This window comes from Xenopus tropicalis, chromosome 1 (genome assembly GCF_000004195.4).
Source record: "Xenopus tropicalis strain Nigerian chromosome 1, UCB_Xtro_10.0, whole genome shotgun sequence".
Lineage (NCBI taxonomy): Eukaryota > Metazoa > Chordata > Amphibia > Anura > Pipidae > Xenopus > Xenopus tropicalis.
Window position 1 is genome coordinate 100,595,175 of NC_030677.2, and position 72,089 is coordinate 100,667,263.

Consider the following 72,089-nt stretch of genomic DNA (forward strand, 5'->3'; position numbering starts at 1 on the left):
GATATTACATGGGTGCCAGCATAATTCTCTGAATGTATAAATCACTGCCTGACCAACATTTTAAACATGTTACAGCTTTCAGCATCTATAATAAAGGCATGGAGGAAGCTAAAAAAGTTCAGAGATGGAAACCTAAGTTAACATGGAGAATTAATATTTTATGCTATAAAATGGCTTCACAGAATGTCAGAATAAAAGTGTGCATAACATTTCACACCACTGTTTGTATGTAAGACTAGAGGATTTCCATCCACAACAGCTATAAATTAAGTTATTAATTTACAGCATTTCATTTAATGAAGAAACCGCAAGCGTTGCAGTTGCTGGTCAGTTGAAAACACGTAGGTTTTGACTTTTCCTAAGAAATGCAACTGTGCTGGGAGGTTCCATCCGTGAGAAGTATGACCGGCGGGTAAATAGTTCAGATTACCGTGTGGGGTTTACCATAATGTGGTATGGTGGCTTGTCAATTTTATGATCATACTTTTGTAACTAAAAACCCCTGTTTTTGAAAATATATACGCTTGCACACATACTGGATTACTAATGAAACAAGGGACCAGGGAATGTGCATTGATCAGTCCCCTCTCTTTTGTAGTTTAAAGAGTTGTTGGAAATCATCCTCCCTTTCAATACATTTAAAACTCTATAATGAATGGAATTAACACAAAACAGGGCAGTCACAAATGTTCATACAGATATAACTTTTGTTCACAAAAGACTATGATCCAGGTAAACTTGCCCAAGACTCTAATCATGGATCTGCAAATATCACTAAAAGCCATAGGACTCAGCAACAAGGATGTTTCCTTGGTTCAAGGAAGCACCCCCTAAAATGTGACATTAGTTAGGCAAAATCCAAAAACACAGCTAGGGACTGGCTCCATCCCACTAGCATGTCTGTTGGGCATCAGCAGTTTAGTTTTATAAGCTTGCCTTCATCTCAACAGAAGCTGTCAATCAAACAGACATGGAACCAGCAATCATGAAACCACAAAAGTTTTATTTATCAGTCCTTAAGTTAAAATCAGTGTACGCCTGTTGATTTTTAAACCTCAGCAGTATTTCATCATAGGTCTATGATAAAGCACTACCTATGTATTTAACACTTTGGACATGCATTGTTAGAAAATGATGAACTAGATAAAGCTTTTAAATGTCTTATGATTCCTGGTTCCATCTATATTTCTTAGGGTGGAGAGATGGTGATAGTCCCTTGTGTTTACTGTTGAGGAAAGCAAGAATATTAAACAAAAGGGCAAGGGCATGCATAGTGGATTGTCTGTTTTCCTCCACCTACATTTTGTTCACATGCACAGGAAAGATGTAGCTTCATTAACAGGCCTGGCATTGGCCTGTGTGGAACTACATGAAGTGGAGAAAAAACATGGATTTTCTCTTGCTTGTGTACAAAACTCAGGCAGAGGAAAGCAAATAATCCACTATATGTACCCTTGCCCTAATAGCCCTTTTGATAAGGGCTAGATCTGGGCTGCTTCTTACTGTCATGTCTCCCTACAGCTATATTTTTTCATCCACAGGTAATTCAAGTCCCTTTCTTCTTAAGGATTATCAAACCAATAAGGTAGTAAGTGTCCTGTGTATTTTTAAATCCCAACTGCTTAAGCTCACATTTATTAAAGTAAAACTCTTAACCATCCAGGTCACCAACTGGCTTGGATATAAAGTCAAAAAGTGTTTTTAAAAGAATTTGACGCCTTATTTAGTATTTGTCCAAACCTGCTGCAGAGCACACAAGTTACAAGCTGTTTTTAAAAATTGCACAATAAGTACTTTTTATGATAAATGAACGTTGGGAGGCATGCTTTTTAATATAGATTATTTAATATAGATTCCTGTGGAAGGGTACCCTTTTTGTATCAGCAATTTAAAATATAATTTTTGGCTGTTTATAAACAATCAGGTACCATGTGTGAGAAACCAGTTATCTTGCATATTGGTCTGTAAATTATGGACCAAATTTTCATGCTAAATCCGCAGTCTGTCTAAGATAAGTGACTGGGCTCAACGGAGGAGAAACATATTTACAAATTTACATTAGGCATAGAAGTCTGTTAAGAAGTTGATAATCAGTATTTTTAGTCAGTTGTAGTGATGAGCTAATTTTTTCAGCAGGCATGGATTCGCAGCGAATTTCCACATTTTGCCATTGGCGAATTGTTTCGCTAAAGTTTAGTGAAAATTCGGCACAGAAAAATTTGTTGCTCATCAAAAAATTTTGGCACACGCAAAAAAATTCTGGCGCTTGTCAAATTGGACGTGGTTGCGTAAAAAAATGGGGAAGGTAGCGTCAGAAAAGGGTGCGGTCCGGCAAAAAAAACGTGGGCGACAAAAAAAAGTGTGCAACAAATGCGTTTTGCAAATTTTTCACCATCCAGGTAAATTTTCTAGTCGTTTTGTGAATTTTATGGCGAAGCGAAACAGGAAAGATTCACTCACCACTAGTCAGTTGTCAAATGCCCTATTCATCATTTGGTAATTTAATAATTGATTATGACAATTCATTCCAGTGCAGCAAAGTAATACCACTGTCTATCTTCTAGGAATGAATTATTGGTTGTCAAGGTAGTCCACAAAATAAACCTTTAAGAACGGTTTGAAAGTTAGGAAAATGAAATCACAAGTCTTAGGTATGTGTTGAAAATGTATGTAGTAAAATAATGAGGCAGATTTGTAGACCTGATTTCATGGTTGCATGGCTAGTCTCTTCATTACGTAAACAATGGCTTGTATAACAACATGATAGTTAATGTCCTAAACGTCCAAATGAATCCTGACTTTGACATTTTAAGTGCCTGAGGACACAAAATGCATTTCTGTATTTGCGTTGGCATTAGCCACCCCAGTACTTCCCACTCGTTGCTTGAAAAGGAAGGGGAAGACCTTATTGAAGGCCTTGCGGAAGTTGGCTCCCATAAAAGCATATACAATAGGGTTGATTGATGAGTTGGTGTAAGACATGCAGTTGGCCCAAATCTTCACTTTGTAGGTGTAGTAATCCCGTTTAAAGCTGGGACTAAAGGCTTGAAACAGGATGTAGAGCTGGATGGGTCCCCAACAGATTGTGAACAGCAGGACAATTACAGCCACCATACGAGATATCTTTGTACGCATCAGTTCAGATCTCTCTGCTAGTAGCTGTACCTGTGAAAACATTTTAGCTTACATTAATTGAATGATTATGGTAGCTTTCTGTATCTATGGTACAAATCCCTACTTTAAACAAGGCATACATATTAAGGCATCCTTTTTCATTCCAAATATTTGATCCTGCAATACATTTACACTTGCTATTCTATAATCTTGTTCTGTGTCAAAGAAACAAAAAATATAAAAGACTAAATATGTATAAAGTATGCCCAACATACTTTCATATTATCTTTTGAGTTTAGTAATGACAACACTTAAAAAAGGGTTTTGTGGTTAGCAATAATGTACTTTCTTTTGCAGCTTAGTAAAAAAAGGATAATGGCACATTACTTGTAAATGAATATAACCTAACTGTCCTATGATAACTGCAACAGAAAAACATTAAAATAGTAAAAACAATGGAGAGCTGCATCATGGTTTAGGGTCTTCTAAGCACATTTAAAAAGAAAAAATCACAGATTTGTTTTTTCCAATACCTTCTAGGTAGGGATGCACCGAACCCCCGAACCCACATCAACGGATTCTGCCGAATACCGAACCGAATCCTAATTAGCATATATCGGATGGGGTTAATAATCGTCACGCAGGCAGTCGGGACTGTGGATTCGTCCAAAACCAAATCCACAAAAAAAAACTTGGATTCACCCCGAATTCTGAACCGAATCCTGGATTCAGTGCATCCCTTCTTCTAGGACTTATTTGTTATTAAGTAGGGCATGACCCTAGTTTCCTGCTTAGAAGGAGGAGCAGGTGTTCTTCAATGGAAGAGTAATCCACATGATCACCTGCACATTGACTATAGAGATAATTCAGTGGTGACTGGGTTCTATAGGGCCACTTACCCTCATGGACCACCTCTTCTTGTTTGCCCTTTTACCTTATTATGTGAGTTTAGTGCAAGAAATAGAAAAACACCATGAATCTTTGGCCTTTAGGGCTATGACACATGAAACTACTTGTCTTCAGAAAATACTCTTTCCATGGGCAATACTGAGAATTATCTTGTAGCTACAACAAATAGCTGCCTACAAGTAACCCCATGTGTCATTGCCATTAGACAATGGACATTGTAGGCAGCTACAATGTGCCACCTATGCTCATTTAACTTTTTATCCTACAGGGGCACTTGTTTGGTGCCTGTGTATTGGGCTTTGTAACTTTTATCTGTGTCCACTCTGCACTACTTTCTGCATTAATATTTCTCCATGCCTATATTACATTGACACTTCTATGGTAAAAAAATGCCATTTTGTTAAAATCTGTAATCTTATTTCCTTTAATAACACTCTGTTATTCTCTGGCCATTTTTCCTGTAGAATGCTCTTTTTCACACAAGGAACTCTTACCTGGTAGCTATTATCGACTGGTTCCACAGATGGACGGCCCATCTGGTATACCATGGCAGAGTAACAGATACAGATTGTGATCAATGGCAGCAAGTAGACCACCAGAAAGTTGTAGAGGATAAAAGCTTTTTCATGTGATACAGATGGGAATGATTCACTGCAGTATATCTGTGGTCCAAACCAGTAGCCTTCAATAAGTTGATTATAGATTGGAACTGGGATAGATACAATGAAGGAACCTATGCATAAAAAGAAAGGATTTTATAGAGAATTAACACGGCCTGGCAAATTAGGCTGAACATTGTTGTAGTCATTTGCCCTCCTTCTCAACAGTAAACACAAAGGACTGGCATCATTCATTCACCCAAAGAAATAGAAATAGAACTAGCACTCATGAAGCCTTGAAAACTTTCTTCAGTCCATCAGGTGAAATCATGGTACTCCTGATGGTTTTTATGCCTAGTTCTATGATTGAGCACTGCTTATGTATTTAATACTTTGGACATACCTTCTTTGAAACTGATGCCGTAAATTGTTTGATGGTTTAATGATCCTGGTTCCATCTATATTTCTTTTGATGGTGGAATGCAGACTTTGTTGCAATAGGGCAAAATTATTACCCTAATTATCCTTTTGATAAGAGATAATAAACATCATGTCTCTTTCTTCATCAAGGATAATCCTATCTGAGTTTCAATAAGGGATTAAGTATCCTGTATATAATGTATATAATACACAATAAGTAATAAAAAAATAAAACTGGTGAATGCCAAACCCATCATGCTATAGCCATAACCTGAAACTAAGTTAGTAGCAAGCAAGACAAAAATATGTGGGATCATACATTAGGTCTATAATGGTTATAAAGTAGCTGTGTTGTTATTTCTGCTATGTTTTACTCCTGTTTCTTTCTCCTGCAGTCTACTGTTTGTCTGCTTGAGTTATCATTATTCTAACAGTTATATGGACTGCTGCTCATCTTCATGCAGGTATATTGCTTTGACATCTGGCTGCTGTTTTCAGGCATGAGGGTCTATACAGAACAAATTCTGCTTCTCCAGTATCATTTGATAACGTAGGAGCAGTATGTATCAGTTCGGAATCTCATTCCAAGAAAACACAAATTAACTTTAATTAGGCTATTGCCTCAAGAATAAAAAAGATGTCCAAGTTGTTGCTGCACTTATGCAAATTCCCAGTGTGCAGCAGGAGCCCTGTACTTAACGCCTGCTCAGGATAAATATAGGAATATTTAGCCTACCATGTATTTATTTGCTGACTGCCATATGCACATGGATCCTGGTAAATGCTAGGTTTCCAGATGATCAAATGCAGTCTACAATCCAGTATTCTCTTTCCAGCCCTTCCAAGTAAACGGCACGACAACTCAGTAGACAGTGTTAAGAAGCATTTTTGCCTTTGCCAAAATACAAGATAATTTTAGAAAATTGGAGCACTCGTCATACAGTAATTAACTAAAGCTGACTTCACTTTTAATAGGCTGTTTTATAACGATTTAAAATGGGTTGTTGGCATAGGGCATTCATTAAATCCAATCACATAGCAGTAATTGAAGTACTGATGTGAACAATGTCATATCCTGGTTCCTGATTAAGGATTGTTGTTGCTCATCAGTTTCTCATTCACATATCTCTACAGGACCTTCTCCTCCACAACCCCATGGTATCATTATTAGTTAACAGAAGTGTCCTTGATATGCTTTGAATTAAATGAAGAGACATAAAGAAAAAGTAGGCTAAGATAAAGGTTTTTTCAGAATGTATAAAATTATATAACCAGAACCATCAAGATAAAATATCTCTATAAAAGGTGGTTGTAGTGGTAAGGGTTAGCATTTTTATTACAATTATTAACTACTAGACTATATAACATATGGTTAACTGACCACGTGCACAGACTGTACTGTGGCACTGCACATGTACTAATTGCTGCTTCCAGAATGCATGGATGGGTGTGACTAAAGGGCAAGAGCAAGCTGCCTTTTGCTAATTAATATGCACTGCACCAGTGGAGAACCCTCTGTGCAGCTTATTATTTAGTTCAATGTAATCCACCTATGAGTAGTGGATATGGCCAGAAATGATCTGTTCTCAGACCAAATCGGCCTGTTAACTTTAATGATGTTGAAATTCTGTTTGCAGAAACTAAATACCTGGCTGGATAAGTTCATTCAGATGGTTCTTTACTAGCTTAATAATGCCTAGTGGTCCATAGTATATTGTGTAAGCCAGGCCTGACTAGCAATCTGTGGATTTGGCAAATGGTGGGGTGCTCTATTAGTTTCCTAGGTGCCTCAGCCATGTGTCCTGTGCTCTGATAAACTTCAGTCACACTTTACTGCTGCACTGCAAGTTGGAGTGATATCACCTCCCACCAGCAGCCAATCAGCAGAACAATGGTAAGGTAGCAAGATAACAGCTCCCTGACTCCTGCATTGCTAAAAATGCTCCCTATTAGAATAGCACTCATTAAAAATCCAAGTCTGGCTCATGACTCCTTCAGTTACATAGTTACATAGGGTTGAAAAAAAGACCACAGTCCATTAAGTTCAACCCTTTCAAGTAAACCCAGCACAGACAAACCTATACTGACTTATCTATACATTCACATACATAAACCATATATACCAACATCAATACTAACTGTAGATATTAGTATCACAATAGCCTTGGATACTATGCTTGTTCAAGAACTCATCCAAGCCCCTCTTAAAGGCATCAACAGAATCAGCCATCACTAGGAAGGGCATTCCCCAACCTCACTGCCCTCACCGTGAAAAACCACCTACGCTACTTCAAATGAAAGTTCCATTCCTCTACTTTAATGGGGTGGCCTCTGGTGCACTAAATGTTTTTATGGGAAAAAGAACACCCCCTACCTATAATCCCCTCTAATGTACTTGTACAAAGTAATCATGTCCCCTGGCAAGCGCCTTTTTTCCAGAGAAAACAACCCCAACCATGACAGTTCTAACCTCATAGTTTAAATCTTCCATCCCCTTTACCAGTTTAGTTGCATGTCTCTGCTTTCTACCAGGGACCTATAAAGATGAAAAATTATGTTCTCATCCCTAGAGTCAATGCTTTTTTTTTATACAAGACAGCACTTTATTTGCTTTAGTAGCCACAGAATGACATTTTACTGGCAACAGATTCGCCACATTAGTGCCACCTAGAACAATATATTTATTCTGCAGAAAGCATTGCCATACTTGAGTAAACAGCTCTAGAAGCTTTCTCCATAAGCTTAAGACAGCAGCTGCCATTTTAAAAAGCTTCCTGCTACAGCTCTAGCCTTTATAGTTTAGAACACACATTCCTAAGGGGGGGGGGAGTTCTTAGCATTCTTATGGGAAGTGGGAACAGGAGAGGGGAGAGAACGGTGGACTCTGGCCACAGTAATTAAGGATTTTTATGAGAGAGGAAGTCAGACACCCCAACAACATGTTTACAAAAAATGAGACAAGAAATTCTTTGTTTCTTTTGACAGGGGACTTATGGCTGTATTTACCTTTCTGACATAGTATACATAGTTTTTACCTTTTCTTCTCTTTTAAGGATCTCCCCAAAACACTACAATTTAATGTATAACTTGCATTTATATTATTTCTACCAAAGTGCATAACTTTGCACTTGTCAACACTGAACTTCATTTTCCAGTTTGCTGCCCAGTTTTCCAATTTTGTCAAATCGCTCTGCAAAGTGGCAGCATCCTGCATGGAACGTATAGCTTTGAACAATTTAGTGTCGTCAGGAAAATAGAAACAGTACTTTGTATGCCCACCTCCTGGTCATTAATAAACAAGTTAATAAGCAAAGGACCAAGGACTGACCCTTGTGGTACTCCATTAACAACACTGATCCAATTGGAAAATGTTCCATTTACCACCACGCTTTGTAATCTATCCTTCAGCCAGTTTTCTATCCAAGTACAATTATTATGTTCCATTGAGTAGGAGAGACAATAGGTTATCTGAAAGCAGTTCTATTGTGTAGTGCTGGCTCCTTCTGAAAGCTCAGAATCAGGCACAGTGCACTGAGATGGCTGCCTAACCAACAATATTGCAGCTAAAAAATACTACATCTATTGGTTTAAGAATAACATTTTAAATGGTAGAATCAATTATTTGTAATGTGAAGAGGGTAATATAGTAATAAAAACTATACCATAAAAATCATGACAGAATCCCTTTTAAAGAGGTAGTTTACCTTTAAGATAACATTTAGTATGTTAGATAGTATACTCTTCCTAGCAACTTTGCAACTGATCTTTAAACCGGAGAGCTTCTAAACAAAAAGCTAAATAACTGAAAAACTAAAAAATGAAAACCAATTGCACTGACGGGATTTAAAAAGATGGATAAAGGGTGTCTGCAAGTTTGGATGAATGGCTCTGAATTACTAGGCTGTAGCTGTGTTATTAAACCAGAGGTTCTGCATGCATATTTGGCCACAGAAACATAAAGGGGTCATTTGCCTGTATCTGCCCATAGCTCCTTAAGTGAAGGTAAGTCTTTCATTTCTGTTTTTAGGCAGTGCTCTGTGTGAAGTATGAGGCACCTAAATAGCTTTTATTTACAGAAGGCTATCCTGTGCATGTTGTTGCACAAATACATATTATTAATGAAACACGACAAGGAGGTTTTTTTCTTTTTGACTGCTTGCGACTATATTGAAATTATATTTAGCAAGAATATTAATGTGGGCTTATTTTATGCAAATTTTGTCCATCCAGCAGTTCTCCAATATTATTATTACCTTAAGCATGGGTGGGGTATTTTTTCGTGCATTTGACACATGATTGGAAAATAAGTTTGTTCACCTGAGCATGTAAAGGCATTTAATCATCTTCTATTCACAAACTAATTGATTCTATTTTAATCTGCCTGGTTGGACCCACAAGTTGTGTTGAAACAGGCATTTTAGCGCAGTCATTCAAAAATGGATTTCAGTAGATAGAATTATCATTGTCCATCAGAACTGAAATTCCATGTATAATTTTCTTTTGAAGAAATATGTTGCTGCACTTAAAAATGATGATTTGGTTAGTTTCACAGTATTTAGTACCGAACAATATCTGTCAGGTTTACTTTCTCACACATTGTTCCCTGCATTTTGTAGTGGTAAACCAGAAAGGTTATTTTCATTAGCAACTACAGAGACAGCTGTCAGGGCCACAAGGCTTTTAGGACTGGTTAGTTAGGATAAGGAGGCAGGCACTAAGACTGGAACTGTGGTACATGCAAAACAAGCAAAGTCAAAATAGAAATGAAACAGGGTAAGAATTGATTATCAGGAAAACAGCGTGAGGATAAACAGGCTCAGTAGACCTACACTTTTTATGTTTAAATGAAATGCCAATTTGCCTATTTATCATGGTGTGTCAAAAAAAAAAACAGTGACCAAATACACGAGGCATCACACCATAAAAACCTTTGTACCTCAAGCCGTGTACTGAATTTTAGTGAACACATACCTCTATGTAAAAATCCAGTGTAAAAAGATGCTTGAAAATACTATGTGAAAATATGGCATTCATTCATCATGTTTGATGTGGCTTTTTTTCGCTTTTTATACAGTGACTTCTGCCAAAACTTATTTGGCTTTAATGGATTACACAAGATCTGTAATGTTAAATAATGGCATCAGATCTGGGGATCAGGCAGCATAAAATAAAAACCACACCTTGGTAAATCTGCCATTTATTTTACACAGCTTTTTACACCATTTTTCTGCCATAAATCATTTTACACTATGATAAACAGACACCCAAATATAATGCTGATTGGTACCAGTTTCCTAGTATAGTGATGCCTTAAAACCACTGCACTGGTGAGGCATGATATAGCATGATAAGCCAATATATGACAAAACTCCTTCCCAAGGGGGAACCAGGACTCCACTGCTGGATTTTACTTATTATCTGAGTTTACATATTAAACTAGTAAAATATCGGCACAGGAAAAAGCTGGAATACTGGCATAGAAACAGGCTGAAAAATCACCACTAGAACAGGCAATATAACAGATCTTCATGGATGTCAGCCAGAGTTTCAGAGCAGTAAAGGCTACCAAGATACCAGGAAATTAATAAGTTGCCAAAAAACCTGAAGATAGGATGGCCCCCAAAAATAATTTATACCAAGAGACCAGTCTTTGCTTACATTGTGAAGGCAGTCCAAATATTACTGGTGTCAATGGACTTTGAATAATGGCAAATTATAGGCATTATTGTATGGCCCTTATCATTAATTGCAATTCTTTAGTACTCAAAGACATGATAAAAACAATTTTCTTGGATAACCTTTACTCTTTGCATTTACTCTCTTTACATTTTACACCTGTGGCAGAAGATTTTTTTTAAAGTATCCCAATATCTTGTTAAGGAAGGTGTTAATTCTATGGGACAATGTGGAATTGAGGCTTTCTGAAGACTACTAAGATTTATGCATATGCAAATAAAAGAATAGGCAGAATGTATTTTCAGGAAAGGTTCTGTTTATTTTTCTCATGTTAAAAAACGCTTTGGTACTAGTATCTAAAAATGTGTTTATATTTCAATATGATTACACCCCATATGCAAAAGTAAACATAATGTTGAGTTGAAAGTTGAGCTCAATGTACGCTTGTCTTTTTTCAAAGTATCTTTCCATATGTATTTCACTGGTGTTTGAGCAGCAATTATAAACACTCTAAATTCTGCTCAATTATGTGTAGCTTATTTTGTTGTTGGCAGAATTAGAATGAACCTGTAGCCAATTAGTACACCACAATATTCACATCACAGAGGTTTGCAGTCAACTGCCAAATGCGAAAGAAAAATAATAAAATGTCCATAAAATGCATGTCTGCATGAGATAACTAATTCTTTTATCTAAACTATAACGGAAAATACATGACTATAAAATATTTAAACAACACTTTGCATAATTAGACACTGACAAAGACATAAAAATTCAAATACAGGTATAGGACCCATTATCCAGAATGCTCGGGACCAAGGGTATTCCGGATAAGGGGTCTTTCCATAATTTGGATCTCCATACCTTAAGTCTACTAAAAAATGAATAAAACATTAATTAAACCCAATAGGATTGTTTTGCATCCAATAAGGATTATTTATATCTTAGTTGGGATCAATTACAAGGTTCTGTTTTATTTTTACATAAAAAAAGGAAATCAGTTTTAAAATTCTGAATTATTTGCTTATAATGGAGTCTATGGGAGACGAGCTTTCCGTAATTCGGAGCTTTCTGGATAACGGGTTTCCGGATAAGGGGTCCGATACCTGTACTGCTTTTAATAGCAAGTGCATTTAGAAATAACCAAAATTTGTAAATAATGTCTATTGGAAAGTTGCATACAACGATATTTTGTACCCCAAAAATTCCACCCCCATTAAGCAGGTCCTAATAATGTGCAATTAACAATTAAAGTACATTGCAGTTGACAAAATTTAACATTATGACATTGTGAAATAAGAATTTTTTACTCCTGTATTTTTTTTTATTTTATTACATACCAGCTAAAGTATTATATTGAGTCACTTACCAATCCAGATACCCACGCTAACTGCAGCAGCTACACGTGGGGTTCTTTGGCGCAGAGACTGCAGTGGGTACACGGTGACATACCAACGATCCACACTCATGGCTGTAAGAGTGACACAGGTGGCTTGTACTGACACCTAAGGGAGTAGAACAGGTAAGCATGCAATAAAAGACAAATGTGTTCCACAGTAGAAACAATTAACTTTTTCTTGTCTATTAACAGCAATTTTCGAGATTTCCTATTCTGAAGCCACATATTGTTTAATGCATTTATTTATATATTTATACATTACTGGGCAAAGAAAAAATGGTAGTCTTTACTTGCAGTTCTGCTAATATCGTCCCAATGGCAGCTCACTGAAGTTCACAGCCAGCTTTACAATGCTGGCACCTTCACAATAACATCAGTCATCTACCAGACTTTAATCATCTTGACAGGCAACTGGATCTACACTCTCAGACAGAGTTAGAATTTAAGGCCACTGGTTCCATGGCACCTTTCTTGGTTCCTTGAAAATCAAGGTCTCTATGGAGAATGGCCCCTGGGAACCCTTTCTAGTATCTGGTGATAACCAAAACCATTTTTTCTGGCCTTGGCTCAACATGGTTTAAATTTGAATTAAACGTAATCATTACTGTAATTATAAAATGTCACAATAATGCTTGAATTGTTTGTACGAAAATTTTGAGTATTGTTAAAACTCGAAAAACTTGAGTTTAAACGGAAGTTGATTTCCATGAATCCTCTTTATTTTTCCCAAACAGGAATTGCTCCAGCAGCCATTTTAGGAACATTGGCACTTATTCTTGGCAAACAATAATGTGTTTAAGTTTCACTTGAAACTGTACAGCTTGCTGTCTATGTGAACATAGTAGTACAATTGCTTTACTGGGTTCTTATTGGATTTATTTTTTCTATTTTTTATATTAATATATCAATTTTTCCTGCTGCTAAATGCATTAATCAAAACATTCTGCTGTAATTAAATTTACACCCACCAGCAGAGCTTTTAGATATAATGAGATCACACAAGGCTGTCACATGTATCTGCATCTAATGATGGTACCAACAATAACGCTTCCACAACAATATCATCATCTTTATAGATAAAACACCTTGAATAATTTCTAAATGATTGTGTGCTCCACACACAACAAATGCAGTGGTGTTTCAGTCAGTACGGAGGTGGATCTGTCCATTGCCCATCATATTATTAACTTACCTGTGCTCCCGTGTCAATGAGAAAAATAATGCACTCTGCTGCCAATGGTCTCAATTGGAAATTCAAAATAATTTGACCATGCGCTCATTCATACTTAATTTACTATACTTAGGTTACATAGTTACATTGGGTTGATTCTGTGCCATGATAGGACAACTACACAGTTGATGGGGCTTATTTACTTGGAAATATTTCCCTTTAGCAGTAACCCATATCAACCAGACATCAATTAGTTTTAAAAACTAAGCAGAAAAAACTACATCCCTTACTGGTTGCTATGGATAGCTGCACTTGGGGTATTGACCTATGTAGATGAAAAAGCTTCACTTTGTATCTAAATTAATTACAAATCTTTTTAACATAATTTTCATACGTCCTGTTTAAATTGGGGAGGTAGCAACCCTTGCCATAGTTTAAAATCAATATACATACAGTATAGAACCAGTTCTTTTCTTCTGTGTATACAGAAGAGGAGCCAGAGTGCCAAGTCCCACCCAATAGCTGCACTGTTGCCTCAGCTCCAACTGCACAGTGGTTGACACAGGATATGGTGCTTAAAGGGTTACACAAGATAAATGTAAACAAGGCACTGGGGCCAGATGGAATACACCCTCGGGTACTGAGAGAGCTAGGGGCAGAATTAAGAAGTAAGAAGCTGGACAGTGGGGATGCAGTAGATATAATCTATTTGGATTTTGCCAAAGCATTTGATACCATTCCCCACAAACGACTGCTTTCTAAACTTAGGTCTATTGGTCTTAGTGAAGTCGTTTGCACATGGATAGAAAACTGGCTACAGGATCGGGTACAGAGGGTGGTTGTTAATGGTACATTCTCTACTTGGAATAAGGTTCTCAGTGGGGTCCCTCAGGGTTCTGTACTGGGTCCACTTTTGTTTAATTTGTTCATAAATGACTTAGGGGAGGGTATTATGAGTAATGTATCAGTGTTTGCAGATGACACAAAACTTTGCAGACCAGTCAATTCTATCCAGGATGTGGAATCCTTGCAGCAAGATCTTGGCCAACTGGCAATCTGGGCAGCTAAGTGGCAGATGAGATTTAATGTGGATAAATGTAAGGTCATGCACCTGGGGCGTAAAAAAATGCAAGCCCCGTATACCCTTAATGGGACTGCACTAGGCAAATCCATAATGGAGAAGGACCTTGGAGTCCTTGTAGATAATAAACTTGGCTGTAGCAAGCAATGCCAGGCAGCAGCTGCAAGGGCAAACAAGGTTTTGAGCTGTATTAAAAGGGGTATAGATTCACGGGAGGAGGGGGTTATTCTTCCCCTTTACAGAGCGCTGGTAAGGCCCCATCTAGAATATGCTGTTCAGTTTTGGTCTCCAGGGCTCAAACAGGACATGATTGAGTTAGAGAGGGTCCAGAGAAGGGCAACTAAGCTGGTAAAGGGTATGGGAAGTCTCAGTTATGAGAGGGGGCTAGATGGATTCTTAGCAAGTGAAGGAATACAGGGTTATGGAAGATAGCTCTTAGTACAAGTTGATCGAGGGACTGGTCCGATTGCCATCTTGGAGTCAGGAAGGAATTTTTTCCCCTCTGTGGCAAATTAGAGAGGCTTCAGATGGGGTTTTTTGCCTTCCTCTGGATCAACTAGTAGTTAGGCAGGTTATATATAAAGGCATTATGGTTGAACGTGATGGACATATGTCTTTTTTCAACCCAACTTACTATGTTACTATGTAACCATTTCTTTTTCTTTTCATACACTTGAGGCCACCCATTACCATAACTAAGAAATGATTAGGGTTTTGTCTCATAATTAAATTTGTGGGACCCATGTTTTAGCATACCCTTATGAGCTTTTTTATAAACATAATGCAGAGCCTCTGGAATAATTCAAACTGGAATAAAATGTCTTCTTAAAGGTCACTGCTTCAAGCAGTCTAAAATGTTATTATTTGGCCCTTTCTGAATTGTCTAGCTTTCTACTGTGCAGGTATCCCAGTATCTATGGTATCAAAAGCATGATGTAGTAACACTACAAATTTCTAATTTTTGTTGTTCTTTCACAAACCAGATTTTCAGTGTACTTGTTCAGCAGACTTTGTGACTTTACATTCACATTTTTCTTCTACAGACTGATCTTGCTCTATCCAACCACACTGTTCCTCTTTCTTTTTGCATGTTGAGTCATTTTCTCCTTTCATCTCATTCTTCCCCCCTCCGCAGTTTCTTCATCTAACAGAATATGTTATTGCCATGGACACATGGTTTACTAAAAGGAGAATTATGCCAACCTTCTGCATTAAATGGTTGGGTAATTTGCACACATCTCGATTCTAAATGACACATATAGGGAGACTCAAGCTTGTATATTTACACCCATACAACAGTATATCATATATAAATTTAATTTACAAAACACAAGTCATGTATTGCTATGAAGATCATGAAGAACATGTGCAAATGCACTACTAAATCCCTTAAAAATAAGTAAAATGGTTCTCCAACCTATCTTTTAAGCCATTTGGATAGCTTAGCAGAGGAAACACTTATGCTAACAGGGCCTGTGAGCATGAAACCAGCAAGTCCACCAAGCCACTATGTGACTTGAACATACGTTTTATAATATTCTCCTTAATATTCTTTTAGTCAAATCTTTTTTTATTTAAAAACATTTTTACATTATTATAAAACTTTCTTACCCAAGTTGTTAATATGTATGTACTGTCACTTTTTTTGAGGTGGCCCAATTACTAACTCTGTCATGTCTGGGGCAAGATTAATCTTAAATGGGTAAGTTCCTCTTAAAATTTTAGTATGATATAGAACTTAGGTAGGTAAGTGGTTTTTCACGGTGAGGGCAGTGAGGTTGTGGAATGCCCTTCCTAGTGATGTGGTAATGGCAGATTCTGTTGATGCCTTTAAGAGGTGCCTGGATGAATTCTTGAACAAGCATAGTATTGTGATACTAATATCTACAGTTAGTATTGATGTTGGTATATATAGTTTATGTATATGAGTGTATAGATTGGTTAGTATAAGTTTGTGTGTGCTGGGTTTACTTGGAAGGGTTGAACTTAATGGACTCTTTTTGGTCTTTTTTCAACCCTACATAACTATATATGGTGTGTTTTGTCCCCTGCTACCATCCAGCAGAAAACAGCAGTGGACAATGCACTCCTATTGAATTGTACCCTATTGGTTAGCACATGGAATGCTCTCCATTTAATAGTATTAGAAGAGATAGCAGCTGGAGATTTGTGTATTGTCCAGCACAAATTTACACCAGATGGCAAAAAAGACCTGTGTGTCATAGGTTATAAAGCTATAAACTAAATGTGGTGCATTCTCCTATATTTACATCCACAAATTAGGCTTCAGACTGATTATTCAGAGAAATCAGACTGATTATTCAGAGAAATCCCAAAATGACATATTTGCCAGATTTTTCTATCAGCCAGAAATGCTTGCTTGTTTTCAGGTAGTATACCAGCAATTATATTTTTTTCCAAGTGCTTTTTATTTTTTGACCGATTTTCTAAGATTTATTGTTCCTCCCTCTGGTGTCTTTGACTAGAAGCTCAGTAATTGAAGGTCAGGCTCTCTAAACTGCTACAATTTGCTAGCAGATTTATCAACAGCATCATTGTAATGTCAGAAACTAATGCATCAATTGTACAAACTGCATTTCATAAAGCTCAGGGAATCTGCTTATACAGTTTATAGAGTCACTCATAACTCTTCTCTTATAGAGAGGCCAGGATACCGGGCGCAGCGTAGGAGGAGGGCCTACATGACTGGGCAGGCAATGTGAGCGCCGATTGGGCAGCTCAGGCATGGGGTCAGCAGGGGTTAAAAAGGGGGAACAGAAGGAGGCGCCAAACAGTGCGTGGGAAGGCAGCAATAGTGGAGATAGGGCAGCAACTGCAGGAATCCCCACCCACCCTCCCCAATTGTCAATCCTTCGGTGGAGGAAATTTGGTACACTTTGAGGTAGGGATAGCACCAGGGCGAAGCTAGATGGGACCCAACATAGGGAGGCTAGATGGGCTACCCATGGTAGCGTATTAGTCACAGCTTTGGCGGGTCCCTTGCCAGTCTGCCGGGCATATTGGTGTGGTTTGGACAATACTGGACCGTTGGGGCAACCCCTAAGGTGGGTACCCACGGTGATGTCTAATATGTTCAGTTAATTTCCCCAGGGCTTGGTCCCTTGTGGATTGTTTCTGTTTAACAGCTATGGTGTGGATATCACAACGTTATGCTTGCTCACTGAGCTAGGGGCAAGCGGCTAGTGAGCATTGCTGGCATTTGGAAGGGCAGACTGGCAGAGGGCCTTACCAAGGGTTACCGATTGTTACCAATTGTTGTCAATCATTATCACCAATTGTTACAAAGTTTGCACTATGTTTTATTAATGACGCCTTTGCTATGTAAACAATAAAGTCTTTTCTACATGACTGTTGTACAAATAAAAGCTGTGGCCATATCATCCAATAAAAGGTGACGTCACGCGTGTTTATTTAGAACGATGGGAGAGAGGAGTGAACAATGGGTCATGCCCCTAGTCATGTGCTGCTCTTGGGAAACAAGGTAAAAAATTAAAGTTTAATCTTATGTCTTAAAAAATATTGAAAAAAAGCCATTAAGAAAGTATCATTTGCACTTTGCATCCTGCCTTCAAGCCAAAATGAATTGCTACAGGTCTCTGTGCTCTGTTTTGGAGTCCTGTGGCCACCAAATGAATGCAGCACTGCTTGCGTTTGTCAGCACTTGATGAGACGCTCACTTATGCCGGGTAAGTTCTGTACAAAGGGACACATAAAATCCCCCAGTGTCCCCTATAAAGACAACCCAAGGCAGGTGAGGTAGGAGATAAAGGTATATAAATATGCTATATATGTAAAATATAAAATAGAATATGAAAGCCTAGTATGCCATCTTATAAAATCAAAAGGGCCAGACATGATAGTGCTGACTAGTTAAGACCCTACATACACTTTGTTATTTGCACAGCTGTAACCACAGAGCACCCAGAAAGTTGTAAAAGGGGTGTTATATACTTTTGAGATAAGATATGACATCTTCTATAAAAGACTGAAACTTTCAGGGTCTCATTTGAAGCTGTTAGTGACACATTTCAGTTGCTGTTCTGTGTTGCTGAAAGCTTCCACAAGACTCTGTGATTAATAAATAAATAATTTGATATACTGAGACCCTTGTCTCAGGGTCTTGTTGTGTAATAAGGTTCTGGTCAGTTAAAATTCCGAACATGCTGCATCCATGAGGGGCAGGAGGCACATAGGTGTCACCTCTCCCATCTATTACCTGTGCACAAAGTTAGAGAGTGGCAGCAGATGCAGGCTGAAACAGGACCCTTTACTAATCGTCCTGCCCTATATGTAATCAAGTTTAAAAGGGTTGGTCACCTTATTGACAATATCCGCCTTTACATTAAGGGGCATATTTATTATACGGTGTAAGCCAACATCATTGTTAATGTTGCCTATAGTAACTAATCAGATCTTTGCTTTTGTTTTCTAACTTGTATGTGACTGTTTAGATCTATTTGCTGATTGGTTGCTATAGGCAACATCACTGGTGATGTTAGCTTACACACCATAATTAATATGCCCCTTAATGTGTTTTTTGAAAGGCAAGGTACATCCAGCGGAAATCCAAAGATATTTACAGCTGATGTATTCGGGCTCCTAACACTCTTCTGATGCAAGGACCTTATGGCTGACATTACCTGCTGCTTTTTTCATTTCATTATAAGCAGTGGCACTTTGGGAACTTCTGGCAATGTGCCAACTCTTGTTGCTTTAACCCTTTCCATGCCAAAGACGTAGGTACTACGTCGGTTTAAAAAAAGCAGTTGTATGCCACCGACGTAGTACCTACGTTTTTGGTACTAGTGTAATTCTCTCTGCACCGGCGGCAAAAGCAGCGTCTTCTGCTTGTCACGTCTGTTCCCCAGCTTCTTGTTCCTCCTAGCTCCGCCCACTCACTTCCTGTGCTGCGAGGACTGCAGAGAGGACTGCCTGCCTGCCATCCCTGCTGGTAAGTGCTCTTTATTTGCCTAATACACACACTTACACACATTTACAGGCATTTACACACATTTACACACACATCTACACACAATTTAGCATACTTTTTTTTTTTTTTTTTTTCCGATTTTGCACACTCTAGCACACTTTAGCACACTTATATACACACTTACACACTATCACACACATTTTAGATGTCTGCACACATGTATACACAATTTTTTGTGTATACAAATTTTTTTTTTTTTTACTTTTTTTTTTACCCCTTTGTCTTTAGTTTTTTTCCCTAAAAATTTTATTTTGACACCATGACTATTGGATCTATTATTCTGACCACTAATTACACTGTCATGTGACTTATTTTGTTGTGTCATCGATTTACACAATTTTTGTGGTTTCATTGCATTTTTATCCCTGTATAACTGTTCCTAATCTGTTTTTAGCATAGCTTTGCCATGCGGTACTTTGGTGTAGAAAAATAACTTTACCTATTTTGAATTCCTCAGAATGTGTACTTTCCAAAAATATATGGTTTTCTGGGGGTCCCTGTGTAGTTTGGGGGTGTTACACATAATACGCTGTCAGGGGTCTCTGTGTGCAAAAGCTGAGCTGGCAGGCGAGAAATCCTTATGCGCTATTTTCTTTTTGGGGTCAGTACATACCGCAGACTTTGGTATATCTATGCATATTGGGCATCAAACTGTTCAGTAGGCCTCTGGTGTTACTATTTGGGGTGATTTGCCATTGTACGCAAGAAATAGTGTGAGATAAATGCGGCAAACTGCAACATTTTTATGCGATTTTCTCAAATGTCATAAAAACCAATAACTTTAGGAACGCTCTGCAGATTGGTACTTTGGTGTAGAAAGGACTCTTTACCCTTGTTGGATTTGTCAGAATGTGTACTTTCCAAAAATATATGGTTTTCTGGGGGTTCCTGTGTAGTTTGGGGGTCTTACTGCATATAATACGCTGTCAGGGGGCTCTGTGTGCAAAAGCTGAGCTGGCAGGCGAGAAATCCTTATGCGCTATTTTCATTTTTGGGTCAGTACATACCGCAGACTTTGGTATATCTATGCATATTGAGCATCAAACTGTTCAGTAGGCCTCTGGTGTTCCTATTTGGGGTGTGTTGCCTTTGTACGCAAGAAATTGTGTGAGATAAATGCGGCAAACTGCAACATTTTTATGCGATTTTCTCAAAAGTCATAAAAACCACTAACTTTAGGAAAGCTTTGCAGATTGGTACTTTGGTGTAGAAAGGACTCTTTACCCTTGTTGGATTTGTCAGAATGTGTCCTTTCAAAAATATATGGTTTTCTGGGGGTCCCTGTGTAGTTTGGGGGTCTTACTGCATATAATACGCTGTCAGGGGGCTCAGTGTGCAAAAGCTGAGCTGGCAAGCGAGAAATCCTTATGTGCTATTTTCATTTTTGGGTCAGTACATGCCGCAGACTTTGGTATATCTATGCATATTGGGCATCAAACTGTTCAGTAGGCCTCTGGTGTTCCTATTTGGGGTAACTTGCCTTTGTACGCAAGAAATTGTGTGAGATAAATGCGGCAAACTGCAACATTTTTATGCGATTTTCTCAAAAGTCATAAAAACCAATAACTTTAGGAAAGCTTTGCAGATTGGTACTTTGGTGTAGAAAGGACTCTTTACCCTTGTTGGATTTGTCAGAATGTGTACTTTCCAAAAATATATGGTTTTCTGGGGGTCCCTGTGTAGTTTGGGGGTCTTACTGCATATAATACGCTGTCAGGGGGCTCTGTGTGCAAAAGCTGAGCTGGCAGGCGAGAAAACCTTACGCGCTATTTTCATTTTTGGGTCAGTACATACCGCAGACTTTGGTATATCTATGCATATTGGGCATCAAACTGTTCAGTAGGCCTCTGGTGTTCCTATTTGGGGTGTGTTGCCTTTGTACGCAAGAAATCGTGTGAGATAAATGCGGCAAACTGCAACATTTTTATGCGATTTTCTCAAAAAAGTCATAAAAACCACTAACTTTAGGAAAGCTTTGCAGATGGGTACTTTTGTGTAGAAAGGACTCTTTACCATTGTTGGATTTGTCAGAATGTGTACTTTCCAAAAATATATGGTTTTCTGGGGGTCCCTGTGTAGTTTGGGGGTCTTACTGCATATAATAGGCTGTCAGGGGGCTCTGTGTGCAAAAGCTGAGCTGGCAGGCGAGAAATCCTTACGTGCTATTTTCATTTTTGGGTCAGTACATACCGCAGACTTTGGTATATCTATGCATATTGGGCATCAAACTGTTCAGTAGGCCTCTGGTGTTCCTATTTGGGGTAACTTGCCTTTGTGCGCTAGAAATTGTGTGAGATAAATGCGGCAAACTGCAACATTTTTATGCGATTTTCTCAAAAGTCATAAAAACCACTAACTTTAGGAAAGCTTTGCAGATTGGTACTTTGGTGTAGAAAGGACTCTTTACCCTTGTTGGATTTGTCAGAATGTGTACTTTCCAAACATATATGGTTTTCTGGGGGTCCCTGTGTAGTTTGGGGGTCTTACTTCATATAATAGGCTGTCAGGGGGCTCTGTGTGCAAAAACTGAGCTGGCAGGCGAGAAATCCTTATGAGCTATTTTCATTTTGGGGTCAGTACATACCGCAGACTTTGGTATATCTATGCATATTGGGCATCAAACTGTTCAGTAGGCCTCTGGTGTTCCTATTTGGGGTGTGTTGCCTTTGTACGCAAGAAATTGTGTGAGATAAATGCGGCAAACTGCAACATTTTTATGCGATTTTCTCAAATGTCATAAAAACCACTAACTTTAGGAAAGCTTTGCAGATTGGTACTTTGGTGTAGAAAGGACTCTTTTCCCTTGTTGGATTTGTCAGAATGTGTACTTTCCAAAAATATAGGGTTTTTAGGGGTCACCCTACATTTCTGCAGCTTCCACCCCTCATAAACCTGCCATGTGTTTATGAATTAGGTAAAGATAAGCCATGAAATTAGTGTGCACAAGGTATATTTGGGGGTCTCTAAGTGCCATGTGCTTTGATAAACCTATGTACAGTGGGCATCAAACTGTTCAGTAGATCTCTGGGGTTCATATTTAGGGTGTTTTATCTTGGTACCTAATGACCTGTAGAAAATAAGATGCTGTATAGTGGAAGTTTTGAGGTGATTTTTGGAAATGCCATAAAAATCATCAAACTTAGGAAAGCTTTATGGCTTGGTACTTTGGAGTAGAAAGACATGAGTACCCATTTTAGATTCGGGGGGATGTGTACTTTCCAAAAATATATGACTTTCTGGGGTGAATGTACTTTTTACTAGCATTATCCCACATATAATGATGTAAATGTATTGATTTTGCAGAAGCTGAAATGACAGAAATGACAGTACATATGGGTATATGTTCACATTGGGGCCCCTACATGCCACATTCTTAGGTAAACCTATACATATTGGGCATCAAACTGTTCAGTAGACCTCTGGGGTTCATATTTAGGGTGTTTTATATTGGTATCTAATGACCTGTAGAAAATAAGATGCTGTATAGTGGAAGTTTTGAGGTGATTTTTGGAAATGCCATAAAAATCGTCAAACTTAGGAAAGCTTTATGGCTTGGTACTTTGGTGTAGAAAGACATGGGTACCCATTTTAGATTCGGGGGAATGTGTACTTTCCAAAAATATATGACTTTCTGGGGTGAATGTAATTTTTACTAGTTTTATCCCACATGTAATGATGTAAATGTTGATTTTGCAGAAGCTGAAATGACAGAAATGACAGTACATATGGGTATATGTTCACATTGGGGCCCCTACATGCCACATACTTAGGTAAACCTATACATATTGGGCATCAAACTGTTCAGTAGACCTCTGGGGTTCATATTTAGGGTGTTTTGTCTTGGTACCTAATAACCTGTGGAAAATAAGATGCTGCATAGTGGAAGTTTTGAGGTGATTTTTGGAAATGCCATAAAAATCGTCAAACTTAGGAAAGCTTTATGGCTTGGTACTGTGGAGTAGAAAGACATGGGTACCCATTTTAGATTCGGGGGAATGTGTACTTTCCAAAAATATATGACTTTCTGGGGTGAATGTACTTTTTACTAGCTTTATCCCGCATGTAATGATGTAAATGTTGATTTTGCAGAAGCTGAAATGACAGAAATGACAGTACATATGGGTATATGTTCACATTGGGGCCCCTACATGCCACATTCTTAGGTAAACCTATACATATTGGGCATCAAACTGTTCAGTAGACCTCTGGGGTTCATATTCAGGGTGTTTTATCTTGGTATCTAATGACCTGTAGAAAATAAGATGCTGTATAGTGGAAGTTTTGAGGTGATTTTTGGAAATGCCATAAAAATCGTCAAACTTAGGAAAGCTTTATGGCTTGGTACTTTGGAGTAGAAAGACATGGGTACCCATTTTAGATTCGGGGGAATGTGTACTTTCCAAAAATATATGACTTTCTGGGGTGAATGTAATTTTTACTAGTTTTATCCCACATGTAATGATGTAAATGTTGATTTTGCAGAAGCTGAAATGACAGAAATGACAGTACATATGGGTATATGTTCACATTGTGGCCCCTACATACCACATACTTAGGTAAACCTATACATATTGGGCATCAAACTGTTCAGTAGACCTCTGGGGTTCATATTTAGGGTGTTTTATCTTGGTATCTAATGACCTGTAGAAAATAAGATGCTGTATAGTGGAAGTTTTGAGGTGATTTTTGGAAATGCCATAAAAATCGTCAAACTTAGGAAAGCTTTATGGCTTGGTACTGTGGAGTAGAAAGACATGGGTACCCATTTTAGATTCGGGGGAATGTGTACTTTCCAAAAATATATGACTTTCTGGGGTGAATGTACTTTTTACTAGCTTTATCCCACATATAATGATGTAAATGTGTTGATTTTGCAGAAGCTGAAATGACAGAAATGATAGATCATATGGTGGTATGTTCTCATTGGGTCCCCTACATGCCACATACTTAGGTAAACCTATACATATTGGGCATCAAACTGTTCAGTGGGCCCCTGGCGTTCATATTTAGGGTGTTTTATCTTGGTACCTAATGCTATGTGGGAGATAAGATGCTGGAAACTGGAAGCTTTGAGTGGATTTTTGGAAATGTTATCAAAATTGCCAACTTTAGGAAAGCTTTGCGGCTTGGTACTGTGGAGTAGAAAGACATGGGTACCCATTTTAGATTCGGGGGAATGTGTACTTTCCAAAAATATATGGCTTTCTGGGGTGAATGTACTTTTTACTAGTTTTATCCCACATCTAATGATGTAAATGTTGATTTTGCAGAAGCTGAAATGACAGAAATGACAGTACATATGGGGGTATGTTCACATTGAGGCCCCTACATGCCACATACTTAGCTAAACCTATACATATTGGGCATCAAACTGTTCAGTGGACCCCTGGTGTTCATATTTAGGGTGTTTTATTTGGTTACTTTATGACCTTTAGGAGTTAAGATACTATAGACTGGAAGCTTTGAAGCGATTTTAAAAAAATTTCACAAATTTTGATAAAAATCAATAACTTTAGGAAAGCATTGCGACTTGATAGTTTGGAGTAGACAAACAGTTGTGCCTATTCTGGATTCCCCAGAATCTCTTCTTTCTAAAAATGTAAAATTTTCTGGGATAAACTCTCTGTTAGTGGAATTTTTGGCCTTGAAATCTAAAGTATGCAGCTTTCTGGAGCAGTGCTTTGGAAATTTGGTAGTGTACTGCTGGGAGTTTTTGACCTATACAAGTGAGAAATCTCCATAAAACTATATATATTTGGTATTGGCACGTTCAGGAGACATGGGACTTTCCAAATCAGTTGTAATTTCATGCATAAACTAATTTTTGTTTCTGGTGCATGTGTTTATATTATGGAAAATATGATTTTTTTTCATTTTTTAGACATTTAGAAGCCTATATCTTGTTACAGAATTGGAATTACACAAAAATTCTACCATATTTTAAAAGCTTAGGTTGTCCTGAAAAAAACAATATATAGTTTTCCTGGGTAAACTAAAAGTCCCCCCAAGGAAAGGCCCCTAAAGTGAAACAGTGCAAAATGTTCAAAAACTGTCTGGCAGTAGAAGTTCCGCTTTGTCCAAAACGGCTGGCAGTGAAAGGGCTAATCTATGACAAAACTGTGCAAACATGCCAGTCCAAAATTATCCACAGGGTCTACTCCAGTCAATTGTTGTATAATAGCTCTCTGCACAGTGGTATTGGGTCGCCACCTCCAAAATAATGGATCAAAATGTAAAAGGAATCCACCGGAGAGCTCACGTCTGTGAACTTTAGAGATGCATAGCACTACATGTTTCGGACTACATGGGCCCTTCCTCTAAACATTCTGTGTGAATATGTGCCTGCCTAGCCTTCCTCTAACTGCTTGGATTTAAAAACTTGTGACCTGGTGACAGAATCCCTGTGTTTGTATTTGTGGATTTGACCTTCGCCTGGTTTTATTGGTTGTCAGCTTATCCTGACCTCGCCTATGAACATGCTTTCACTGCTTTCCAGTGGTGTAAGTAACAGGGTAGCTACCAAGGATGCGGAGGGTGCGACTGCAGAAATTAAGCAGCTTTCTTTGCATGCATATGCTGCCAGTAAGAAAATTCACATCTGGAGGGCAGGGGTTCCCAGTTGTACATCCTGCAGCCTGGCCCAGTTAGAGTTAGTCCCGTTACTACTGCTTCCCACTGTATCCAACATTGTTTTACCCTGATGAGCTGTGTTTTTCATGGTAGGATGCAAGAAAGCTTGTGATGAGGTGCAAGAAACTTTTGTTTCTTAAATATCTAGTATAAGTAAATCTAAAGCAACTGGACTTTCTAAGTAATCATTGAAGATGTTTCAGTACTCATCCGAGTAACTTCTTCAGTTCAACTGACTGACTCTTCTACTAATCCAAGCACAAGGGCACATTGTAACGCTTCAGAGAGGTTTTACTTTGATTGGATTACCAAAGTATCATGCAACTCATAGAGACAAGTGTTACTGCTAGTACACAGCATTGTATGTAGCAGACAGGTGGCTTTGAAGGCCCCCACCTCTGTTTAGGGGTGGTTTCTCCACCTTAACACAAATAGCCTCTTTTACACCTCTTTCAAACCATCAGTCTTCTTTGTCTAAAATTTAGACATTGCTACCTTCGAAGGAGTTTCTCTTGTCTTTTAGGTGTAAAGAGACAGCTGAGTCTTGCTTTGTAGAGTTTGCCTTTCTATGCTGAGCCATTCACTTGGTAAGGAGTTGCTTTCTCTCCCCAGTGTATAGGTCTGTACACTCCTTACTATACTGGACTGCATATACCACATTGCTACTGCATTCCATTGGGTGTTGGATCCTTTGGGTGTACCAGTTTTTTGTCTCAATGTGTTGCTAGGTTTGAAAAACACAAGGATGTGGTGTTTGTTGAAAAGCCTCCTGCTACATATGGCATTACTATAGTGATTACTCTGTGTTTCATGACGGTTATTTCGTTTGGTGTTCCTGTTCGGCTTAGTTGCTGTTGTCAAACTTTTTGCCCTGTGGTGTAGAGTTCTAATGACACCCAGTTTGTGTTCCAGCACTGTTGGTGGGTATGGAAGATAACAATAATTTTAAAGCGTGGTTCACTTTTAAGTGATAGAATTGTCAATTCTAAGCATATTTCCAAATGGTCTTTATTTATTCTTTTGACCCCAGGAGCCAAAAATCTATTGCTATGTGAGGCTACATTAGTTATTATTAGTACGGTTTATAGCTCATTTTTTATACAGGTCCTCTCCGGTTCATATACCAGTGTCTCATTCAAACCACTCCCTGATTGCTAGGGTAATTTGGACCCAATTACTTTCACTTTCCATTCAGCATTTCCTAGATGTCACTGCACGCCTCACATTCCCCCTCCCTCCTTACAGTCTATAATTGCGTAGCCTGTGTATGGTCATGTGTATCATTGCTTCCATTCTGGCACATACACAAGATTTGGGGGTGATACAAAATGGTGCCTGTCTTTGTGCTGTGACTGTGAATTCCAAGACTAAATATTATTTATATAGTGTAATTTAGGTTTATTTTGCTTAACTAATGCAATAGAAAACAATTTGGAATTATTTGTTAGGGTGACAGGTTCCCTTTAAGTTTACCCACATCTAATATCGCACAGCAACCAATCAGCCAACAGCTGAACAATAAATGCTATCTGCTGACTGGCTGCCATATATTACAAGACAAGTAGCAAACTTATCACCATTTTACATAACTCCGTTAGGAGGCTAGTTAAAGGCCCACAATACTGGCCAAGTCTTACAAGCTTCTGCTTCTGATTTTTTAACAGAAGAATTCTCCTCCTCAAAGGAAGAAAAGAAAGACCGAACAGTGCCAAACTTTAAATTAGCTGTTGCGTATGGAGAGCCTTAGTAAAGATTCTATAACACTGGCGACAGATACTGACAGGCTGTTACTGTTTCAACAAAGCAATGATACTTCTTAGAAACTATCTTTGCAACCTCTTTCATCCAGAGAAGTCATACATTTGTGAAACTAAAAAAACAACAATTTATCATTAATAAAAGGATACTTTTGAGCAACTGAATTAAAGAAATTACAAATATTATACAGAAAGTATTAACTGGGCTGGTTTTTATTTACTGTTCATGTAAAAAGGGAATATACTCCCTAGATCCTCTTAGGCTGGTTTATAGGGTTCATCTTACTACTGTATGAAGTGCTATATATCAAAGCTAGACAAGTGGCAGTTGGCCATGTTATTTCCAATACTTGCAGGCATTTTTTTTCTGCTTTCATTAAAAAGTGCAGAACATAGGAAGCACTATGCATATTTATAATGCATCGCATAGCATGTATTGTGATTTATGCAATTCTGTGTGTTTCCTAAAATTATCTCTTTAATTATTGTGAAGGGAATGTATTAATGTTGTTCTAATCTAACTGTAAAATGTGGCATTAAAGCAGAATTTTTCCAATTTAATTTATTATAGATAGTGTGTTTCATCAAGGTTTTTTGGACTTTGCAGTTTTCTTTTGTTATTTTTGCTTTTGTCTTCTTACCTAGAGCACTGCATCTATTGAAGTTTTCTGATTAAGGTTTATTAAGATTCACACAACCATCCTATGCACTAATCTGGAATTTCCTTTTGTTGGTCTGCTTCAGCCAGGCCCAGATTTTTGGCGAGGCCACAAAGGCCCGAGCCTAGGGTGGCATAAATATAGGGATTGCTGCAGAGCAATTTTGCTCACATACGGAGCAATGGAGACCTCTCCCCACTGCTCGGTATGTTAGTTTACATGGAAGTGCTAATGCGCATGTGCGGGGGGTGGGGAGGCAAATGCAAACGCAATCAGGGGGGGGTGTGAATGGGGGGCGGCCTCGGGGCGCCCCAGCAGCAAATCCGGCGCTGACTTCAGCCCTCTGAACATCCTTTATTGTCCTAATCAATTGTATTGATTAAGTCCAAGTTCAGGGCCTCCGCTCTCCAATCACTAGCTAAAGTAGAAGAATAATATGAGATAGATACCTGCAGACTTTACACTTGAATATGTGTTTTTGTTTAAACAAATGCTTTTCCAAAATAAAAATAAAAATTTTGTTTTACCAGCAAATAAACGCAGAAAAGCAACTTGAACATAAAAGCAGATTTCTAGATCAACCACATTTAAATAAAATGGTGAATTTCTAAATTGGTGCAATTATAAATGTATTCCCATTCTCAGCCACGTAACAAAGAAGAACTAATTTCCACAAAATGTTATGTTTATCTGTAATAAAGATGTCAATTTATCACATTCAAGAGTATGTTCTGGAGAATGGCTTTTCTGAAGTATAGATTACATCAAAGAAATCTACTTGCTTTTTTAGGGCACTGGAGAGATTAGCCCACGATAAATCTCTGCTACTGTGGGTGACTAATCTCTCTGAAATGCCTGCAGGAGGAAACTTTGTGTGACTTCAGAAAAACCTAGCAATGTGCATGCATTTCCAGTGGCAATTCACTTTGTTGGAGAGATTAATCGCCCACGGCAGCAGAGATTTATCTCAGGCTATTAGTCTCTCCAAGGGACATTAGCCTTATGAAGTAAGTAGGAACTTCAACAGTGGGGTTGCAAGGGATGCACTCTACTTGGATTTTGCCCAAACTTGATACATTTCTATATAAATGCCTGCTTTTAAACTAATGTCTGTTGGTTGTATATGGATAGAACACTGGCTAAAGGATCGTGTGCAGAATTTGGTTGTCAGTGGTATATTCTCTACTAGGTGTAGGATTAATTTAATCAGGCTGTGCAACCTTGCTCACATTATCTGTGCTTAAACATTTACCACATCCTGTATCAGAACCTGTACTGCTTAAATACTTCTTTATTGTATATATCAAGGAAAAAATGGATACAAACCATGGTAAAAACACTGATAATATTCAACTAATGTAAGCTTGAAACTTGCTTAGAGTGACATTTATTTGATTAAGCATAAACAGTTTCCAGTGAGATTACATAAAAAAAAACACATTATTTTCAATTCTAAATATAGGGACAGTCACTGACCTACAGGATTTTTGTTAGAGGTGTGAATTATGGAGCATCTAGAATTTTGCACGTCTGTTCAGTGATATAAATATTTCTACCTGACCAGCATAACAGTAAACTTAAGATGCTGCAAGTAGTGATGAGCGAATCTGTCCTGAAAAATTCGTGAAACGACAGGAAAATTGGCAAAACCGCTCGTGTCACGTGCGTCTTTTTTTTTTGTTGCACACTTCTTTTCTTGATGCAACCGCACCTATTTTGCTGCAACTGCACCCATTTTTTTTTTACCTGACCGTGTCTATTTTGACACGATTGTGACTTTTTTGATTAATTTTTCCAATGGCGAAATGCACAAATTTGCTGCAAATCCATGCCTGGCGAAAAAAATTCGCTCATCACTAACTGCAAGTTTAGAATCCAGATGCATTGTATCTGTAATAGCGATACACCAAATCCAGGATTCAGTTCTAGAAAAAATTTAAATATACATAGGCTTACAGATTGTTGTTTTTCATTTGTTTTGGTGGCAAGGATGGGAAGTTTTAGAAAGAATGGATATGCATAAATAAGAACCTAGCTCCCAGATATAATACTAAGTTTGCCTAGGTGCAGTAACCCATAACAACCAATAAAATGTTTGCTTTTAAACAGATGACCAATAAATACTTCTTTTTGATTTGTTGCTTTAGATCAGAGTTGTCCAACTGGAGGCCAGTGGGCCAGATGTGCTCCTCCATGAAATTTTTTATGATCCTGAAACTGCTTGAGCGCTCCTCTGAACGCTATGGTTATTATGTTATAACCTGGCCCCCCAAACATGTACAACATGACTTACTATCAGGAAAGATTTAAACAGCACTGCTTTAAGTAATTAGGCATGTAGCAAACTCTGGTACTTTTATTACATTTTCTTATTAGTGTCATAGAATGGACCATCTTAGGAAACTTGACAAGATTTACATTAGCAAGAGAAAGAGACATTTTCTTTGAAGGGAAATATCTTGCTTATCTTAATACATATTTACATTAGACCCTGGGAGTAGGGTTGTCACCTTCTTTGCAGTGTAATACCAGCCATGGTGACATCACTTGGGGAGTGGTACTGCCATTGCTGAATGTGGGCGGTAATGTCAAGGGTGGGAAAATGGGTAGGCACAGGTGGGAAATGGGCAGGCATGGGCAGGAAAACTGCAGATCCAAGTCAGGTCCATGCAGAGAGCAGGAACTAATTGCTTATATGAGGTAATTGGGCAGTGGAGGAGGTCAGGTGGCAACCCTAGCTTTGAGCAATTTTCTTCAGGACAGTGCTAAATAGTGATGAGAAACATGCAACATTTTGCTTCACTTTGTAAAACTTTAGAGTGTGGCAAGCAGGTTGTGTCTATCCAGTTTCTACAAACCACAGCGTTGACAGATGTCAACCAGACTATACCAGACAGGTGGACCCTTAACCGACCTAAAACGTATATTTACCAAAGATGCAGCTGCAGCAGCACCACAGACATCATACAGAGTGAGAGTAGCCAAAACTGGTATGGCGGAGTCAATAAAAGCAGAGTAAAGATCAGGATGAGGCAGCACTGGGGGGTGTACTCTGGTTTAAGCAATGGATGCTTTGCAACCCCACCTATCCAAGAAACATTTTCTTAATGAATATCAGCATATCCACACTGCCAGTGGATGGCCATGTTCGTTTTTCACTGATCACCCCGCATGTAAATTATATGCTTTTAGAAGACATTGGCAAGGAGCAAGCAAGCACCTCCAGAGCATAGTGTGCCAGTTCTTGCACTATTCATGTGTTGCACAATGAGAAACCCCATGTAATCAGTCACTATGTGCTTTAACTGCTGTTACTCAAAGCATTGTAGTGGAGGCCCTATAACAGAACCCTCCTCAAATGAACCACCTGCCTCTCTCTTTTTCAGGTTCAAGGAATTTCTCCAACTTTTTCTTGTAATGTGGATAAAGTAGGCTGATCACCCAGTAATCATCCCTGTCTTTAATAGTATGTATCTGTGCTCTGCATATGGGCAACCTTCTGTGCTGTCCTAGCCACTAACAACAGCTAGGATGTGTGTGGGTGATTTGTGCCCTGGCTCTGATCCTGGCTCCTCTGCATGCATCCAGTTCTTTTCTCCTGAACTAGTCGGCTGGCAGGTGTTGTTGTGGCTACATCCCTGCCATCCCTACTGGCTGTGAAGGACCTGTGGAAGTGGCTACAGGCCTTACATGCCTTCTTCAGCACATCACCCAGCCCTGGGTAGCTGCACCACAAGTTAAGAACAAGTGCAAAGCAAGTTATATGGGTCAAATGGACTTGGAAGAAGGTCTGTAGGTTGTGCTCCACATGGAGCTTGGAGCTGGTGGGTGATAAACTACTGCTGCACTTGATCCTGGAAAATTAGAGGCCATATTTTAGAAATGATTGGTAAATGGTAGAAGATTTTTATGGGGGAATATTTTTAAAACTTAAGATTTTTTTAAAAAGTTTTTTTGTTGCACATTGGAATTGGGAAGTTATCTGAAAGCAGTTCTAAGGTGTAGCACAGGCTCCTTCTCAAAATTTGAAATATTTTTTGTTCAAGAATAACATTTTTAATGGTAGAATGAATTATTTGCAATGTAAACAGTATAATTCAGAAATAAAAAGCACACCATAAAAGTCATGACAGAATCCCTTTAAAGGAGAAGGGAAGTCATTTTGGCATTTAGCTGCCAATAGATTAGCCACATTAGTGCAACACTATATTTATTTTGCAGAAAGCTTTACCATACCTGCGTAAAGAGCCCTATAAGCGTCCTTTGTTTGTTCAAGATAGCAGTTGCCATTTTAGCTTGGTCTCCATAGCTTCCTGCTGCAGCTCTATCCGTTGGTAGCTCAGATCACACATTCTGATGGGAGGGGGAGTGAATTCTTATGAATTTTTAAGGGAGGGGGGAGCAGGAGAAGGAAGAGAAGAGAGCTGTACAGACTCCGGTCCCGGGAATGTAGGATTTTTCTGAGAGAGGAAGTTTCTCTCTCTGAGAGAGAGTTTTGATAGGGTGCTCAGTACAGCTTTTCTGTGAGTGCTTATGGCTGTATTTACATAAACCTTTCTGATAAAGCTTACTTAGTTTTTACATTTCCTTCTCCTTTAACTTTAAAAATAGAGAAACTAGGAAGATTATAAGAGAGTAACAAAAGAATAGCTAACAGCTTCAGAAAAAAGGAATAGTATGAGAAGGAAGGGTCACTGGTGTAACAGGCCTCTATCCACCAGTGAGAAAAAGGAGGAAAAGGATGAAGACCAGAAAAAATATATGCGGGAAAACAAACAAGGGAAAAAAATGCAATAAAGGAGAAAGGAAAAAGTTAAATATGGTAAGTGAGGCACTACAATACTGAACTGATCCAGTACATGTAAAACACCACATAAATATACAAATACAGTTGTTGCTCTTCCTAGTTTGCTTCTAGTAAACAACAAGAGAGATTTTCAATTCAGAATGGTTAAAAACTGGAGAGAAATTGTGATGATGTAAAGAACTGAAAATAGCGGGTAAGTGACAGGGTACTAATTAAAAGGCTTGACATTCAGTAGGAGAGGTGCTCTCTGATGCGAGAAAGAGTTGTAATGAGCAGCAGTGAAACAGAGGTGAGAGGACAGCTTTGTATTCAGGGCAGAATTTAATTATTTCTATTGTAGAAGATATGAAGGATAAATAGCCAGAAAAAAATGGCACAGGCAAAGAACAGACATACTGCAGATACCATGGTTTATAAAACTACTAACAGTGAGGCCATGGTAAGATCTGTGTGATGAGCAAAGTGTAATTTTGAGCACAATTGCCATGTTTTTTCCCATAATGCAGTGTTTTTCCCAATATTTCGGCATCATTTTAGGCAATTTTCTCTGCACCAATGCACTTTAATCTGCCTGTCATTACTTCCAGTGTATGGCATGTGAATGATGTCTGCAATAAATTCTTTATGATGTCTGCTCGAATGATGTCTACATCTGCTTCTTTAAGCGCAAGTGTGCACATCATTTGCACACTGAACATCACAAATGATGCCTGCCAGACTTCCATGCAGTTGTGTCTAATTTCCAACGAATACACTGCCTACTAACCTGCTGGATGTAGTTGACAAACTTGCACATAAATTCCCCAAATATCCAGCCAGGCAGGGGATAAAGCGCAGCTGTGAAAGGCACACAGGAAACAAGGAAGATAATGTCTGTTGCTGCCAGATTAGCTGTTGGGAAAAGAAAAGGTTGTAGTCACAAATCTTTTGTGTATATATGCAATGCAAGATAACAGACAGAATTAAGTGTAGAGGGCACAGAAACAATACAGGGGTGTAACTATAGAAGTAACTGCTGACTCTGGAGGAATAGGGAGTTTAGAGACACACTGGGCCTGATTCACTAAAGTGCGATAAAAATTATTAACGCTTTTTTGCGTTAAAAAACGCGAAATAATTTGCGCGCGATTCACCATAGTATTATCGCGTGCGAAAAATCGCCATTTTCGCATGGGTTATTTCTCGCACTAGTTTTACAGCATGCGTTAATTTCCGCGCTGAAAAGAATACGATCGCATGATTCACTATAACTTTTGCGCGCTAAATATCGCATTTGGCTATGCGAAAATTAACACCTACTACAGGCAGGTGAAAAATTATACAAAAGTACAGTAAATGATTTTTGCCAATAAAATATGGACTTACAGTGTTATTTATTCAAGTATGTGTTTCCCCTAAGGTGATGCAGCCACCAGTTTGCAGGGAAATGGTCATTTTTAATACAGTAATTTTCTGCAAGTATTGGCGTGTATGGCTAACATGGCGTGCGTTCATTTGCGCGACTACTTATATTTGGCTACAAGTGATGAAATGTTTCGCCAGGCATGGATTCGCAGCAAATTTTTGGACGTGCGTTGAATTTTTTTGCGGCGGATTTTTTCATGCGTTTCGCAAAACAATCCGCCAATGGCAAAACGCATGAAAAAATTTGCCACGCAAAAATTCACCGCACATACAAAAATTTATACAAGCGTCAAAAAATAATAGTCACAGCAACAATTTTTTTGCCCGCACAACATTTTTGCCGTTTCGTGGATCTTTCGAAAGATTTGCTAATTTTTCACTAATGATAACCAGAACACATTTGCTCATCACTAATGGCTACTATTTATAAGCATCTACTATTTATATGATACCATTTATATGCTACCATTTATATGTGGCTAATATTTATATACACCATTTATATGCGGCGACAATTTTTATACACTATTTCTAAGCTACCATTCATATGCGGTGACTATTCGCGGGCGTAATTTAGCACATGTACCAGCAAATACCGCATTGAAATAGTCTTCGCGAGTTAAATAACGCATGCAATATCGTGCGTAAAAAAGCGCGAGTATGCTTATAGTGAATCGTGCGAAAAATCGCCAAAATTAAGCCGCGGTAAAAATTTTAGCGCACAATAAAAATAGCGCGCGTTTTATCGCCCTTTAGTGAATCAGGCCCACTGACTGCTAAGGAGTTTCACTATATGTTTATAAGAAATGGTGCATTCCCAATGTTCAGTAAGAACATTAAAACATAATTTGAATAGCTATTGCATCATTCAGACAAACATGAAGGAATCTGTTACACACACAGTCCTGCACCTTGCAGCTATGCCCTAGATGTGCATGTCCAGTTAAAAAGCCCTCCATTACTTCATTACTACATGCAAGCTAAGGGGGAATATAAGAGGGATGCTCATGACTAGTGATGAGCAAATGTTTTCGTCAGGCATGGATTCGCAGCGATTTTCTGCATTTTGCCATTGGCGAATTGTTTTGCAAAACTTCGGTGAAAATTCGCCACAGGAAAATCCGCCACGCTGAAAATGTATTTTGTTGCGCCTCAAATTTGCGGGCGACCATAAAAGACGTGGGCGACAAAATAACACGGGCGACAAAAAAAATCACACGACAAATGCGTTACACAAATTTTTCAGATTCGCTCATCACTACTCATGACTGCCCCTAGCTTGCCACTCAACGTAGAGAGGAATGCAGAAAGTGCAGTATTCTTAAGAAATGCAAAGGTCTTTGGGCACTACCTGTGCCTATGGGAGTACAAAAAACATGACACGGAAATACTGACACCTTATGCGCATCATAAGATTATTCTACATCAGCAGTGTCTAATATGTGGCATTACAACTGCTGCTAATAAAATGTAACGCCAAGAAGCCTCCATCTGCAAGAGGCTGGTGGTGTAATCTGATGGGGCTGCCATCTAATTGCAAAAAAAATCTTTGGTGGGGGCCAATGTGCACTATCATGGACTGGATGTATTATATTACCGTTGCACACATGACTACAGTTATAGTGGCATGCTTGTAGAGCATCCCACACAAAGGCAATCATTTGATATCTGCTTCCTACTAATGTCTGTATTTCAGATATTACTGAACTACAAATGCCTGCTTTGAATAACTAACACTAGCCCACTGTCTGCACTAATGCTTTCTATAATCCCATGTTTTCTTTCATTAACAAGTTGTTTGATTTCTAAAACATTACAACTATCAATATAGTTTTCTGTTCATTTGTTAAAAATGTTGCAATCTATATTACCAGCACCCCGCCCCACCTGTTAAGCTCTTGAGCAGCTCATGATATTGAATAATATTTACAAACAATTCCAACGCTTCAAAATTAACAGACTGCATTGTTAAATAGACTTCATGTGACAATATTCAAGCTGTTTTGATCTTGCCCACCCACTGACAGCATTCATATTCATAACTATTCAGCTTTTCAACCCCATGTTTAATTGAACTGCGTGAAAAGAAAAGGAGGGGGTTATATTCGCTCATTGATCACTAGATCGTCAAACACACTTTTCCTATTGCATTCCTTATAAGTGAAAAAGGTGGAAACAGATGAGACTACTTTTGAATTCTTTGCCCTTACCCTCGGTTGCTGTACTGTCCACTCACCAACTAACATAAAATGGCTATTAGTAACACAGAAGTAGGGGGTGAAAACATTAGTACAAGTGCACTGTATGACTTCTAATCTAGTTCTTTTTCTTCTTATCACTTGAACACTGTTTCTATGGTAAGTTCCTAGAAACGATTACCATGGTTCTATATATACTTGGGAACAATTTAGGTTTTTAGAGTTCACAGTGGGGTGGAGGTTTAATACATGTTGATAAGTGGTAAACATTAGTTTGACATTTTTAAGCACATCTCTTCTACAATTACAATGTTTTTTTCTGTACAGACCAAATGTATGAAAGTGACACTGACAGCTGCAAGCATTATTGTACAAATGGAGCAACATTAATAAAATAATGTAATTGTATATGTGACTGAAAACAACATTTAATGAAAGGAGGATCTGAAAGCAAACTAGGATTACTCTACAGGAGCAAGCAGAGAGCAGCTATGAGATCCATTATCCGGGCACTTGTTTTTAAGAAAGCTTCAAATTACGGGAAGGCCATCAATTTTACTCAAATTTAATCAAATAAATCTCATATTTAAAAATGATTTCCTTTTTCTCTGTAATAATAAAACAATACCTTGTACTAGATCCCAACTAAGATATAATTAATCCTTATTGGGTTTAATTAATGTTTAAATTATTTTAATGTATGGAGATTCAAACTATGGAAAGATCCCTTATCTGGAAAGCCCCAGGTCCCAATCATTTTGGATTACAGGTCTCATACCTGTACCTAATTGAATTTAGTCTTTTTTTTTTGTATGTGGTATAGGAAAGCTGGGTAGCACAGTTTTCACAGGCAAAGCTTTAGGGCCGTGACACACGGGGAGATTAGGTGCGCTGCGACAAATCTCCGTTGACGCGGGCGACTAATCTCCTTAAAAAGATTAATTATCACAGTGGTTGAAATGAGAAAGCAGATCTTTATTATATCTGTCTAGAGATGTAGCGAACTGTTCGCCGGCGAACTAATTTGGGCGAACATCAGGTGTTCGCAAGTCCGCAAATTCACGAACTTTTGGCGATGTTCGCCATTTTGGGTTCGCCGCGGTTTTTTTTTGCGCCGCGTTTTTTTGCCTCGGTTTTTTCCGCCGCGTTTTTTCCCTTGATCCCCCTCCTGCATGCCACTGTCCAGGTCGTGGCACCCTTTAAACAACTTTAAAATCAGTTTTCTGGCCAGAAATGGCTTTTCTAGGTTTTAAAGTTCGCCTTTCCATTGAAGTCTATGGGGTTCGCAAAGTTCGCGAATATTCGCGAGTTTTGCCGAAAGTCCGCGAACGGGTTCGCGAACATTTTTGGCGATGTTCGCTACATCCCTATATCTGTCCCAAAATATTGTACAGGGATGTCAATAAGACATCAATATTTTTTTACAATGTAGTATCTCAGCAGGTTTGGAAGACCTGTAGATGAATAGGTGAGCACATAACATAAAAGATTAGCAATAAAAAACAACAATATCAATACATCTGAAGTCAGTGGGGGGTCATTTATAAAGCTCGCACAGTGCACAGTTTTTCGCATATGGTTATTTGTCTTCCCTAACGGAATTAATTTTGCGTTGCTGTGCCTGTCTTTAATTTTTTATGTGAATCACTGTGAAATGCCCATTGCACATACACATTTGCAAATGACTGGCAAATAAGATTAATGTTTGCATGAGCATGGCCACTCTGCATGTTTGTGTGGAAATATAGCACCAAATTTCATTTTGCTAATATAAATTTGCGAATATTTTTCACACTACCAAAAATGTGGCTTAATTCGGATGCAGAGTTTGCGTATATAAATATTCACAAATTGCGATTATGCCATTTAAAAACCTTATGTTCGCACTGTGAATAAAATTTTCAATTATGATTGCACATTAAATGCAACAATCTTATTTAGCTTGTTGCAAGCATGGGCAGGGCAAATATGTTCACTGTGTGAATAAGTGTGAGCTGCGCAAACTTTATAGATGAGCCCCAGAATCATTTGTTTTGAAATAAATTCACCGAAATCCTTTTAAAGGAGAATGCAAGTCAAAATTTAAAAAGCATACTGCCCAATAGTCCTCCTATTGTTTAGTAAAAACGCCACACTTTTGGCTCACCTAATCAAATATTTCATATATATTAACCTTCCCTTGTCGTTTAAGTTGGTGCTAAATATATATCTAAAATAATATAAAAATATATCTAGAAGGATAATAATAAAAAAATAGAAATTGCACAATAAATACCAACTAAAAAGTTGCTTAGAATATGTATATCTGTGTGTGGCTTCTGTGAGCTACAAATACTTTTTGTGCTGGGGTAAAATAGCAGGTCATAATCTGCAAAAAAATTGTATTCAGCTTGCCAGGCAAGTAATACTAGTGTACAATAATGATAGGTTTTTATTCAAACTCAGAATGCTTTACACTGATATGACAGCAACTGTGAAGGTAAAATATTTCATGCAATTTACAGTAAAGTTTTATAGTTCTGCAATAAATCTAGATATAATGACAACTGCTTAGTCCCACGGCATAACCCTAGGTTAGAAAGTAAGATGTGGAGAAATATCTACTATATCTATCTATCTCTCCCTCTTTTCTGGTATAATCTTACTGATATAAACAAAATGTTCTGTAATGTAAAACTGCCACAGGTATAGGAATAGCACTCAATATGAAATGCAAACTATAACAGGTTTTAGATTTTAAACGTTTTAAGCAGGAAAACAGCAACCAGTTATATAATTATTCTAACAGGCTTTTCCCAACCAATAGGGCATCTAGACACAAGGCAGATTAGATTGCAAGATTGCAGGAACTCTGTATATTTATGCTTGTTATTTCGTATAATGCTTATTCGCCCTGTGTGTACTTTTCTATATTGTAAAATTAGACAGCGCTGTGTATTCTAGTAGTGCTGTAGAAATTTAAATATAATAAAGTTATAAATCCATACAGATGATATTTCTTACCACAAGGAAAGGGGCCTCCAAAGTCACTAACAATAATAACTGATAGCACAATATATAAGCCATTCTTAAGTAGCTACCTGAAAGTGAAAAAATGTTCACAGGAGTCAGGGTCTCTCATTAATTCTTTACAGGTTAGGAAAGGTTATATTTCATTGCCCTCCAGTTATAGCTCAGTCCTCTTCCACAGCTGAACCTTTTAACCCTTTTTCATCTTTTATATTTTCTCCGATTTATCCTTCATCCATAATTGATTAAGAATGCAGGTAGGCACATCCACAGATAAAAACCACTGGCAAGAAGGTGCAATGATTTAAGGCAAAAGCCCAAAAGTGAAATAGGAATCATTGCTCTGGAATGGCAAGCATAAAAAACATAGAGCTATTTAATATTGTTTTGTGCTATCCGTGTAGAAGTGGATGAGCAAACTATTAAAGAAAGATCCAAAAATCTCCAAGTCAAGAAAGATCAAAGGAACCTGACACACAATAACGTGAAGCAACTTTCCAAAACTAGGGATCCATGGCACTACTCTAGTTTGAAGTTAGAAGAATAATTATGAGAAAGGGGTATGCCAGGAAATGGCAGTTGGGCAGCAATGTGGGCAGCAATGTTTCCAAACTATTGTTTTCCCAAGCATACAGTATACTGAAAACAGCTCACCACTACATCCCTTTTTTCCAATGAAACATATGAAATGAAACATATTTGTAAATGCACTTTAGGAAAAAAAATTGCAAAATGTTTAAACAATTTTTAATAAATTCTATTTACTTCTGTTATTTGAAATGCTAGGGGCCGGGGGTTTCAGGTAAGGTGGTTACTGTAATCCCCATAAGTTAAACATAATTTAAACATTAAATAAACCCAATATGCAGCTAAGTTGCCATCAAGTACTAGGTACTGTTCAATTATTACAAAGAAAATCCAAAACTGAAAAAGTGACTACAAGGTATCCAAATCCTAACTCCACAGGTCCCAAGTACTGCAGACTAGGGTATATGGTATTAAAATAGACAAGGGCTTCAGTAAGTTTGTAGGTCTGCCGTTAGCTGGAGGTATAGAAACACCAACACATGTTTTTCTAGGTTTCTTCAGTTTGTACTTAGGCACTGGTTGCTATGGGCTGGGCCTGGGAAAACCTAGTGGAAGTTATTTATCAACAAAGTGCAAATTTGCCTGTGGACAGTAACCCATGCTACATTCATTGTTTCACCTGAAGCTGGCTGAAAAAAGCCAATCACTGATTTGTTGCTATGGATTACTGTTGGGGGGCAAATTTGCCCAGTGTTGATAAATAAGCCCCAGTGCCTTTTATTACACATGGCGGTTTGGGTCAGCAGGAAGTTGTAGTTAGCTCACAGATTACGTGTAAAATTTACATTCTATAAATCATAAATAAGAGTTTCACATACAGTTTATGAGCTACACATACATTAATCATAGTAGAAATAAATTATGCATTCGCTTACAAAAAAAGATCTAATGTACTCAAGGGAAAAAATGAATACTGAGGACGTAATGCACTGCATTAATTGTTGGCAACTGTGCCTTGAAATTAATTTAATAGCCTGTGTTTGGTTTATTAAATAGATTTCTACATTTTGCAGCAATGCAAGTAAGACTTTTAAGCTATTGAACTGTACCTGATAAATTAACTGTGTTTATCTCTGTACCCTCAATTTCAATATTCCTATTGCTGCAAAATACATTTAATGTTCTGTTTTCGGTAAAACATTAAATTCACAAATTACTTCATTAATTTTATATTTAGTTTGCTCTTAGATGCCTTGCAATTGGTATTCTTCCAAGATGGACAAAGCTGTGCTTAAGTCCGACTAATTAATAATTTAGATATATAATAGATCCTTTAATCATACAGAATTAATTGCAGTGCCACAACACCAAAGGGCATATTTATCAAAATGTGAGTTTAGAGCTTTATACATAAAAAATCAAACTTATTCTATTCAATCCTATAGCATTTTTATTAAAATATTTATCAATAGGTGAAAGTTAGAACTCTCCGTTTGATAAATATGCTTCTGAAAATCACTGACATTTTGATAAATCTGCCCCTTAATCGCATATGCAAAGCATGTCTGTACTTTATCTATAGCAATCGGTTCTTCATCTGTAGATCTGTAGAAATGGTTAATGGGATTTCCATGGGGCCATTTGTATTACCCCAGCAGTAAAAAGTTTTTACATAGAGCATACCCCCCAACTGTCCCGCTTTCCACAGGACTGTCCTGATTTTAATAGCGCATCCCACTGTCCCGGATAGTTCAATGAATGTCCCGCATTTCTGTAATAGATGTGCTGGCTGAAGTCTGGCGCTCCTGCTTCTTGTGCGGCTCCTGCTTCTTATGCTGCTGCTTGTGCAGCAGCGACAGGCCCTTTTATAAGGTTGCAGCCCATGCATATTGAAGTCACACGTACGCATGGGGCGCAACCTTATAAACAGGCCTGTTGCCGCCACACAAGGAGCCGCAGAAGGCGAAAGAGCGTCTATGGGGGCAATTAGGGGCACTGTGTATGGGGGGTACTGTCTATATGGGCACTGTGTATGGGGGGTACTGTCTATGGGGGCACCTTCTATGGGGGCTACTGTGTATGGGGGTACTGTCTATGGGGGCACTGTGTATGGGGGGTACTTTCTATGGGGCACTGTGGATGGGGGGTACTGTCTATGGGGGAAATTGGGGGACTTTGTATGGGGGTACTGTCTATGGGGCAATTGGGGGCACTTTCTATGGGGGCATTGTGTATGGGAGGTACTTTCTATGGGGGCTACTGTCTATGGGGCAATTGGGGACAGTTTCTATGGGGTCAATTGGGGGCACTTTCTATGGGGGGTACTGTCTATGAGGGCACTTTCTATGGGGGTACTGTCTATGGGGGCAATTGAAGGCACTGTGTATGGGGGGGTACTGTCTATGGGACACTGTGTATGGGGGATACTGTCTATGGGAGCACTGTGTACGGGGGGTACCGTATGGGGGTACTTTCTATGGAGGGTACTGTTTATGGGGGCAATTGGGGGCACTGTGAATGGGGAATACTGTCTATGGGGGCACTGTGTATGGGGGGTACTGTCTATTGGGCCATTGGGACACTGTGTATGGGGGGGCAAAACTGGTACATAGTTATTACTCACTTATAACTGACTGCATTCTCTCTATATTTGTATTTTACATGTAGGAGTTGCTATATTGTTTTCCATAGGTAGTACAGTATGAAACACCATTTCAACTATATAAAAGGAGTATTTTTTTTAAAAAAAAGGGGTGTGGTAATTGGGGCGTAGCCACAAAATGGGCGTGGTCACAAATTTGCTAAATCTTTTTGTCCCTCTTTCAATTTTTTAAATGTTGGGAGGTATGCATAGAGGTCTGCAAATGCTGCAAGTCTTGACAGAGCCGATATGTGACTAAAGAGTGGAGTAACATCAGGCCAGATTGATGTACTACTATAGATATGATACCAATTTACTTTGTATAGAAATCCTATAAACTAGAGAGATAACTAAGATTAAAAATCATTGAAGTGGGACAATCTTAAAAATGAAAATTCAATATGAGCTTCATTTTATGGAAACAGGAGATTTCTGCATGTAATCAACTAAATATTTGGTACTGTTCCTGAAATAAACAAGATAATACTTCATGATCTATTAAAACTGTTCTGACTCCGACTCCTGCATGAAGACAATAAAGATAGACTGATTGCTGAGAATGAGAAAATGAAGATTATATTGATTATTAAAGAAACGGTAAAGAAAGTTTCTTTTTACAAAGTTTCTTTCACAAAAGACACTAGAACATATGAAAGTGAAGAAATATTCAGGACCTGTAAATCATAAAGGGGTAGTTCACCCTATTAAAAGGCATAAATATAATTTGCCATCACAACCTGTGTAAAACCATTTTTGCTGCTCCTAATTAAAGGAAAACTATACCTCAAGAATAAATAATTAACCAACAGATTGTTTATATTATGTTAAGTGACCAATTAACCCTTTAAGTGCTAGCAGAATTTTACATTTCAGTTCCCCTCAGTGCCAGACGTTTTGTAAACATTTTGTGCTTACTGGGGGGGGGGGGTAGTTTAGGTAGAAAAAGTATATATCATTTTTTCAGGAGAACCATATACCATATATCTTTGAAAAGTACACATTCTGCCAAATCCAAAATGGGTAACCATGTCTTTCTACTCCCAAGTACCAAACAGCATTGCTTTTCTGAACATAGCAGTTTCTATGAAAATATTATAAAAATTCATATATATATCTTCAGCTACTGAAAATTCAACACATTTGCTGCATTTTTTGTTGGGTAAACACAAAAAAAAAAACAGTTTGATGCCCATTGTGCATAGGATCACCAATGTATCTGGCATTTAGAGACCTCAAAAGAAAATTAGTGCATAAAAATTGCCCCAAAGATCAATTCAGCTACTGAAAATTCAACACATTTACTGCATTTTTGTAAGGTGAAAACAAAAAAATAAGTTGACCCCCAAAACCATATATTTTTGTATATTTTCTTTATGGATATCTATGTCTTTCTTTTACAAGCTACAAAATCGCAATGCTTTCCCAAAACTGGTGGTTTTGACAAAGTCTGTAAAAATTTGGGATGCACTGAACCCAGTTAAGGGTTTTGGCCGAATACCGAACCGAATCTGAATACTAATTAGCATATGCTAATTAGGTTTTGTAAGGGTTATATGTGGGTGCGTGCTTTGCGTGCAGCAAAATATTTGACACTTCCATATTTATGCGGCAAACATTAACCCTTTCAAATCCTAATCAGCATATGCTAATTAGGATTAGGATTCCGTTTGGCCAGGACCATGGATTTGCCCGAATCTGAACCCTGCCAAAAAAGGCCAAATCCTGTCCAAATACCGAACTGAATCCTGGATTCAGTGCATCCCTACTAAAAATTGCCTCAAAGCTTCTACTTTCAAGCACCTTAACCTACATAACAATAGGTAACAAAACATCCCAAATATGAAAGCCAAGGATCCACTGAACAGTTTGATGCCCATTGTGCATAGGATCACCAAAGTATCTGGCATTTAAGGACCCCCAAAAGGAAGTAAGTGCATACATATTGCCCCGGAGATCACTTTATCTACCGAAAATTTAACACATGCTTTCACATAGCATTAGGTACCAAGAAAACACATCCTAAATATGAAAGCCAAGGATCTACTGAACAGTTTGATGCCCATTTTGCATATGATTACCAAAGTATCTGGAATTTAGAGACCCCAAAAGAAAGTGCATACAAATCACTTTACTGAAAATTCAACAGATGTACTGCATTTTTGTGGGGTAAAAATACAAATAAATTAAATGATCCCCCCAAAACCATATATATTTGGAAAGTACACATTCGGGTGAATTCAAAATGGGCACCCAAATTACGGAAGCACAATGCTTTCCCAAAACTGGCAGTTTTGTTGAAATACCTAAAAACTGCATCAAACCTTCCACTTTCAAGGACCTTATCTTCCACATAGCATTAGGTACCAAGAAAAAACATCCTAAATATGATGAGGTAAAGGCCTGGATTTGTGGTGAGGCCTAGGGCAGCATAAATTTAGGGGCAGCATGCCATCCAGCAACACGTGAAATTTGCTCATATACGGAGCACTGGGGATGGACTTCCTTTCTAGACTATAGAAAGGAAATCATATTTCTTTATTTAAACTTTGCAGTGACAAGGTCCATTTCTATTAAAGCCCCAAGGCCTGGCACCAGCAATCTCTCCCCTCACCCACTAATAGTGGTTTGCATCTGCTTACTCACTGACCCTCACCTCCTAATTGTGCCCACTACCTTGTTGCGCACTAGGCACCCTCCTCTCCTACATATCACCTGTTCCGGCGCTGCTTGCTAGACCATGTAACTGCTGACTGTCTGTTTTGGGTTACTTTACCTTTGTATGAGTACTTTGTTTGAGTCTACTCTATGTACAAGAATGTTGTGATTAATGAATTAATAAGGGGAACCAGCTTTCTTACTGTCATTACAATATTAGGACTGATCTTATTTTGCTAGGGAATCCTAATATCAATATTTTAAGGGACACAGGTAAGGTAAATCAATGTCTAACTTTGTGGTGTAGAGCCCCAAGGGCCTTAGTTAAACATTTACAACAGCACTCCATGGTGTCCATTTACTAGTGCAAAAGATAGCCTGATGTCAGATCAGGTTTACTGAAGTGCAAACACTTCTGTCATGGCATCCACGCTTTGTAAGCTGTTTCACAAGGTTTGCTAAAGACTAGTGCCTCAATTGTCACCACATTACAATGGCCAGCCAGAGAGTGGCATTGTGTGAAAAAAGCCAGATATTTGTTTTGTGGAATATATGTAATGAAGAATGATATTTTTAAATGTATTATTGTAAATTCATTTTTAATAATCAATATAATGCGAAAATAATTTATTATTGGTTTTACTTTATTGGCTTTATTTAATAATACTCTTTTAAAGTGGTAATAAATTGTATTTTAGATTTGTATCTATTCATTTGTGTGATCAGTTACAGGGGGGGTCCAAAAAATCAGCAAGATTTATAGGAGAATATGCATTGGCTCAGTGTATAGAGCTACTGCTTTGCAGCAATGAGTTTGTATGTTCTCCTTGTGTATGAGTGGGGTTTCTCTAGGTACTCTGGTGTCTTCCTACACTCCAAAAACATACAGGCAAGTTAATTGGCTTCGGACTAAGTGTGTGTGAATGTAATAGGAACCTTAGACTGTAAGCCCCTTTGGGGCGGTGAATGATGCGGAATCTCTGTAAAGCACTGCAGAAATGTGTCAGTGCTATATAAATACCAGGAAATAAATATATTGTTTGCAGGCCAGCACCCACAGTTTACTCACTGCCACCATTGATCCCTAACAAAATAGGTGGGTAGATACCTAATGTGATTTCCCTATCCGGTAATACACACCACAATTAGGATTAGTTTCTACTAATTCAACAAGCACTCCAGCAGCCAATGGGTTAAATTACATTCAATCACTCTCTCCTGCTAATTTTTGACTAGTTAATTAGCTTAATAATAGATTACATTCAGATTTATCAAAATATGAATTTAGAGCTTAAAAACTCATGCTTGTTCTATTTAATTGGGATTTTTGGAAGAGTATTTATCACATAGAGAGTTCTAACTTTCACCCATTCATAAATATGCTTCTAAAAATCCCATAGGAATGAACAAAATGTGGGTGAGTTTTTATGTATTAAGCTCTAAACTCACATTTTGATAAGAGGCAGATTTACAAAAACTAACATTTCTCATATTTGTATTTTTTTTAAATTTGACTAAACTCATTTTCATGATCTTCTGACACGAACTGAAAAAGTGCAGAAACTGTGACTTTTTCAAATTGTCACTCCTGAAACCTCTAGTTTTGAGGCAAAAGAGTGATCTCTTTAGGGAGGTAGCAACTTCAGAAAACCGAAGCAATGAATTTTCCCCAATGCATGTTACACAGAAGACATACATTAAAATATAGCATTACAAACAGTGATGGGAATAAAACACTGAGAAAGCCTATACCTACCAAATTAGCATTTATTTGAGTGCTCATGAGGCAAGAGTTGGAAGTGTTGCTAGTGTTAACCCTTGCAATGACAGTAAAAGAATGCAATATCCTTTATGATCTCTCTGTCACTGCTTTGAATGCTTTGTGCCCATTGTGGCTATCTCAGCTGGTCCTGCACCCTCCAGTCAAACCACTAGTCATATTGCAGGCATGGCCAGAGACATGAGGCTTGTTTCCTGCTCACTTACCTATATAGAAGTTGGTGACAGTTCTCATCTGCTTGTGCTTGGAGATAACGTAAATCACCAGAGAATTTCCAGTCAACCCTACTAACATCAGCATGGCAAAAAATAGGGGTACTAGCCATGCGTCTACCAGCTGAGGTGGTCGTGGAGGGTCCCCATACTTTTCCAAGTCTGACATATTGGTACATAGGTACACCATACCCCCCAGGCAGGAATCATTAAAGGAAAACAACGACTCGTTATCCATCTCTGGACCAGATGACGATTCAAGCATTACCCCCAAGAGAGCAGTCATTGTAACTCCAGCGTGGTGTAATTGTGAAGGAAACGTGGGGCTGCTTACACAGCAGGCTCGGAGCACAGCACAAATGACAAATATGATATAACTACCTGGACATAGTACTAATACATTATGGCTTGCTCTGCTCCCATTCACACCGGTATTAAATTGATGACCTGAAGAATTAGTCCCTGTGGCAGTGCTGCTGGTAAGGGTCCATTCAGCCTGGCTTAGTAAAACGACCTGTTCAGACTGGATTAGCGAATAACTAATAATCATTAGGTATCGGACTTTTCTCCCTGCAAGTGCATTTAAAAAACTGAGAGGATTAAGCAAGACATATATCCACAGATACAGAAGGTACTGACGAGCCGGCTCCTTCCAGTGCTGTAGCCTTACTAACATTCACAAACTTGCCAACTTCTGCGCCTTCCCCCGACAGCAGTAAGTGCCATTCATATGAACATCTTCTGGAAGCGTGCAACTTAAGCCTGGAGTAGGGGTGTGCAGTTCGTATTCATATGGATTCTGTAAGGTTGAACGTCATGTTTCTACTCTGAAACCATGAGGTATGTGTTAATGTATGGGATACAGAGACGAAAGAGCTTGGTCCTTTCGGCACCAAACTGACTCATAATGCAGACTGTTTCTCCCCTATAAGGAAAGTCCCCTCCCGCCCACTATCTCTACCCACTAAGCAGAAGAAGGGGGCGTCACTGCTCAAGATAAAGACCCTTGCTCTGCGCTGACTGCATGCACAGTGTGTGCTCAGCAAGGGGCTTATAACACTGGCAATGTGTTGGCTGTGCATGGGTTAATATATAGCTTGTGCAATGACAGAGTAAAAGAATGCAATATCCTTTATCCTCTCTCTGTCACTGCTTTGAATGCTTTGTGTCCATTGTGGCTATCTCAGCTGGTCCTGCACCCTCCACTAGTCAGCGTGGTGTAATAATTGTGAGGAAACGTGGGGCTGCTTACGCAGCAAGCTTGGAGCACAACAACTGACAAATATGATATAACTACCTGGACATAGTAATAATACATTATGGCTTGCTCTGCTGCCATTCACACCGGTATTAAATTGAATAATTCACCTGAAGAATTTGGCAGTGCTGCTGGTAAGGGTCCATTCAGCCTGGCTTAGTCAAAGGACCAGTTCAGACTGGCTTAGCGAATAACTAATAATCATTAGGTATCGGACTTTTCTACCTGCAAGTGCATTTAAAAAACTGAGAGGATTAAGCAGGACATTTATCCACAGATACAGAAGGTACTGACGAGCCGGCTCCTTCCAGTGCTGTAGCCTTACTAACATTCAAAAACTTGCCAACTTCTGCGCCTTCCCCCGACAGCAATAAGTGCCATTCATATGAACATCTTCTGAAAGCGTGCAACTTAAGCCTGGAGTAGGGGTGTGCAGTTCATATTCATATGGATTCTGCAAGGTTGAACGTCATGTTTCTAGTCTGAAACCATGAGGTATGTGTTAATGTATGGGATACAGAGATGAAAGAGCTTGGTCCTTTCGGCACCAAAGTGACTCATAATGCAGACTGCGGCTCCCCTATAAGGAAAGTCCCCTTCCTCCCACTATCTCTACCCACCATGCAGAAGAAGGGGGTGTCGCTGCACAAGATAAAGACCCTTGCTCTGCGCTGACTGCATGCACAGTGTACGCTCTGCAAGGGGCTTATAACACTGGCAAGGTGTTTGCTGTGCATGGGTTAATATATAGCTTCTCATAATGGGCTGATTTTCATTAAGGCTTGGGAAGGCTAAATCTGCCTGACCAAAGAAAATAAAAAAGGTTACAAAAATACAGCAAAACAAAAACTTTAGTAAGTTACAGTTGCTCTGGATGAGCTTGTTGGCGGTGGGGCTTGGCAAGTCAAAAATTGGTTACATTTTGTATAACTAGTTTGATGTGGTGTCCACTTGCTGCACAGTATGCTCCATAACTTCTGTGTGCCTCCCTCTCCTCACCTCATTATCCCTCCTGCACACTAATGCTGGATATCCTGTTGCTAGGTGTCCCCCATAAAGATCTTAGAGACTCCTTCTTTATCAGCATGTATTAGTACTCCCTTAGGGTGAAGACACACAGAACTACTAGTAGAAGCTACTTGTTACAGCTACTAAAATAGATAATGCTGATCATTTACTGATAATTGACTCTACAAGAGTTTTAGCAAAGGCAATTCTCAGTATTGTCTATGGCAGGGGATTTTCTTGCATATAGTATCCTTGACAAGTAGCTACTACAAAGTAGCTCTGCGTGTCTTCACCCTTATTGTTCTGCTTGGAACAGCGGCTCTCCTTCCCTTCCTCCTGTCTCTTGCTGCCAGCGTTCTTAAAAGAACAGTTCAGTGTAAAAATTAAACTGGATGAACTACCCCCCAAAAGGACACATTGGAGACTAAATGAAATCTTGCTCCACAACCCGGAGGTATTTAAGCAGACTGAGTCAAATCTCAAAGATTACTTTAGAGAGAATGAATGCACGGTCTCCTCTTTACAACACCCTGGGAAGCCCATAAGGCAACAATCAGAGGTCACCTTATCTCCATAACTTCTCATTTAAAGAAAAAACGTAATGAGGATTACCTAACTACACAAAAACAATTACGGAATCACAAAAATCTTTATAATACCCTGAAAACTGAATCTGTGCTCTCACAAATCATCACGTTACGCAAAGAGCTAGCATCATACAGCATAAAATTAACGCACCCCAGAATTACAATGTATCTTATAAACCCAGCCTTTGAACCAGGCACAGCACCCTAATTCTACAACAGGTGGTCAAAGACTGACCTTTTCACAATTGATGACTTGGTAGATCCACAAAAGCCTGATATCAATCATATGTAAGATGTTAGTCCAACCACTCCTGAATCAACCCCCTCACCATTCCTATATGACCAAATGGAACTTTGCACTCTAGACGCCTCTTTCCCAACCAAACTGGGATTCCATATGGTCCAATGCAAAAAAAATAGTAACATTACTAAGAGGTTAGGGAGCTGAAAGCAGGAAATAACGTTCTGGCTATAATGTTAGACATCTGCCCACTCCAGCCTTTATAGATTACATTTTTGCCTAACTAACCATATTGCAAATATTTTTTATTTTGCGCAGTCTATCTTTAAGGTAACGTTGCAAAGATGCTTACTCACAGGAGGGATGGTTGCACATAGAGTGTAAATGTAGGCCTTGCAAAAGTTACATTTATTTGTGATATATTTCAACTTTGGAAAGTTTTAAATGACATGTAAAGTCAAAATGGTAAGCACCCCCAGTTTAATAGTTCTACAAGTTTTTCCCGAGGCCAGTGCTCCTGAGAACCAGACCAGCTTGTAGAAAAAACTGTTGTGCTGCGCCAGCATCTCCTCATGCTAGTTTTGTGACCCCAACCAGTAGCTCATGAGCAACATGTTGCTCACCAACCCTTTGGATGTTGCTCCTTGTGGCCTCAAAGTAGGTGCCCATTTTTGAATATGGTTAGGAGGCAAGTTTTGGTTGCATAAAAATGAAGTATAATGCCAAACAGAGCCTTCTGTAGGCTGCCAGTCCACATAGGGGCTATTAAGTAGCCAATTATAGCTCTTACTGTCACCCCCTGGAAGCTTTTTTTTGTGTTGCTCACTTTTCTCTCCTTAAAAATACCTTTGCCAAAATATGCTTTAAACATACAGCTACTTTATAATTGTAATGTTAGGAGTGATTTCACTCTCTGCACCTGATGTTACTGTTTTATCCGTGCCAAATGCAGTGCTTATTCTCCATTTTCTGCAAAGATTTTACTGGCATGTGTGGCATTAATGCAATGCTCGGAACCTGTTTTGTCCATGACCTTACTGCCATGTTTGGGGATGACAGTTGAATTACAGAATCAGAATGATAGGGGGCCAAATAAGCTTTTGCTGGTGGAAGAATGACAGCCGAGAAAGTGCTGTGTACGACATTGGCTTCCGAAACCAAACGACCTTCCGAAACCAAAAATGTACTCTCCACCTACGATTACCTGCATAGGGCAAAGTTCTGAGTAGAGAACCTAAGTAGAACGAGTATAAATGTAATATCTTCGAATTAAGACACATACAGTAAATGGGATACATTACATGTTATATTGTGATATTGAACAAGAAAATAATATCTTTGCAGCTGTATCATAACATTCACTTAGATCTGTACAATAATATAATATCAAACGAGTGAATGTACACTTTAGGTAGTCATACATGACAGATTTAAGCTGCTGATTCTGCCCCTCAGACTAAACTGGCATCTTATCTGCCCATGTATGTGGCCCTCCGTAGGGCCCACCCGACATCTAGACCAAAAAAAAAGTCTGAAGTTGATCACATAGGTTTGATTTTCCCATTGCATTAAAGACTGCATCTGTACGTTGATGTGGTCCTCAATCTGACTGCCAGCATAGCGGCAAATATGATCTGATAGTTGGCCTGAGGGTCAAATGATCTGATCAGCCTGATATTGCCCATTGTTATCGGCAAAAGATCTGCCAAAAACAAGTGAATCTTTATGTGTATAGCTAGCTTAAGAATGGAATAGGAATTAAGGGGCAATATAATAACAGCTGCACAAAGATAATACCATACAAGCAGCAGGCAGCTGTTCTGATGTTTTGAGAGCAAGCACCTGGTTGCCATGGTATACTGGAACATATTTGAAAGGGGCATTATACCCGCTTTTTAACATGAGTTCAGTGAATGGTGCTTGTGCTGAACATACTTTTTCACTATTGGTTTAAAGGGTGCCTGTAAAAGCAAAGTAATTTTTTTCACTGAAGGTGCAAACTAATAAAGCCTACACTCCAGTTGAGGGAAACAATTAACAAACTATTTTGACCAGAAAAAGCCCCTAGGAAGTGCTATGCTGCTTGCACTGGGAGGGAGTTCCTTGTTTGGGAGGCTATGTTGGTACGCATGCACATACAGTTGTGAACATCCCTTATTTTCCCTGGTTTCCCAGATTTTGTGCTCACTCCCCTGGTCTCCTGTCACTATTCTGCATTTTCTACTTTCTGCAGCCGAAATTCGATGTGTGTATGGGCAGAGGCATTTAGTGAAGTCAGTTGAGCAAGGTGCGCATGAATGTGACCTAAAACATCGTCTGATTTTTAAACATTTCTGCGCGTGTCATGCTGTCAGTATTTGGTGTGCAGCAGTAACTGCAACTAAATGTTTGTGGTAACTGTTGATCAGTCCTGTTGATAAGCCCTTTGCGGTAACTGTTGATCAGTCAGAGGAATTTTAGCTCGCTCCTCCATACAGAACAGCTTCAGCTCTTGGATGTTGGTGGGTTTCCTCACATAGACCTCTCTCTTTAGGTCTTTACACAACATTTCAATTGGATTAAGGTCTTGAGATTCAGTTCATAGACATAGAATTCTCTGCTATAGTTCAGAATGTGATATACAGTAGTTCTAATGCTGGAATGCAGTGTTTTTCTTTCTCTAAATGTAGCACTCCTTATTTAAGCCAAAAATTTATATATTTGCTTCATCTGTCCACAAAACATTCTTCCAGCATCTGGTTTGTCCACATCATCCTTAGCAATCTGTAGATGGTCAGCAATATTTTTGTGGGAGAACAGTGGCTTTTTCCTTGCTACCCTGCCATACACACCATTGCTGTTCAGTGTTCTTCTGATGGACTCATGAACATCAACATTTGCCAATGTGAGACAGGCCTTCAGTTGCTTAGAAGTTACCCTGGGTTGCTTTCTAACCTCTCAGACTATTAGACACCTTGCAGTTGGAGTTATCTTTGATGGTCGACCACTTCTGAGTAGAGTAACAATGATCTTGAATTTTCTCCATTTGTGCACAATCTGTCGGACTGTTGATTGGTGGAGTCCAAACTCTTTAGAGATAGTCTTGTAACTCTTTTTCCGAGGTCCTAAGACACCTCCTTTGTTCAAGCCATGATACATATCCATAAATATGTTGTCAATGTGATGACCTGATTGTCATCACATTGACATTCAATACACCAGACTCTGATTTCACCTTCAAAGTATAAGATAATCGTAAGGATTCACTTACTTTTGTCACACGCAGATGTTATTGGATCATTTTTTCTAAATAAATACGCTACCAAATATAGTAATTTTTGTTTCTTTTGTTTAACTAGGTTTTGTTCATAAACTTTTAGGGCTTGTTTGAAATTCAGATGATGTTTTAGATCACATTTATATAATAATATCTAAAATTCTAAAGGATTCACAAACTTTCAAGCATCACTGTACCTCTAATAGCACTTGTGATATATATATATATATATACGACTATATATTATGAATTACAGTGGGTATGGTATCCGTTATCTGGAAGTTTGTTATTCAAAAAAGATCCAAATTACGGCAGAGCCATCTCCCTTAGACTCCATTTTAACAAATAATTAAATATTTTAAAATCGATTTCCTTTTTTTCTCTAATAATAAAACAGTAGCTTGTACTTGATTCCAACTAAGATGTAATTATGTTTATATAATGCTTAAATAATTTTTAGTAGGCTTAAAGTATGGTGATCCAAATTACGGATAGACCACAGGTCCTAAACATTTTGGATAACAGGTGCCTTACCTTTATTTATTCTTTTACTACCAAATGTCTTTTACTACCAAATGCTATGTCAGTATAGTTGCCACAGTTTTGAGCAGGGGGGCAAGTTAATATTATAAATCAATTTTTCTGTGGGTAATGATAAAATGAACTTGAGATGTTTGAATTCAATGTTAGAACATCATTTAATAGATATGAATTAATAGTGTGGTTTTATGTGGACAAGCATTTATTCCTTAGGTCAGTGGTGGGCAAACTGCGGCTCGCGAGCCACAAGCGGCTCTTTAGCCCCTTGAATTTGGCTCTTCCAGGTGCGGGCTCACACGTACAGTGCAATCACATTTTAGTTGCTGTAGCAAAAATTAGCAGGAGGGGGTGGTCTTTGGGCTACGGGAGATACGGCACAGGCAGGGGGCGGGAGACACAGTGCAGGGAAAGCTCACTCGTTTCATGCACGAGTGCGCCAGTGACAGTGTGCCAAAAATTTGGCTCTCAAAAGAAATTTCAATCGCTGTTTTGTTGATATTTGGCTCAGTTGACTAATAAGTTTGCCCACCACTGCCTTAGGTTTTTTGTAGATGGTTATGAACCATTATACATCATGATTTATGTTTATAAAGGAATGGAAGGTAGAAAGTGGCCCTGTTGTGATGTTGCATGAATTTGCACACAGACCTGAGCATCCTAGGTCCTATATAAATAAAAGTTTAGCGAGTACATTCGCTTCTAAAGTAGTTCTTCTCCTCTTCAAATGATGAAAAAAATTTGCACAGTGATGCATAAATTGCATATAGATGTATATGAATATAGATTTATCAAAACAAACAAATTCCAACCATAATTCCGACCATAGAAGCTTTTAAATGACCAATGGTAGAGTAAAGTTTACTTCATATACAAGTGCCAACATGTGTACAGTGGACCATAAAAGTTGCAGAAAAAAAAAATAAGAGGGAACATTGGAGGTGAGTAGGGTATTGGCATTTTATGTACAGGTATCGGTCAAGGGCGCCCGGTCGGCTTGGCCCGCCCCTGCTATCAGAACCCACTGTGTCTTTCTTCATAATGTGCTTGGGGTGTTAGAACACAATGGGGCCAATTCACTAAAGGTTGATAACACTTATCGCATGCTTTTTTGCGTTAAAAAGCATTTCGATAAATAAGTACCTATTCATCAAAGTCATTTCGCATGCGTTAAGACGCATATCGCATGCGTTAAATAGTGCATTACCGCAATTTTTTAATTATCGAGTTGAAATAATAATAACGCATGATTCACAAAAGCACATGAAGCGTTAAACGCGATAAATATCGCGAGAAGCTGTGCGAATATTAATACCTACTTGGGGGAGGCGGTACTTAAAGAACATTACGCCTTGTGAGCATTTGGCAACACAACATGGACTTTGCAGTCAGATTTTCTTGCCTTGTGAAGAAGAGGATCAAGTATGTGATCGTCCTAGAGTGATGCATCCTACAGTTTTCAGGGAAAGATCAACTCTATAGGGATTATCAGAGGAGGAAATAGTGAGGCGCTGTAGGCTAAATAGAGCAGCAAGCCACTAGCATGCAGAAGCCATGCTGTTCCTGGCACTGTCAAACTTCTGTGCTGGGGCTGTGAAAATCCGCTTCTGATGCCTGGACAAGTCAGGTGGAAGCCTGATGTACAGCCCCAGTAAAGTGCCACAAATTGTATTAGCTTTTGCTGTACTGCACAATATTGCAAGAAATTGTTGTAGTTCTCTGTGGAGCTGTCTTGCTGACTTTACAACCCACTGACCTTTTTGATGTTGTTGGAAAAAAATGATATATTTTTGCCAATCTTTTTAATGATGATCACCATGACATGAAACATACAACTTCATGGACAATAATGTAATTCTGGTATTTTTGGACAAAGTTCATGTGAAGAAAACCTTTTTACAAGGACCGCCTCCAGTTCCAGACTTAAACAAAATATATGAATGCTTTTATTGTGTTGGCTACAATAAGCAATCACATCACAATGTAGTGACTTTTTGCTACTCATTATTGCCCAAATGAATCCCTTTCTTCCCAGTGTAATCAATAGAATACTAAGGCATGCTCTGACACTAACCCTACTAAACTACTGCAACTTGCTACTAACTCCCATCCCTCTCCCTCATATTCTGTATTAAACAATGCTTACACAATGATCATCCTTCATAAAGGGGCATTAACAATCAAAAGGGCATTAACAAGTTTTGGGAATGTTATGTTAATGACCCCCCTATTTACTGTAGAAATACTGTGAAGTTCCTCACTTTCCACTTCACTTGCTTCTTTATATGTACCTTCAATGTCAGACAATTGTGGGCTGCAAATGTAGCCAGGCCTCTCATCCTCACTGTTGGCCAAATGTAAAGGTGCACATATCTTTTTTTTTGTTTTGTGTTGAGTTTGTGTTCTGTCATATTTACTAACATCTGAACTGTCACTGCTGTCATTAACATGAACAGGTATTTCAATTTTCAATTAACATTTGCTAAGGGCTCTGGTACACGGGGAGATTAGTCGCCCGCGGCAAAACTCCCTGCTCGCGGGCGACTAATCTCCCCGAGTTGCCTTCCCTCTGCCATCCCACCGGCGAACATGTAAGTCGCCGGCGGGATGGCAGACGCGGCGGCGCGATTTCGCGCAAATCGCCGAAAAAGACTCGCGAGGCTTTTTCGGCGATTTCCCGAAATCGCCCCGCCGCGTCTGCCATCCCACCGGCGACTTACATGTTCGCCGGTGGGATGGCAGAGGGAAGGCAACTCGGGGAGATTAGTCGCCCGCGAGCAGGGAGTTTTGCCGCGGGCGACTAATCTCCCCGTGTACCAGAGCCCTAACACTTGCATGTTTGGTGGTTTGGGCTAAATCTCTGATATGGAAGTTGCTTTGTTCCTTTCTGTTTTCAATTGTGTGTTTTTTTTACTGTGTTGTTTGTTTTTTTGGCATCTGTGAGCACTCATGCCTCCTTCATGTTATTTACTTGTTTATTACCGCCACTACTGTGTACAATATTGCTGTTACCCCTCGCCAAGGGTTTATTTGGTCGCTCAACAGGTGCTAATTGCGCATCTGCACCTTCTGCGCTCTCCATCTCAACCATCACAGTGGAACTGCACAAAATGGCGGAAGTCATGTGTTACACGATGTGTTACTTGCGGAATATCGCGCAGTAATATCGCATGTGAAATACATCGCACGCAGCAGAAAATACCGCTTGAAAATGTGTTATTACCAGATAAATAACAACAATAAAATTGCTTCTTAATTATGATGCGTGTCCTAGTGAATCGAGCATTAAGTCATAAAAAATAAGAAGCAATAAAATTTTTACTGCATGCTATAAATAACCCTCATTTTATTGACCTTTAGTGAATCGCCCCCAGTGTCTCTTTTTGTATTAGTACTCAATGCCTCATTATATAAAATGTGCTTGGGGTGTCAGAAGCCTAAAAAAGTTGTGCTCACCACTAAATTTTAAACCATTAGGCAGGGGTGCAATGAAGTTGGGACCACAAAAGTCATACAGACAGCAACAAAAAGTCCTCTGCACTCCTGACAAGGTTAGGAACACAAGGATATGTGTATTAAAGAGATACTGATACCTCAAATTTATTTTTTTTAAAAATATATCATAACATTGTCTTTGCATGCCAGTTATAATTTTACCATAAAAATATTTTCCCGGTGCTTTTACATTCCCTATCTGATCCCCCATGTCCCTCTATGTGGGGGCTGCCATATTTGTGCTGCAGGAGTCCATTAGCATTAGACGCTATAACTGACAGGCTGAGAAGGGACAGTCAGGTTGGCAAAACAGTCAGGTTTGGGAACTTCAAGTAACAATTACTTACAAATTACTTACAGAGAAAAATGATCAACATGACCTATAGGGAACTTTATGTAGATTTGTATTACAAAATGCCCTCCCCTTTAAGCAAAACAGGGTTCATTTGTCCATATATTACAATATGCTTCAAGCTTGCCAACTACGTCAAAGTCATGCCAGTCCTACACTCACTTTCATCTGAAACCATTGCCCTGAAAATCATTGCCCTTTTATTGGCTCCTCTGGGATCACTTAACTATAGCTGGGAAGGGTGGGAGCTACAATATGGAGCTGGTCAGTGGTTCTGTATAAACTGTAGCAAAAAAAGAGAATGCAGAGGACCTCTTTTTGCCTGGGGTGTCAGTACCCATTGCCCCTGAGTGTATAATGTGTTGGGGGTCAGTACCCACTGTCTCCCATGGCATATATTATGCTTGGGGTGTCAGAAGACACTGATGATCTCTGTATAGTGCTAGTAGAAGGGTTTTTTTTGCCTTTCTCTAGCTTAACTAGTAGTTACGCAGGCTTTAGAACAGATTAGATTTAGACATAAAAGGTTGAACTTGATGGACATGTGTCTTTTTTCAACCTATGTTACTATGCATGTAGTGCCCGCTGTCTTTCACTATATAATGTGCTTGGGGTGCCAGCTCCTCTCATTGTATTATTGCTTGGGTTGCCTGTGCCTTCTCTTTATAATAAGCTGTGATTATGGTGATGTAATTTTTGTCATGGTATAATATGCTGAAGAAATACTTAACAGTGTTTTATTTAAAAAGGACTGTCATTTCATTACATGGCAGCTCAGAAACCAGTGCAATTTGCATTATAATTCAATAATCAATTATGGAACATCAGCTTATATGACAGATGAACCTCACTTTTTACTTGATGATTTGTGAGGACACCTAAGTTTAGCTTCTCAGCAGTTGCCCAGAGCACACTGAGCATGTACAATGTCACTCACATCCTAACAAAATCTAATATGGGGAGCTCCTGTGAAAACTCTGAAGGCCTGGACTATTACTAACATAGAGTTACTTAACCTCCAAGATGGTGCAATACGTTCAGTATACAACAGCATTTCTAGCAGGGTCGGACTGGGGGGTGCAGGGCCCACCAGGGCTACTGCACCAGGTAGCCCCACACCCCCCAAGCCACACACCCCTAACATCCCCCCCCCGCCCAACGTCCTCCCCTGAATGCATGCGTGTATGTGAAACGCATCATGGTCGGGTCTGGGCTGCTGGGGTCCACCGGGTATTTTCCCGGTGTCGCGGCGGCCGACCGTGATTTCTAGCCATATTCATTTTAGGGTTAATTATTATCTAAACATGGAACAAAGTTTGCTACTGCTGCAATATTTTCCCTTAAAACCTTGTGAATACACACAAAGCAATGAGCAATTTTTAAACAGATTCTTCCTTACAGTTAGTGCAGTGAATTTGCATTTTGATGCTAGTACCTTTAATGAAAGTGATTCTACACAAAACTGACTGCAGGGAAAGTGCTGGGAGCAGAATTGAGCTCTTATGTCACAATCCTGAAGGGGGTTAGCAGCTTTTAATTGATTCTAAAGGAGTCAAAATGTGTATAGACAAACCTATAGAAAATAGATTTGGCAGCAAATGTAAAGGAAAACTGTAACAAGAAAACATGTTTTTTTTTTTCAAAATGCATCAGTTAGTGCTGCTTCAACAAAAGTCTGCACTAATGTCTGTTTTTAAATAAAAAGTAAAAAAAATGTATATTTCATTTTAAAATGTGATGTGGGGCTAGACATATTCTTAGCTTCCCAGCTGCCCTCAGTCATGCGACTTGTGCTCTGATAAACTGCAGACACTCTTTATTGCTATATTGCAATATTGCAATATTGCACCACCCCTTCCTTTCCTCCTAGCAGCTGATCAGCAGAACAATAGGCAGGTAACAAGATAGCAGCTCCCTGACAACTCTGCTGAAGGATTCAGCTACCTGAACTGATGTCTCCATGGGCCAGTAGCATTGCCGGTACTGTCCTGAATTTTAGCGAGTGGGTAAATAGGCATAATTGCCTATACTGCCTCCAAATAATTTAGGGTGACTTCAGGCATTTCTCTGCCAGCTAAAATACACTGTCCCATAACTGCCCCATATGCCATTAGCCTCAATTAGCTTGTACGGTAAAGGAGGTATGTATATATATCTATATAGATATATATAGTATGCAAAGTATACAGTATGCGCTTGTCAATAATGGTACATTGACTTCTACGAACAATAGCTCCAGATTATAAATACATTATACATTGAGGAGAAGAAAAGTGGCACCCAAAATGCATAAAAGAACGTAAGAGACTTTGCATAATGGCATCACAAATACATTAAATACAGTGAGATGGAGTGAGAACTTTATGCATTAAATACGAGAGGCAATGATTTCTGACACCCCAGCATTGTAGAGAGCAAATGAATTCAGAAGTTGTTTACATTGCTAAAAATGGTAGCACCCAGGCAAAAGAAACCTTGTATTATGTGACTTGGGTCTTATTGAAAGTACAATGAGTAGAAGAAATAATAAGTTATCTGAAAGCATTTCTATTGTGTAGTGCTGGCTCTTTCTGAAAGCTCAGAATCAGGCACAATGCATTACGCATCAATATGACAGCAAAAAAAATTCATTTGTTGGTTCAAGAATAAAATTTTAAATGGTACAGTGAATTATTTGTAATAAAAACAGTCATTTAGAAAGAACACTATAAAAATTCATGACAGAATCCCTTTAATGCATGTATAGTGAGACTGAATAAATCATTTATATGTGTACTTTGAGTCAGGAGGCAATATACTGTGGAATTCAGATAAAAGCAACAATATTGTTTTTCCGTAAAATGGAAATTAGATAATTATCTGAATAGTAAGAGACACTGAAACTGATATTAATATTTATAGTTAGCCTTAAAACTACTCTTACAGCTTTTCAGTAAAGTTGCAGGTAATGTTAATATCTGTACATTATGGAACTGCTGTTATTAACTGTACAACAAGGGATCAGTAAGAGGGGTACTTATTTCTACAACGTAATTTGAAAAGAAAGCTGGTAAGTGGATTTGAAAAGGAGATCCTTAGGCCTGTGTCACAAACCAATGTTTGTGTTAAGGATCTGTAACCATCTGCCTTTCTTGTGTTTGCACTGGCAGGCATGGGTTCAGCCTATCAGCACACACACAGGGCAGATTTCAGCTTGGAAATGCAAAAGTGTGCATGGTGGCAGGCCTATCCTGTGCTCAACAGTGCATACAGGTGCACAGGAGAGGATTGTCCTAAGTGTCACACGGCCATGCAGCTAAGAGTTAAATTTTTGATGCAACATGTTGTAAGACATAAGACATACTGTATAATATCACAAGGCCCAAATTTCATTTTGCTAATTTGAAATAATTTCCACCTGATCACCTGAATCAAATTGCGGGAAGTGTTTCCGCTTGGTCTAGTGCCAGGGACCAAGGGATGATTGTACTTACAACTGAAAATATATGTTTGTGAAGATTTTCATTCATCCAGGTCATGGTATATCTGTAGTATTAAGTCAAATCAACTGTGTGAAAATATATTTTTTGAAATACTAATGAGCATGCATGCTGTTTGTTCTCTTGGCAGTCATGCAGATCATGTGTTATGTTATCGAACACATCTCCTTCTTGACCTGTTTTTTAGGCTTAAAGTACCAGAACCAGAGATGGAGATAATAACTGAATTTCCAGGAATAATGAGCTTTTCAGACTTCTGTCTTACTTCCCCTGTGGAAATCAACCTTTGGACCAACAGTATTTATTTTTTTTGGAACTTGTTAGTTCACTTTCTTCTTATACGTGAGGTTTCTTAAATGAGATGACTGTTTACCCCTGGGGAAGTATGTGGTTCTCTAAACTGCAGATTTTCTGCTACAGTTTATAATGAACAGTAACTGGTGTTTGTGTGTTTGCAAACCAAGCTTTTTGCCTCTGGCTACAATTCTTGGCTAAAAACCTCTAAGCCTGAAGTACAGTCCTACATTAAATAATCAAGACATAATTGTGAAGGGGGTGGAATAACTTTTGCAAAGAAGCAATTCACTGGTTCTAGTCTGTAGTGGGTAGTATATCATAATTCATATTGAAAATAAGGTCACTATTTAACAGGTTTTTCATGGTCAGTTTCCCAAATGTCTTCAATGCTCTAACCTCTGCATACTATGGTACATAATGCTGACCTGTTAATTATGTATCCTGTAGTACAGACATTTTACCTGTAACATAGAAAACCCTGTGGTATGTTTCTGTTCGTCAAAAAATCTGTAGCAAAAAAAAAGACTAATATACTAGTCAAGAGGAAACAAATGTGCCTGTACACAACATGTATGCATAGCAGCCCCATAACTGTCCATGTTCCTATGCCTTCTTAGTGTGCCATTCCACAAGCTCTAGAACAGTGGTTCTCAAACTATTTTAATTTAAGCACCACATGAAGGTCCAACCATTGGCCCTTAAGCAGGTCCCTACCATAGCTCATAAAATTAACACAAGTATAGCTAAATATAGGCCATTAAGTAATAGTTTGACGATTATCTAGAATAGCAAATACATGCTCCAAAGTTGCCCCAAATCTATGCAACCTTCAAGCTTGGTTTTTATAACTAGGAAAGCTAATGCCCACTCTCCTCAATTCTTACCCTAACTCTTACCGGTGGTAAACACAAATGCTCCCCTGTGGTGGAACATACCCCAGGGGAGCACAAGTACAAACGCTTGTGAGTACGAGCCTCAAAATACACTAAAAGTGCCCTGTACAATGGCACACAGACAACAATTGCCTAACAAGCACATGAACATTGGCATTTATTTATGCTCCACCTGTTTTACGTTATGTTTCTGCATCATATGTTTGTTTAATTTCTTCATTGTCTTTGTGTCTGTGAGTGCTTTTCTGGTGGTGTCACAATTTGTCAAATTTACTTAAAATTGTGTATGTTTGACAGGATATTTAAGTGGTTTATGTCTATATAGCAGTACTCATATAAGAATGTATGTTTGTCTTTTAAAACAAAATCACTCCTGCTTTTAATTTTTATTGTAAAAGTCAGAAATAATAAAGGGCGCATGTTAATTGTGTTCCATTAAGCTAAAGTGATTGCAATTATTTGCAAAGTGATTGCTGATTATTTATTATTAGTAGTTGTACTAAAGTAATTTGTACTAAATTATTTGGGTTGTTATAAGTAAATGCATCTTTTATGTGTCGAAGCGACTGCATACCGGACAGATGAGATCCTATTGGTTAACTGTGGTGCAAGTAACAATGTGTCTAGAATCTTAGCGAGCATGCTAATTGTTTTTCGACAGATGGCTTTGTCATGAATTAAGCTTTGAATGAAGACAAAAGTGTTTTCAAGTGTTGTTTGCATTCTTCATATAAAGGGGCAGATTTATTATGCTGTGTAAAAAAACAGGGACAAAATTCGCCACACATGGGCAGGCTTTGGCATGTAAAAAACGATGTAAAAGCGACGAGTTTTTTCTTCCACCAGAATTTATGTAAAACAAAGGCGGAAAATCTGCGAATTTCATTTTACATAGCATAATAAATGGGCTCCTGTCTCTTAAGCTGAATTAAAGGACATGTCAACCAAAATATAATTTTTCGTGCCTAATAAAAGAAAACAAAATTCTAAGCAACTTTACATTATACATTCATTACAAATTTGCAATGGTTTTTAAGTTATTTGTGTATATACTGTAACTTCTATTAAACGCAGTGTCTGTCTGTCCTTTTCTATTCTCTGCCCAGGTGGGCCAGCAGACTGACAAACCTGTTTTGCTGGAGGAGACTGACCTTTGCAACACTGTTTAAAAAGTACCAAACAAGAGTTCAGCAAATGCTTCTTTTACAGCAATTACATTTGAAATAACTTTTAAAGTACCGGTATGGGATCACTTATCTGGAAACCCGTTATCCAGAAAGGTCCGAATTACAGAAGGCCATCTCTCATAGACTCCATTATAAGCAAATAATTTTAATTTTATAAAATGATTCCCTTTTCTCTGTAATTATAAAACAGTATCTTCTACTTGATCCCAACTAACATATAATTAATCCTTATTGGGGGCAAAACAAGCCTATTGGGTTTATTCAATATTTAAATAATTTTTAGCAGACTTAAATTATGGAGATCCAAATTATGGAAAGATCCCTTATCCAGAAAACCCCAGGTCCTGAGCATTCTGGATAACAGGTCCCATACCTATACTAATCAATTATGTTTTCTTTTATTAGGCAAAAAAAATATTTTTGGGGTTGACATATCCTTTAAGAGCAGTGGAAATATTCATACTGAATAGTGATGAGCACATTTTTAGACTTTAATAAACGGCATATTTCATACCATTTTAAAACAGAAAGAAAAGAGATATAAATTTTACTTGTAAAGCATATCTGTACAATGACCATTTCTATGTATAGTATTCGCATATGCATTTGAGGTATGTGGGTGCCGATACTTTGGTTGGTTGTGGATAGGCTAAGGTCCTTGGAATACCTTTGGAGTACCATAGTTAAATTCTTGTGTTTTGAAAACATGCATAATTGCAACTAATCTCATTCACTAGTGATGAGCCAAACAGCCCTGTTTTTCTAAAAAAAAATTCAGGACTAGTGATGGGTGAAAAAATTTGGCAGGCATGGATTTGCAGTGAATTTCTGCGTTTCGCCATTGGCGGATTTTTTCACAAAACGGACATCAAAATTTGCCGCGGAAAAATTTGCTGCGCATCAAAAAATTCTCACCCGCGTCAAAAGAATTGTCACCTGCATCAAACATATTGTCGCGCACCAAAAGAATTGTCTTGTGCCAAAAAGAATTGTCTCTCTCATCAATATAATTGTCAATTTTTCGGTGAAGCAAAATGGGACAGATTCACTCATCGATATTCAGGAAACCATGGAAAAATTTGTAAATTGGCGAAATGTTTTTTTTGGGGCAAATCCAAATTTTGCCATAAATCTGCATCAAGCAAGAGAAGTATTTTGTTGTGATTTTGATATTTTCAAAAAATCTCGAGTTGCCTAATTGTGATTTCAATTGAATTGATTGTGAACCCCCACAATCATGAAAAAGTGCAATAGTGAAAAAAACCCTGCATTTACAAAGGATTGTCCAGCTTGCTTGAATGCTGGAAATACACTTCTCATTGACTTCTACGGAATCTCAATGGGTTTTAATAATGCTGATCCTAGTGATCAGTCTACTAAAATATCATGTAATCTTTAAATAAACCCAAAAGGATTGTTTTGCCACCAATTTGGATTCATGCATTTTTCTAACCATCAAGGATAAGATACTCTATTATTACAGACAAAAAGTGAAACATTTTTACAATGATTTGCTTAAAATGGACTCTATGGGAGATGGCCTTCCTGCAATTCTGGATAATGGGTTTCCGGATGAGAAATCCCATACCTGTATTGCTCCTATTTCCAATTCTGTTGTATTATTACAGTGAGCACATTTTTACCGGTGCTCTAAGACTGATCATAGTAAAATGTAAAAAAGGTTAACAAAAATAATAAAGTGGAAGTAATCTTGTAACAAATAGCCAAAACAGGACATAAGGACACTGCATTCATAATTGCATCATTGTACTCAGATGCCATAATGCAAAATACATCATCAGTGTAAGAGAAAATGTCTGCAGCAATGTCAATAAGGACTAAAGGAAAGTATCATTATCAGAAATACACAGAACAATTAGCCAATCCAGTTTTTTTTCTATCTTTTCTGTTTATTCTTTATTTTTTTTTTAAGTATTCCCTTTCATTTGTTTCCTTTTCATCTTGACTATCCCTCCCCACCTCTCAAGATTTGTTTTTGTTTTTCTATTTTCATACTGTTCCCTCAGTTTTGTTAAATATGTGAACATACGTGGGAAGAAAGGCAGTCACACAAGGGGAATCTGATGTTCCGGTGTTTTCTTTGCATAAATACTTGCTACATTATTTGCTGGTTTGTTGCAATGGTTTTATCATGCAACAAGATTTTGTATAAGCATACTGTATAAAGTGGATTGTGGTAAATGTTCTACAAAACCTCCACTCTTGACCAATGGCTAGAGTGAGGTTGATCATTTTCATTGAAATCATAATTATGATGCAGGCATGTATAACGCTGCACTTCTTATTGAACCCATGACACTGTTACTGATGACACTTCTTGGTTTGACAGCCCAGGGCATACAACCCATACCTAATGCCACAGGTCTAATTAACCTCTTCATTGTAGAGCTTGCTGCCTTTTGACTGGCCTCGCTACAGCATGCAGCAGTAACCCTGGTTAATACAACCTGGCCAAGCATGTCTAGTGGTCTAACTTTTAATGTACTGCTACATATCTGTAAAATATGTAGCAGGGTTAAATTATCTGAGGGCATCTGTTGGGGAACCACAATTTGTAAGGTGGCTATACACGGGCAGATTTAGACCTTTAGACCGATTCAGCAGCTTATCTGCCTGTGTATGGGGCGCTCCAATGGGCCTCCCCAATCGGTATCGAATATTGATGCTGTCCTCAGCAAGGGACTCCTATGCCCCTTGCTGTAACTCGACTGTTTGGCCCTAGGGCCTTCTCTGGTTCTGGTTCTGAGGCAGGTGTAGACTATGCACCTGGTTCTTCTTCAGTTTGACAGCTACCATGCTTTTGAAACCTTGTGTACAGCATGAAAGGCTTTTGCGTTGTGAGGTTAAATGGATATTCCTTCTCGACACGAGACATCCCAAGGGGCTCAATTCTATTTTTGACGTTAGTTGTTACGTTTAGCCTTATAATTATTAGCTGTTTTGTACTGTGTTATTTTATATGGATTTTGCAGTATATTAATAGTATTTACTGATTAATACTTTATTAACTAACTAATTGATTAATTGTTTATGAATTAATGTTTACTTCATGAATTACATGTTCATAATCGATATGTATTTATGAATTATATGTTTAGAATTGATGTGCATTTATTTATATTTGTATCCTGTATATGAAGCTTTGCTCCTTGTATATACCTTTGTGTGTATCGTTGTTTTGGATCTTTTCTCCATTGCTGTTTTAATAATGTAGGTGGGTGTGTGTTTACATCACCCTGTATGTCAATCACCTTTTGAACACTATTTAAACTTCCTTGCTATTATGTGGACATGCCTATGATTAAGTGCGCGCGAAACGCGTTAGGCGTTTTGCTTTTAAATGGACGAATAAAGATTTGGTTTTAGCAAAGCTTTGTTATCCAGATTGCTCGGTGCTTTCTTCGTTTTGACTACAGCATGAAAACAAATACCATCATAGACAAGGTCAGTGGTGGACTGGGCCCTCTAGGGCCCACAAGAGACCCTAACATTCAGGGCCCTTGCTAAAAAACCATTAGATGCCTTTTGTTATTACATGGCTCTGTGGTTGTAGAGTTCATGGGAATGTTAGTACAGTGGAACCTACAAAGACCTGGGCCCACTGGGAAATGGCCTTATACTATTTCAGGGCAGTCCAACTATGTCCAGCAGCGTGTTGGCTTTTTAAGAAAAGGCAGAAGGACTATACTTCCAACAGGGTATTATGGTGAGCAATAGCACGTGCTTATGGATTTTTCAGTTCTGTAGTAGTAGACCAGTCTAACCCTGAAGCTGAGATCGTTAAAATCAGTTGTTCTAATAGATTTTTCATTTTATAATGTGTTCTGCTTCTGCAGTACATTGTTGGAAGTTCAAGCAGGGGTTGACTAATGTGTTACTGCTTTTTTGTTGCTTTTATTCTTCTGTTCTCAATGTCTATGTACCTTTTTGCTTTCTTTGTTAAATGTTTTTTATTATTTTATACTACAATACATAACATTGTAACAGCATTAATGCACCCTTTATAATGGCTCACTTTAAATGAGGCTCTTTACAATTGTAGGTACTATGGAACTCTGCAAATGCTGTTTTTACAGAAGCAGACTCTGAAGCTGAAAGGCCCAAGAAAATAGACATTCAAGTTACCAACTGTAGTAATGACTCTGAGCCAATCTGACACCATTTTGTGTCAAAATTCACAAACTAGGGTCAAAATTTACTGTAATTGTGTTGGAGTTAATGAGAAGGTGAGAATACATCTGTTTTTTTGCTCTTATTATTACTACAAACATGACCTTCATTGTTAGAAGACCTCCTATCCACTATGCTACAACTGCTTTTTACAAACACAGGCGCACCTAATAATAAATCCATCCTAATACTATCTGGGTGCTTTGTATCCTACAAAAAATAAATGAATGAACCATATATTTATGTGTAAGTGTTTGAAACTGAAATACTACGTAATGCAGTGTTATGTGACTGAGATTGAGAATAGTCATGATTGTGTTAATAATCCAAACAACTTCAAGAACCAACTGAGCAGTTAAATAGAAACTCCAAATGTAGAAGAAAAACAACTTTTTTTTAATGAAAAACAGCACAAATATTCTTAAACTGCTTATAAAAAATTATTTACACAGGAGGAGGGTTGTCCCTCAAATTTAGTATGAGGTTCTTCACCTCCTGTAGCTCCTGCCTCATACTATTCATCTGATGGAACAGCAGGTGCTGCTGCTGCGGCTGCTGGTTCTGCTTCCTCTGGAGCTGCTGCGACCAGTGGTTCTACCACCTGGGGAGCTTCTGCAGCTGGTAGTGCAGCTTTAGCCTCCGGTTCTGCTGCCAGTGGGGGTGCTGCTTCCAGTTCTGCTGCCGACGATTGTGCCGCTTCTGCCTCCGGGTTCTGCTGCAGTTTATCAGCATGAAGCCATTCAGCTGGCAATGAGGTATGTGCTGTAACTACAGGAAAAGCATCATAAGTATGGAAAGTATGGGGTAGAGACATCTTTCAGAAATTTATTTACAGCAGATAAACTCTACTTGATAATTGATTTCCTTGTTTTCTGCAATAATATTATAGTCACCTGTTCCTGGTGTTAAATATTCACCTAAACACACCTTTCCTCAAATAGGATTTCTGGTGGTGAAGGCATTTTGACTATTATTTTAATTGTAGGAAATCAGCTTCTTTATTGTAATTAAGAATAAAAATCAATGTATTGTGTAAAAAAAATCCTACCTTCGACTACCTCCTACCTATCTGGACCAGGTCTGGATACCTCAGCTTGAGGTCACGCCAGACCGGCTATATGACCTGGAGCCCCAACTCTATGTTGAAGTGGGGCCTGAGGCACGTTTGTAACCACAATTTTATTTAACTCTTTATTTCTTGGACTCCGGGCATCATGATAGTATCATATTCTGCCCTGGCAAAGTAGCGCAGTTAATGTGCATCAAGGCTACTTAGGCGAGCCATCTCGGTTCTCAGCTGAAAAGTTTTTCAATCCTAAAACTCTAAAGGTTGGTCATTGACATTGGCTATTTATACTAGTGCCACACTTATTTTGATGCCTGTGCATTTTCTTCATGTCAAATTTTACACACAACCACACCAGAACCAAAACTTGCAGGAAGGAGGAATGCAAGAAGTTTTCCCGATGTTATAGGTTTCAGAGCAGTGCAGAAATGGAGCTTGTGAGGATGCATCCATTTTCACACGCTTACCAAACTGTGTTTGTGGAGGATTTTGATTAAACTTTGTACTTTTATATTGGAGTACACATTGTGTTGCACTTCACACGTAGTGTTTGCTTTCCCTTTTATGTAAAAAGTATTACACTATTTGTTATTGTTTGTTCTGTTTTTGTTTCATGCGCTTCCACTATATCTTTTGTGAGTGTATCAGAAGTCCAATCAAAGGGATTTTTTAAGAGGAAGCTGCAAACAATATGATTCTTACTTTCTATAAGATCTCACTGGGAGGAGACCATCTATAGCACTGAGTATATCACACACTGTATTATCTTTGAGAAGCACTGTTTAGGAATTTATAAGGGATGTTGAATCAGAAGCTGTTCATGAATGAGTTCATAAATGCACAATAACATCATGGTGGACAGCAGGGGAGCTAAAAATTATCACCTTTTTGTTATAACTGGACAGCACAAACACTGGGATTTTCTTTAACATTTTTCCAAGTTACAGGCTTTAGAAATGTGATGAATATGTAAGAAAAAAACAGAAAAACAAGCTCAGAATCAATATTGGTACCTAGTAACTGGAAATGATTAAAGTGCCTCTAACAACATGGAAATTCGCAGCAAAACTTAACATGTTTACCCATCATTAAAAATGATGCATGGTCTCACCATTTTCCCTGCTGTGCGGCCCCCTTTTTTCCTTGTCTACCTTGTCTGCTATATTTCCTTCATTCCCCACGTGTTCTGTGCTTTATACTCCCCCATCCTTCTTTCCCCAATTTTTTGAATCTACTTATTTTCCTCTGCCAATGTATTTTCTTACCCATTTTGCTTCTATCCTCATCCTGCTAACCTAGATATCTGCAAATATTTTTCTTGTGCACCTTTTGATCTCCTCCTCTGGCTGCCATGCTCCTGCCCCACTGCCCTTTGCTCAGTCCATCAACCTCTGCTGACTTCTTGCTAGAAGAAAATTTGCAGAGTATCTCTTCTGACTGGGCACCTCTCTAAAAAAAGTCTTCAACTGTGCAGTATGATTGAATTATCTTGAATCTTAATAGACACTCCAATCTTCAGTGCACAGAGAAGCATAGGTACTATTAATGTGTTTTAGCAGATTACTTTCTAGACAGTAGCAGCCAGGGTACCCTGAAATAACTAAATGTCACTCTGACTGTGATGGTTATCACAGGGACCTAGAGGGTACCAACGTACATTGCTTTAAGTACTCTAATTCCTTATTAGATGGCCCTGCTGCATCATAAAGTAAACAATCAGTATTGGCTGCAAAACCTATAGTTTATCATAATATTTAGCTCAGAGTTTCTGTGGACATAATCACCAAAGCTTCTTAGATTTGTCTTTAAAAAGCACTGTTTAGGCATTTGTAAGGGATGTTGAATCAAAAGCTGTTCCCCTGTGGACAACACTTAATAAGTGGACAACACAAATACTGGGATTTTCTTTAAAAAAAATGTAAGTTAAAGGTTTAGAAAAGTGACAGAAAAGAACAGAAAAATTAGCTTAGAATTAGTGATGAGCGAATCTGTCCTGTTTTGCTTCCCCATAAAATTCACGAAATGGCAAAGAAATTCGTGAAACAGGTAAAAATTTGCGCAGTGCATTTGTTGCACGTTTTTTTTGTCGCTCGCGTCTATTTTTTTTGTTGCCTGCGCATTTTGACGCAACCGCACCCAATTTGACGTGACTGTGCCCTTTTTGACGCGACCGCACCCAATTTGACATGCGACAAAAAAAAATCCATGCAACGTATTTTTTTTTTTTTAACAATTCGCCAATGGCAAAATGCGGAAATTCGCTATGAATCCATGTCTGGCGAAAAAATTCACTTATCACTACTTAGAATCAATATTTGTACCTAGTAACTGTAAATGACAAAATGTGCCTTTAACAACAATAATAAAAGACCAGATAAACGTGAGTGTAGGACTGGCCAGACTAGGGGGGTGACTTGTCCTGGTTGTTCAATCAATGTTGTTGGATAATACAAGCATGCAATCTTAGGGCCCTGCAGACAAAGGATCCCTACTTAACATGGAGCACCATACTCCAACCCCACCAAGAAAGGAAAAAGAAACCCCCCAAAGAAACATATTACAACTCTTACTCTAGAGGGCAC

The 72,089-nt window shown here is 38.5% G+C and overlaps 1 protein-coding gene across 1 annotated transcript; it reads right to left on the reverse strand.

Annotated features, from left to right (window-relative positions):
- Window positions 1-2,636: 2,636 nt before the first annotated feature.
- Window positions 2,637-48,093, reverse strand: kiss1r (KISS1 receptor). Its single transcript, NM_001170514.1, is given in 5 exon segments — window positions 2,637-3,165; window positions 4,518-4,756; window positions 12,088-12,223; window positions 34,000-34,124; window positions 47,655-48,093. Coding segments are annotated over 5 exon segments (1,101 nt in total). The 5' UTR covers window positions 47,899-48,093; the 3' UTR covers window positions 2,637-2,808.
- Between the last annotated feature and the right edge of the window lie 23,996 nt (window positions 48,094-72,089).